The sequence below is a fragment of the Alligator mississippiensis genome, chromosome 11, assembly GCF_030867095.1.
Source record: "Alligator mississippiensis isolate rAllMis1 chromosome 11, rAllMis1, whole genome shotgun sequence".
NCBI classification, from domain to species: Eukaryota; Metazoa; Chordata; order Crocodylia; family Alligatoridae; genus Alligator; species Alligator mississippiensis.
In genome coordinates, this window is record NC_081834.1 from 14,633,026 (window position 1) to 14,697,571 (window position 64,546).

Below are 64,546 nucleotides of genomic sequence, written 5' to 3' on the forward strand. Positions count from 1 at the left end.
TAATGTAGCTATATGACTTACCTATAACTGATGGAGTACAAAATTCTGGGGGTATTTTTAGTGAAAACAGGGTATTGGTCCTTGGTTCAGGACCCAATTCCCCATTTATAACATTGTTTCTTATGAGAAAATTGGTTCCGAGTTACAACGTTTGGACTTCAGACGAGGTTTTTAGGAACCGATTGTGACAGAGAGAGAGAGATGAAAACACACCCACCCACCAGCAGATAACTGTGTGGGGAGAAGGGAGAAGGGGCACACGTGCACACACGAAGATGTGCACACACACATGCAGACACACCCGGCTCCCATTGTCCCCGGCCCGCGCGGCTCTCACCTACCCCCTCCCCTCCCCTCCCGACCAGCAGGGGGCGGGGCGCGTGTCCCCGGGGAGCGGAAGTCCGCTGGCGAAGGCGGGCTCTGTTGCCGGGCAACACTGCGCACTTCCGGGCGGGAGATTCGGAGCCGCGGCGGCTCTGAGTGGGGTGCCGGGCCGGGATGGAGCCGAGCAGCTCGGGGGCGGCGGGGCCGGGGCCGGGGCCGAGCCAGGCCCCTGCTCGCGGCTCGCAGCCGGTGGCGGAGCCGGAGGTGGAGCTGGACCCGGCGCTGACGGGGCAGGAGGCGGCCACGGTGCTGCGGAGCATCTTCCGAGGTGACTGTCGCCGGGACTCGGCCCTGGCTCCGCGCCGGCCCGGCTCCCCAGCCCTAACCAGACCTGTCGCTTTCTCCCCTCCCCCGTCCCTGTGCCGCCAGCCTCCCCGTGCTGCCAGCCCGGCGGCGTGCTGCGGCGGCTGCAGGCCTACAAGCGCTGCGTGCGGCTGGTGGAGTCGGGCGAGCTGCCCTCGGACCGCGCCGCCGAGACCGTCGGGCTGCTGATGCTGGAGGTAGGACCGGCGGCGGCGGCCTAGGTCCAGGGTCTCGCTGTCCGAGCTGATAAGGACGCTGTGCTGGACGCTAACGCGAGATACGAAGGGGGTGACTTTCCCGCTGACCGGTCGGAGCCGCCCGGCGCTGGGCTGCGCGGGCAGGACCTGCGGGCGGTGGTTGTCTGCGTCTCGGAGGGAGGCTTGCTGGTCCCTGACCCTCTTCCAGCCCTTCCTTGCGTCCTTTTTTTTATCAGGCTCATCACTTGCCGGGCTCTGCCTTGGCTGAACTGGCCACTCTGTTTGTTGAGCTGATCAAGGGAGGTAACCTGTCTAATGCGAAATCCTTGGAGTTGTTTTCCACACTTCTTACCAGGTTGGCTTCCTCGAAGGAAAGCTTGGCCTACGGGAAAGGTAACCTCTTTTGTTTCCCCTGCCCTGCTCCGTCCGTCCTTTCCTCCGAGCCCGTTCCTACCCATCTTGTGCTTTTCCAGGTGAACTGAGTGGGGAAGAGTTTAAGAAGCAGCTGATCAACACCCTCTGCTCCAGCAGGTCTGTCCATCTTTGCCAGCTCGTGCTCTTTTTTTTATTCATATGAGAATTATTTAGCTGCACACGCATTTGGGCTCTTGACAGCATGTCTATAATAGCCTATCTCCGTCGATCCCAAACGCTCAACTTCCCAGGGACGTGGAGTCTGATGCTCCCTGGGCTGCTGCACTGAGCGCCACTGGCAGTCAGATTGCATTATGTATCTGACACAGCAAAGGGCACTTCACGTGGTACTTTGGGTGCCTGCCATGGTTTGGAGGATCCCCTCCCTCTTGTTTGCACCATTTTTAAACCTCGTGCCTCTCTAATGCCTGGCAGGATTTCTGCATCTGCGAGGGCAGCTGAGCAGCGGGTTGGGGAAGGGGACAGAAACAGCAGTTCTTCTCAGGCTCTCTTGATATATTTTTGTTTGGCCAGATGGGATCATCAGTGTGTAATTCCTCTCACCAACATGTTCAGGTAAGATCCTGCTTCTCCCACTGCTTTCTTATTATCCATCTGTTTCTACCTTCTATTTCGCAAACAGCTTGGGCATTGTGCAGGTGGGGAGCCACCAGCTTTCCAGTTGCCCGGATGCTGAGCCGGAATGGAAATGGCTGCAGCCTGCCCAATGTGCTTCAGGAGCAGCTCTGGCAACACTGTTTCTCCCAGATCTTGCCTAGCTGGCAGTTTGCTACTGAAGAATAGAGACACTTGCCTTATTTTCCTTTGTTCACATCACAAGGGTAAATCTTGTGAAGCCAGGCTCTTTCTCCTTTGGTGTTGCAGACATTGTTACTGGTCTCAGGAAGAGAGAGGCCTGTGCTTAAAGGGAGGGCTAGATTCTGTAGTGCCCTGTGTGGGTGACTAGCAGTGACTGGCAAAACCCATCAGATTCCTCTCCCCACTTACCACCTTGACACCTTTGCTTGGTGTTGTAAATCCATCATTGAGCAGGGGATGTCATTGGTGTTAGAGATTTGTCACGTGTAGTCTGAATGTGCCCGGTTGTTCAGCCCTCATTCCTTGATTTCTGTCTATTTTAAGGTTTCTTGAAAGTAGGCACTATGCATTCATGTGAAAGCACATTATGTTGCAGGCTTTGTGACATCCTGCCATGTGCACTTTGTTTTGGAAGTTCAAGTGTGACCTTGAGTCCAAGATAGTTGTAGGGAGCTGAGGGATCTGTAGCAATAACTTTGCATAGGGTCTTAGGGTGGAGGGCTTCTATATGCCAATGTACATTGACACTCTGGGACCAGTGTAAGGGCTGAACCTCTACTGGGGGAAGCAGAGTTGGCACTGGAATAGAAGTGCCCGGGTTGCATTTTTGCTTCTTCAGAGATGTCCCACTAAGTGGAGAAGAGCTCCAGTTTGTGGTGGAAAAAGTCCTGAGGATGTTCTCCAAGGTTGACCTACAGGAAATTCCTCCCCTGGTTTACCAGCTGCTGCTTCTCTCTGCCAAGGTAAAACCGTGTGGGGAGCTGGTCTTACTTTCCAAGTTAAAACATTTGCTGGACCTCTAGCACATGCATGCTGTGTACATATGTGAGAGAGGGAATATAGGGAGTGAGCTGCAGGCTCGATCACACAATGGATCAGAGTTTTAGACTTAACTGGCCACCTTGGTCCAAGAGCCTGCTCTGGCCTTCGCGAATGGAAAGACAGCAAGGTGCGTGTTCATGGCTTTCCAGCCGCTGGCCAGCATGAAGGAGGGGTCTGTGTCTATTGCTTCCCAGGTGGAGGGAAGATAACTGTGATATGAAGCTTGCATATGCTGAATATATATATAGTACAGTCCCATAGATAATAGATATTCCTTTATTATTCATGGGCATGGATCGCCTCCCTCAGCTCCAGGCTTCATGGACTTGCCTTTTTCTAATATGATTTCTAATATCTGTTTCACATGGTACAACCCTGGGCTATGATCTGAATTAAACTTAAAGCTGGTCTCATTTCTGTGTCAGATACTAGCAATTCATTTGGTACGCTGTAGCCTATCCACTTGTATCCTTGCTACTGTTATTCCATGAATCAGCCATTAAACATGATCTGCGCAGAGATGAATTCCCTATGTGGTGTGGGAGTATGCTTTCATCCACTGGCCAAGCATAGACTCTTACTATTTGGTCAGGTTATTCAGTTCTTTTGAACGGACCTATCACTTCCAGGAACCACTAATGAAATATCTTTTTCTCTTTTAATGTTATCCAAAGATTATGCAAATGATACAATGATCACTTCATCCACCTCAGAAATGCAATGCACAGCAGTCTCCCACGTGGCGATTGAGGACTAGAAATTAAGAACACTCTACAACTAAATTACAGTGGGAATTCAGGGAAATGAATTACAATTCCTTGTGATTTTGAGGTTTTGGAGAAGTATTGATTATAGTTTAGGTTACTTTGTAATGTTCTGCCTTTCAGGGCAGTAAGAAGGCTGTTTTGGAAGGAATCATTACTTTTTTCAATCAGTTGGATAAGAAACAAAAAGAAGAGCAGCAGGTTCCTGAGTAAGTTTCTTTTTGTCGCTATCCTCCTTTACTGGGTAAGTATTTATAACCTCTCTCTCATCTAACACTCCTCCAGCTTGAGTTAGGCCAAGCCCTGAAAAATGTGTCCTCTTTCATGTTTGAGAAATAATTTATACATATTGATTTAATTACAATCCAGGTTTGTAACCTGGGTCTTCTGCTCTTTAGGTCCGAGGATCTTGAAGTAGCCACAGTGCCTCTAGACCAGCTCCGATATGTGGAAGGCACCGTCATTCTGCATATTGTCTCAGTTATCAGCCTAGATAAGGACCTAGGCAAAGAGCTAATTAAACACCTAAAGGTACAGCAAAAGCAGAACATATTGGTATAATGTAGTGGAGAAACCTTTAAACTGGTGGGTAGGGTTTACTTGTTATTCATTCCAGCACAGAGATAATGTTAATTCTACTATAGCCATCAAAAAACACACATAATTACCCAGTGTGTTGAGTATGGACATCTCTCTCATTCCAAGCTGAGCAGCAAAACCTCAATCTCATGTCTTTCTTGATATTGCAAGAGGTGCTGTGCATATTGTTTTTTTTCCCTAGGCTGAGCAGCAGAGAGATCCTGGCAAGGCTCTGTGCCCCTTCAGCGTGGCTCTTCTGCTCTCGGTGGCAGTAAAACACAAATCAGAAGAGCGGGTATGTGCTACTTGTGTATGACCTGGGGATTCTCTGTAAAGAGCTGCTTGTCGGTGTGCTGTGGGTGCTATGTAGATAGGGGCGAGGAACGGAATGGATTAGTTCATACATACACTCAAGGGTGACAGTCATAGAGAAGTAGGGCTGGAAGGGACTTTTAGATGTCATCTAGTTCATCCCCTGCCTGAGGCAGGATCATCCCTATCTAAACTATTCCATACAACCATAATCTAAATCAGAGGTGTGCAGTTTTTGGTCTGGAGTGCTATGTAAGGAGTTCTGATGAGGTGCTGCAGGCCTCGGGGTGTGGATGGCAGTTGATCTTATCTGGGCCTGTCTGTCCCACAGCCATTGTTGGGGGCACTGGATGAAGCAGGTGGGCAGGATCTCTAATTAGACTGGCTCGGGACCCCCTGTGGGCAGGATGTGCTTGGCTGGGCAGATGGGATGGGGCTGTGGGCAGGAAGGGATTGGCATTCAGGAGCAGGATGGGTGGACAGGGGCTGGACCAGAGCCACAATCTGTTCCCTGCACGTCCCTGGGACGGGTGCCAGTTCTGTGGGCAGGGGTGTATGAGCAGTGGATTACTGCTCTGTCCGGGACCCCATTCCTGAACTGTCAACCCCGCCATGATCCTGGCCCCCACTCGCCCATCCTGCTCCAGGACACCCCTCCCTGCCCACCTGCAGCCCCATCCCATCCACCCGGCTGAGTGACCCAGGACCCCCTGCAGACAGGGCGCGGTTTCCATGGAGACACCACCCACCAGTTGCATCTGGCAGTGGGTTGGGGTGATTGAGAAGAAAGGTTTGTTTTCCCTCTTTTATGGCAGCCCTTCAGGTAGTTGAAGACTGCTATCTCATTTCCCTTCTTAAACAACTTTTCCACAAGCTGAACATGCCTAGCTCCTTCAGCCTCTCGTCATGTGACTTGCTTTCCAAGCCCTTGATCATCTTTGTTGTCCACTTCTGGACCCTCTCTAACTTCTCCATGCTCTTTTTAAAATGTGGAGCTCAGAACTGTACGCAGTACTCCAGATGAGGCCTAACCAGTACTGAGTAGCAACTATTACCTCCCATGTCTTGCACCTGATGCTTTTATTGATGCATCCCAAAACCATATTGGCCTTTTATGTACATTGCAGATTAGTATTGAGTCTGTGGTCAGCCAAGACTCCCAAGTCCTTTTCCACAGTGTTGCCATCCGGTTAGGTGTCCCCCATTTTATATTTGTGTTTTTGATCATTCCTCCTTAGGTGTGGCATTTTGCATTTGTCTGCATTGAAACTTCATCTGGTTAACTAGTCCAGGTTTCCAGTCTTTCAGAATCTTTCTGAATTGTTCTTGCATCCTCCAGCATGTTCACAGTCCTTTCTAATTTTGTGTCTTCCACAAACTTGCTCAAGAAGCTTTCTATGCCAGCATCAAAATCATTAATAATCATGTGGAATAGCACTGGGCTAAAAAAAGACTCCTGTGGGATTCCACTTGAAATCTCCTGCCATTCTGACATGGACCTATGAATAATTACCCTTTGCTTGTGGCCATTTGAGCCAGTTATCTATCCACCTTGTAATAGTTTTATCCACCACACATTTCTCCAGTTTGTTTATGAGATGATTATGTGGGACCTTGTCAAAAGCAGTGCTGAAGTCTAAATACACTAGGGTTGGACAAAATATGGCCTGCCAATTGATTGCATCCAGCCTGTGGCTGTCCTTGGAGTGTGCCACATGGGTTTGAGCCCTGCCTGCTCCCGCCCAGGGCAGCCTGCACCATGATGCCACCCGCACCTGCCCTGCACCCATTGATGGCCCTAGCCAGCGTACACAGCTTTGCTGCTGCAGTAGTGACCTAGATTCATAGATGCTAGGGTCGGAAGGGACCTCAATAGATCATCGAGTCCGACCCCCTGCATAGGCAGGAAAGAGTGCTGGGTCTAGATGACCCCAGCTAGATGCCTATCTAACCTCCTCTTGAAAACCCCCAGGGTAGGGGAGAGCACCACCTCCCTTGGGAGCCCATTCCAGACCTTGGCCACTCTAACTGTGAAGAAGTTCTTCCTAATGTCTAGTCTAAATCTGCTCTCTGCTAGCTTGTGGCCATTATTTCTTGTAACCCCTGGGGGTGCCTTGGTGAATAAAACCTCACCAATTCCCTTCTGTGCCCCCGTGATGAACTTATAGGCAGTCACAAGGTCGCCTCTCAACCTTCTCTTGCGGAGGCTGAAAAGGTCCAGGTGCCCCAGTCTCTCCTCATAGGGCTTGGCCTGCAAGCCCTTAACCATATGAGTGGCCCTCCTCTGGACCCTCTCCAGGTTATCCACATCTCTCTTGAAAGTGTGGTGCCCAAAATTGAACGCAGTATTCCAACCAAAATTGAACTCAGTATTCCAATTCCCAGTATACCTGGGTACTGCTTGACTCCCTCTGTTTCTAGTGCCGCCGCCTCCTTTCTCTTCCTGCCCCTGCTGTGCCGTTCCAGGCAGCAGGTAGCGCAGGGAAGTGAAGGTGGCTGTGGGGACATGTGCCAGGCACCATGTGCCCTGCCAGACATAGGGGAAGCTGCAGCCACGTGGCTCCTGCCCCAGTGCATTAGGCTCCAGTTCTAGCTCCTGGTCACCTTCCACCCACAGCTAACCTGCTCGCAGGCTGCTTATCACACTGGCTGCAGCAGCAGTTCTGTGTGCACTGGACAGGGTCAGGGCAGTACTGTTGGCTGGTGTGGGTGGGAGCACAGTGTGGGCTACCCCAGGTGCGAGCAGGCGGGGCTTGGTCCCATGCAGACTTGCGGGGGCAACTGCACCGCAATTCACTGCCTGGGTAAGCTCTGTTGCACATGCCACCTGCACTCCCCTACCTTCCCCGCCACCCACTGCTGGCTCCCAGGATCTAGCATGTGGGCGACACCCCCTCCCCCAACACCCATGCATGCAATATACAAGTGTAAAACTTTATTTTGAGCTATTAGGCAATTGCCTTTATATACACTACTCAAAAAAAATCTGAATAAAAATAATGTATATTTTTTTTATATAATGTTTTAAATAAAATTAAAATATGTTATAGTTGATGTTTGATTTTTAGTATGTGATATGTTTTTATCTATAATTTGTTCAAATATGTATCTTCTAAAAGATCTGCGGCCCTTGACAGCTCGCCAAAACTCATTAAGTGGCCCACCAACCAAAATAATTGCCCGCCCCTGAGATGCACTATATCCACAGCATTGCCTTCATCTACCCAAGTAGTTACTTTGTCAAAGGAGGAGATGAAGTTTGCTTGGCACAATTTGTTTTTTCACAAATCCATGCCAGCTGCTTTTGATCAGCCTTTCCTTCAGATGCTTGTAAGTGGCTTTCCTTAGTTTATGCTCTAGTAACTTCCCAGGTAGTGAGGTGAGAGTAACCAGTCTGTAGTTCCCCAAGTCCTCCTTCTTGCCTTTTTTTAATAAGGGGCACTGTGTTGGCCTTTTTTCCAGTCCTCTGGTACTTGACCTGTCTCCCACGACTTCATGAAAATCATTGCTAAAAGCTCTGAGATCTCTTCTGCCAGTTCTTCCAGGACCCTGGGATGAAGCTCATCCGGCCCTACTGACATGATAATAATAAGAAACAAATATGGTTAGATGAATGGGCTAGTAGCAACTCCTTGAGGAGCTGCGCAGGACTCGAGAGAAGTTCACAGGTTCCTGTGAACTACACATTCTTATCGTAAAGGAAGAGGACTTTATCCTCGTTCTTGCGTACCTCAGCTACTGAGCATTGAAATGAGCCTCTGCAGAGTCCTCTCAGACCATAAAATAGTAATTGGGACATGACTATTGTGGGGGGAAATGGCTCTGATATGAAGGGGTGCGAGAGGATGAGGCTGATGGCAACTCCTTCACTTTGAATTAATTTTGGTTCTAAGGTGGCCATTATCTGTGTCCAAAATAGGGTAGGGATGGCAGCAAATATCTTTCTGGCTTCTCTTGCATCTTGGTTACCCCTGGGAGTAAAGTGGGGATTAACTATGCTGGGGGAAAACGTACACAGCTACTTTGATAGAGCTGTGTAAGCAGTTTCCTTTGCTCTAGACTGCTCTCAGTTTAACAAGAATCAAGTCCCCTCCTCCTGAGGCTACCTTCAGAAGGGATGTGGACAATCTCCTCACTCAGCACTTTCACGTTCTAGGTTTTTGACTTCCTGAAAGCATCGATCATGAAGAGCTGCAAGGACCAGCAGTTAATCCAGGGCTCAAAATTCCTGCAGGATTTGTTTCCTCAGCAGTATGATGTATCTGCCATAATTCTGGAAGTGGTAGAAAGTAGGTGAGTGGCTGAAACATTACACAGAGCTCAGAAACTCTGGGGGGAGAGAGACAGCTCTTGGCCCAGCTGGGAACATTGTAGGAGCCAGCCCACTGCTGCTAAGGTGAGTGTAGTGAAAACTGATGTTGATTTCCTTCCCCCCACCTTGCCTTCCCCCAAAAACCTTACTTTTCAGAAGGCCTTTTGGAAGAGCATTTTGGCACAGCTGCCTCCTAAATTTCAGCCTTTTATATTGCAGATTGCTGAAATTAGATATCTGACCACTTGCTTCCTTAATGGTAATGATGACTGGTTGTTTATAATAAGGCTTCCTATTGTAGCTTTGCATGATTTCTGGTCAGGGTGAGGGCTAGATCCTCACTTAGCCATACTCCTTTAAGCACACCATGCTTAGTTCTGTCATCTCCCATCTGTCAGCCAGTTGTCATTCTAGAATCTCATACAAAGGCAATAGGAAGCTGCTCAGGACCTGTGGCATTCCTTTCTCCTAATTGCTGGCTGGAGGGCACTATGGAGGGTGTCCCATCTGGAGACCTGAATGCATGTCTGTCACAAAGCTGCCACCCTTCATTGGATCCCCGAAGGACCATGGAACATTTTGTTAATCTGGATGTTGTAGTCTAAGTTTTTTCCTTTATTAAGTTACTCTTTCCCATTCTGCTTCTCATTTTTTGTTTGCAGTGCTTTTGGCTGGGACCTTGTTACTCAGGGGCTGATGGGTCTTGGTTTCAGTCTAATGGAATCCTATGAGCCAAAAAAGTTCTTAGGAGGAAAAATTGCTGAAGCAAGTTGTGGCCTTTCCAAAATGCCAGCCCAGCAGCAGGCCTGCCGGCTAGGAGCTAATATCCTCCTGGAAACCTTTAAGGTACAGTGAAGTTGGGATAACATCAGCTGTTCTGTCAGTAAAACTGTTTTCTCTCGCTCTCTTGTCAACTTTAATAAGGTTTTGCCTATTTCCAGCAGGATCCATCTCAAAGTGTTTTGCAGACCTTAAAAGATTTAATCTCATATCTCCCTTCTGAGGTTGGAGAATATTATTGTTAATATTATGTCTGTCTGAGATGTTACTTGTGTGTTCCTCATCATTGGCTCTGGAGGAACTGAAGGAGGAAGAGGGGAAAAAAACAGGGTTCTGTAGACAGTCAATGGCTGAGATAGGAGTAGACTATAGATCTCAGGTCTTTGCTTTGACTTCTGGGCTGTCATCCACCACCTGGTTTGTCCCAGCACATTAGTAGTAGGAAGTACCTATCTTAGGCCTACATTTATTCTAGCTGGTTCCAATTTCATCCTGGTTTTGTCTCTGTTGAGCTAGTGACCTGGCTAATGTTGCCTTTCAAACCTAGATCTAAAAGATCTTTCTTGGATAATGGCTGAACTCTGAATCTTAATTAAAATTAATTAAAATCTCAATTCTTACAGGTGTTTTCCTTTTCCCTTTCAGGTCCACGAATTGATCAGAAGTGAGATTCTGGAGCAAGTTCTGAACAGAGTTATCACAAATGCAGCTTCTCCGATCAGCCACTTCATAGGTAGCCAGAATAAGGGAAGGAAGCATCTGTTTTTTCAGTGTTACATTTAGATTTTTCATAGCGCAAGTTCCTGTTTAGGTGATTTGAGGTTAAGAATATCAGGTGCTGTGCTACCTTATTACCAGACCCTAGGTGATAAAACAAATGTCACTGGTCCATGCAGTTCAACACACGATTGACTGCAGAGGAAGGATGAACACTGTAGTGTGATAAGTCATTAGGGACTGTGGTTGTCCTTATAGAGTGCAGGTTGCATTTTAAGCCTGTATATCAAACACCTGTTGCCAAGTAATGGTAGTCTAGAAGGGACCATTCTTTTTCCGCTCTTTTCAGCGTAATTTTGGTGACCGTTCTTTTGGGCCACTGCCAGGGTGTCATCTTTTTTTCGAGAATGGTTGAGTGAAGGGGTGAAGCTAGTGAGGATTAGATTCTCCTGATCTTTGGAAAGATGCTTCAAAGTCCTGGGCCTGCCCTTAATAAGGATATGCTGCTGGCACTTCTGTTTATACTCAAGTGCCTGCTGATGGGGTGAGAACTAGCCTGTGTGTATGTAGAGACTTATATCCAGGTAGGAGATTGCAGATTGGCAATAAGTCCTATAGTTATAAGGGAGGCTACAAGAGTTCTTTTATCTGTTGACCTTAAAGAGTGAAACAGAAACCTTCTCTCCTCCCTGCTCTAGTTGGGACCATTCTTGGCAGTAGCCGCTCTGCTGACAGTCTTATTTTTCAGACTTGCTGTCCAACATCGTTGTGTCTGCTCCCCTTGTCCTTCAAAATTCATCCTCCAAAGTGACTGAGACCTTTGATAATTTGTCCTTTCTGCCTCTTGATGTGGTACAAGGGCTGCTTAAGGCTGTACAGGTAAAGCTATTCATTTTTCCAGGAATATCTGTTAAAGCTTCCTTTCAGTGATGGTTGTAGGCCCCAATTCTAAACAGGAGCCACTAATTCTCATTTACACATATATATGTTGAAGTGTCTCTTAGTCCACCACTGTGCTGGCAGGCTGTTCAGTGTAGCCTGGGGCCTTGCCTGAAGTGCTGATTTTATAGTGCCCTCCAGCAGAAATATATAGCAGTCAGGTATGTTAATAGAGCTGCCCCTGAGGGGACCTTTCATCTGCAAGACTGGAAGATGGAAGGTGCCTGATACCAGCAGAGTATGGAAACCTTAGTAGGCTGTGCTCAGTTAAACCACTGTAGCAGGCATATTCCTTTGCCTTCTCCCAAGTTCTACTTTAATATTTCTCTTCTCGGCTTGGCGTTGTTCTCTTGCAAAATAGCCATACGCTTAACCCATTCTACTTCACTTTGCAGACAACATATTTACCCCAACGCTTGTGTTCCATTCTCACCGACATGAGAAAATTGCTGTTGCCACTGAATCTTTTCTGGAGCATTTTAAAACGTATATGTCCTTTACTACTGAAGAAAACATTTAAGATGCAGGGCCAGCCAGGCATAGAGAAGACAGGAGCTCACACTCAAGGAGCTTGGTTTGCCGCATGACTATTCTCTCTCATAAATTGCTTCCTTTCCAGCCCCTGCTCAAAGTCAGCATGTCAGCAAGGGACTCCCTGATACTTGTTCTCCGAAAAGCCATCTTTTCCAGGTACTCTGCATTCGATGTTCTTAAAAATGGTTCCTTAAGCTCTTGGCAATGTCAGGAGTGGAAGCAGATTCTTTCTCTCTTTGGTACTGGCCCCAGTATTGTAGCATAAGTCACAATCCTACTCATTTGGTTGGGACCCCAAGCCCTGAACAAAAAAGCCTTGACCCTGCAGCTACGAATTCAAAATGACCAGAGAAGTGAGACAAGGAGACAAGCTGAAGAACTCCAGCTTCTGTCCTCACAGTTGCAGAGGTGAAATGAATGTACCCTGGTGCCACAGTAAGCTCAAGAAGATTGGCAAATCAGCTGCTCTTACATGGCTGGTCCTACAATGAGATTATAAGAAAAGCCCTATAGACATGTTGGGCACCTATACATGTGCTCCAAGCATTGGGGGAGGGGAGGGGGAAGGGTTTTAATTAAAGCGGCTCTGAGAGCTGCTGTAATTAAAATGCCCATAGCATCTCATATCAGTGTCCCATGCTTCAAAATGGCAGCAGGGGTGCTTTATTTAAAACTTGTTCAAGCTTATGGAGTTGCTCTGCAGCAACTGCTTGGTTATGGCTACAAATTTCCACATATTACTTGAGGTGAGTAGGGTGGGGTTCCCTCCAGCAACGTTCAGCAGAGCAGAAGTCTGGCTTTCTCTGGCATGTCTACATGACACAAGGCAGAGGTATGTGCAGCATCGCATTAGCTTACCATTTTCAGTTCAGGCACCAGTATGCATGGAATAGACGCAGTGTTTCGCAGGTTGGTAGTGATGTAGCTCTGCATTGTGCTATATAGACATGGCCTCTGGGATGTGCCTACCCCAGCTCATAACTCTTGATCAGGTGACAATGTGGAGAGTGCAGCCTTGCTTTGGAGTTGCATTAAAGAATACACCTGGGGTATTCTTAGGTTCTTATTGGAACTGAGCAGGTCTCTGACTTCAACTCCTCTCCTTTTCTGAACATGCAGGCAGTTGGATGCCCGTAAAGCTGCAGTTGCTGGCTTTTTGCTTCTACTGAAGAATTTTAAGATTCTAGGCAGTTTGACCTCGTCCCAGTGCAGCCAGGCCATTGGTGCCAGTCAAGTGAGTGCCGCCTCTCATCCAGATGCCTGTCACACTTCCATGTTCCTGTTCAGTGTCTCCTATAAATGGAGGCTGGTTTATAATTATTCTGTATGAAGTGTTTGGTCTGAAGGAAGTAACACCAGCAAGTGTCAGCAGCTGAAGGAAATCTTTGGGAACCAGTAAGAAAGGAAATACTGGACTATGTGTATACTCCCCTCAACTACTTATTTCACGTGCCATTTGGGGCCACCAGGGCCTATGCACCATTTCATTCAAGTGGAGCATTCCTGCAACCAATACCTCGTGCATTGCTGATTGTTACAGTGGTTCCCTCTGCTTGGGATGAGGCTGTGTACTAGATGCCTGGCCTGAGTTTTCTTGCCTGAGAGGTTGCAGTTGTATTCTTTTTAGTGCTCATATCTTGCATTAGGAAGATATGAAGCAATGTAACTTCTAGTGTTCTCTCTCTCTCTCTCTCTCTCTCAGGTCCAGGCAGATATTCATGCCTGCTATAATTCTGCCGCTAATGAGGCCTTTTGCCTTGAAATCCTGGGCAGCCTGAAACGATGCTTGAGTCAGCAAGCTGATGTCCGGCTCATGCTGTATGAGGTAAAGTGGGCTTTTTAATATTCTCTAGAATGAAGAGCTTGCTGCTGTGTAGCTGGTCTGATCCAGCCAGGTCAATAGTGACTGAATGTTATCAGTGATCACTGTCTGCAGCTTGTTGGGGGGCCATGGGAAGAGATACCTGGTTTGACTTGGGTCCTTTGTGGGATAGCTACCCACATTCTGGAGCTCTAATTTGCTTTAATCCTTTCATTTTTTGAAAATCTCTCTCTTGTGCTTGATGTGACCCTTGTTAGTAAGAATGTGCTGGAGCAAGCTTGGCTAGCTACTGGCCTGTACTCCACTTGTTGTGGAGGGCATATAGCCTATCTCTGTCTGAGAAGCATGGTACACTGATGGGGTGGCATGCTTGACTCCTGGTTGGGAGAGACTGAAATCTATGAGTTGGATTCTGGGCATTATGTCGCTGAAGCTAAAATGATCCAGTCTGGGTGTGGACAACACTCAGGAATTTTTTATGCTCTCTCCTTACCAAATGTTTTACTTGACACTAAGCACAATTTCAAGACACTGTGAGGAATTGGAAACCAATTAAGTGAAGTTCATTTTTTATTTTGTGCCTCACATCTGTTTATATATGTGGATTGTTTCCTTCTCTTTTTGATCTTTGCTGACTTGTCCCTTTCTTCCTTACCTTCAGGGTTTCTATGATGTCCTCCGAAGAAATTCACAGCTGGGGAACTCCATAATGGAAACACTGTTGTCTCAGGTAAATCTATTTGGGGAGCAACAGAAGGCTGGCAGAGGAGGACATTTGGGAGCTAAAAATGTTGATACCGCGTGTAGCAGAGGGGAGCCCAGCTTAATTTGCAAGTGAGATTTAAGTTCAATGTTAGAAAATCTAGAATTATAGTAGATCGCTGGAACAGATGATTTAGCGTTGTTCCGACCTTCCCATCATTGTGGCCTTTAAGAACAAGGTAGGCAGACATCTGTCAGGGATGGTCTAGGTGTCTTGATGCATCTCAGGGAAGAGGTATGAGCTCTTAAGACTCCTTCTAGTCCTACCTTTCCATGGTTTTTTGAAGCAGGCTTCCCAAGGAAGATGTCTTCTGTGCTTCTTGATTCTGTTCCTTAGCATTGTATAGTGGTTGCTCTGCAGTTCTTTCCCACAGATGTCTACTTACATAATTGTAACTGCTGTCCAGGTCCCTGTAGGATCCAGGAGGATTAACTCATTCCCTGACTATTGCTTATGGCACCATGTCACAACCACATCTTTCTAACTGATGAGACATCATTTATTCTCTTTAATCTTCTGAAGAGGTCACTGATGACAGTGTCCAGCATACCCAGCCCTGCCAGTCCAGAGGCAGAGAATGGACCTGAATTGAGCCTGTGTAGCTGTGAGGCAGTAGGGGGCAATCAGTGGCTGCCAGATGCTATAGACTTCGTTATGAAGCCCCACCCCTCTCCAGTGTCTCCCCTGTGTGGCATCTGTCCATCTCCATAGTGATGTTGGCGGTGCTCCAAGCTTACTTCTTTTCTGTTAAGCACCTGATTTTCAGCAAAGGTTTTCAGTTTTTTGGCTCAGTGTCACACTCCTAATGAACTACACACTACACTCAGCCCTTAACCAAGTGCCATAGTGTGTGCAACAGAAGTACTCCTGTCATGGCCCTGTCAGATTCTAACAAATCTGTGAATTCTGGTAGATATTTGTCATCTACAATCTCAGGCAGGACATGAGAAGAAGACCAAGTGCCCTCCCTCTTTTCTCACCCAAATCAGGGGGCTGTATGCCTCAGTATCACTGACCGTGCTTGCACTTCTTTAGAGGTGCAGAATTACTGGGGCAATTATTTACTTGCTGACCCTGAAGGTGGATGACATTGTAAATCTCTCTCTCTCGCTGGTTGCCACCTGTCAGCTTTCGAGGGGTAAAATGCTGGTGTTGCTGGATGTAGGAAACCAAAGGAATGGTGAGTGCCAGTTAGTCAAATTGCTTTGTTTTCTGGGTACTGAACTCCCATCCTGGTTTAGGTATATATGAGCTGCCAAGAATGGGACTCTCATATACACAAGTCATGCTAATGGCTCTGTTTCATGGTCCCTCTTACCATAGTCACAAAGTTCCTCCTAGTCTTTAAGGTGATGTGCCTGAATACCTGTGCTCCATTTTACAGATGAGGAACAAAGACACTAAGTGGCTGGTTTGCTTTTGTTCTTTGTCTCATCACAGATAAAGCGCTATTATGAGCCACAGCCAGACCTGCTGCCCCCACTCAAACTTGAGGGATGCATCGTGGCTCAAGAAGACCAAATCTTCCTGCAGGAACCACTGGTAAGTTATGGATTGGGATACTACTCTTTCAAGCTCATTTTCCTTCAGCTTTTTGATTTGCTCGTGTGACTCATGTAATCCCTGCTTTCTCATCAGTCCCATTCCTGGAAAGTAGGAGGCTGGGACTGGGAATTTAAAACCAGTTCTGCCATGATGTGGGGCAAGTGATTTCTCTTCTGCCTTGGTTTCCCCATTGATAAAATAGGGATAAAATGCAGGATCTTACAGCCCTTTATTCCTTAATATTTGTACAGTGATTTGGGGGAAGCTGAATGGAAGATGCTTCTACATACAGTATGGTTCTGCATCCCTACCAAGCATTTCCTTAGAGCTCAGCACCAGCTAGAAAGGAAGTGTATGGTGAGGAATGCATCCATTTCTTCCCTTCTGACTTCTTCAGCCTGCATCTTCCTCAGTCATTCCCTACTAGTTTGAGGGCAGGTTGGAGCCTGTGAATACTGACAGAATTTCAAAGGGGACAGATTCAGATCCAGCCTTTAACTCTAACTTTTTTGGAAGATGCTTACACTCAATGTTGAAGGAGTCTGACTAGGAAGTGCAGAAACCTTGCACCGGTGAGGCACCCCTTCTTAAGGCCTACCTGTGCTGCCTATTCCCATAGTAATTCAGGTAGGGGTTGAAAAGTGAGTTGTCACAGTGATGGGACCTACCTGAATAGCATGATACAGGATTATTAGCACTGCAGGTACAAGCTGAGGTTAGTTTGTGTTGGAGTTTTAAGAACATACTGCACTGTAAGCAGCTTGGACATGGGGTTATGGGAAGCCTGTACTGTGTGTGAGAGAGAGAGAGAAACTCAAATTCACTTAGGTCACAGACATCTGAAGAACAGTATCATGGCCTTGAAACATTAATGTCAGCCTGTTGCTGTGGGTCCTGTTGTTCTTGCACCCATTGCCTCTCCACAGCTAGAGCTATACTGTCTGAGCTCTTGTTAGCAGAATGAATTGCAGGAACCCTTATTACTGCCTCTCCCAGGCCCATCTGCTTAGCTGCATCCAGCACTGTCTAGCCTGGTGTAAGAACACCATGCACATGTGTCCAGGACCTGTGGAGGAAGATGAGGAGGAGGAAGAGGAGGACAGTGTAGGATTCCTGGAAAATCTTGAGGAGATTCTGGACTCTATCACACGGCGGATGATCAAGAGTGAACTGGAGGACTTTGAGCTGGTAATTCCTAGCAGGGATCTTCCCAGGAGGGCCAGGCATGGAAAGACTGAATTCCTGTGGGGTTTGGAAGAGTCTAACAATTTCTTCCCATGGTCTCCTAGGATAAATCAGCGGACTTTTCCCAGTCTTCTGGTGTTGGTGTGAAGAACAACATCTATGCAATACTGGTGATGGGAGTCTGTGAGGTCCTGATTGAGTACAACTTTAGCATAGGGAATTTTAGGTAAGGTGTCAAATCCTACCCTTTATAACACCACATGCCCCCTACTCTAGCACACAGAAATTCTTTAGCTCTTCAGAGCGGGTAGGGGATACAGACCGTTCACAGTCAGTGGCTCTGGTCTTTTTCTTGCAACACTGAAACACCAGGCAACATTCTCCTACCCTCTCTGTACATGAGTGCTCATTGACTTCTAACCTTAGGGAACATCTTGGTTTTGAGTGTTGTGATGATAAAATGAGGGAGGTGGCCAAACTAGCATGGTGTGATGAGGACCCAGGATGCTTGTGGGGAGGATAAGGAGACATCAGTTGTCATGGATAGACTGTGTAGAAAGCCTCTTTCCTGAATGAATGACTGAAACTTGATAAAAAGAGCCTTCCTACCCAGTTATCAGTTATTTATAACTCTCTATTGCAGCAAGAACAAGTTTGAAGAGGTTCTAGGTCTGTTTCAATGTTACAACAAGCTCTTTGAGATCCTGAAGGAAAAAGCTGGGAAGAATAAGTCTGCCTTGCTCAATAAAACCCCACGAAGCTTCCTGTCCATGAGCTTTGTATCCACTCTGCTCACAGCTTTGTTCAGGTGGGTGTGGCTGTAACTTGTCAACTCTTCCATGGGGTTCATATGCTGCCAGCTTTCTGTGCAGTCCACACTACACGCACCAGAGCTAGGCTGTCTTACTGCTATGTAAGGAGCATATTAAGGCAACACAAGCAGTTCAAAGAGACCAGCAGGGTGTTGGCCAGAGCTGTGTAAGCTGGTCATCTCCAGCCCTGTGACTGTCCTGTGTACCTGTCTGCTTTAACTCCCACAGCTCCACCAGAGCTTCTTACTCTTGACATGGAGTCTCTGCTTTTCCAGGCTCAGATCACACCTTACCCCTAGTAGTACCCTGGACCCTCAATCCAAACATGAGGCAGTCCTTGCTATTCTAGTTCTGGGCTTCTGCTGAACAGATCCAGCTCCTGGTACCCAACTACAAATTTTACTGTAGTTGAAAAAGCTGCCAGAATGTTAACCTTTGACTACTGACTCCGTGACCCAAATGAAGAACTGGCCTATCTTCTTCCTCCTTAAAGATTCTGCTCCTGTTTTGCAGTCAGGATAGAGACTTACTTTATTTAGTTAATGGAAGCTCTTTGTCTGAAGCAAAATGATATGGCAACCTGAAGCAAGACAGTTCTGTAGATACTCAGTTGGATCTTACCCAGGGTCCTGTTTATGACTTGACTCAAAGCCAAGCTCTGGTGTTCCAAGCATGTATCATTAAGGTGGATTCCTAACCCTATGCCTGGAGTTGTTGATTAAAGACACTGATGTGTCTTTTCAGGGACAGTGCCCAGAGCCATGAGGAGAGCCTGGCAGTGCTGCGCTCCAGCAGTGAGTTCACGCGTTATGCTGTGAGCGTTGCGCTGCAGAAGGTGCAACAGCTGGAGGAGACGGGGCAAACGGATGGACCCGATGGGCAGAACCCTGAGAAGATGTTCCAGAACCTCTGCAAGATCACTCAGTGAGTCCCTGTGCGCCCTCAAGACCATACTGCTGGCCTGCAAGTACTGGGACGTTAATAAATGCTCACGTTCAATTTTGAAAAAGAAATGGAATCTGTGGCTGTTTGAGACCAGCAATTAGTGCTGAATGGTAGTTGCCTTTCTAAGTTCCTGGGAAATCTGAGCTGCAGACAACTTAACTGCTCCATCTGAGCGAATGACAGGGCAGCTCGTGTAGATAGAGCTGTGAAAGAATCATTCATAACCCTAACTTTCAGCCTCCTTCTGGAATGTGGTCTGTCACTCAAGAATGGCTCTAGGCTAGATTTGCTTAGGCCATTGGGAGGCAATTTAGATAATTCCACTCTAGTTGCCCTTCTTTCAAGTCTTCTTAATAGTGCAAGTCTTTCACTTCTGGCAATATTTTAGAGATTAAAGCCATGGTCTTGAATCTGTCTCATTCCTTAGGTGCGCAGTGCTAGAGAACAGATGGCCATATAGTAACACTGTGATTAGTAGGTATCACTTTTATATTGTGTCACACAGGGAGAAGGAAGAATGAAATAATCAAGTTGGTCAAACAGAAAGAAAACAGTAGGTAGGCAGCCTGCACAAAATGAATTCTCTCTCTGCAGTGACTCTCCTTCCTCTGCCTTCACTTTTTGAGAGGCACAAAAAGATGTGAAAAGTCGATCCAGCTAGTTTAAGCCTGTGCTTGGCTCTTCCCGAGGCAAATGCAGTGCTGCCAACCATGCCAAGACAAGTGTTACTAATGCCCTGCCCCTTCTTACAGGGTCCTGTTGTGGCGATACACCTCCATCCCAACTGCAGTCGAAGAGTCTGGCAAGAAGAAGGGCAAGAGCATCTCACTGCTGTGCTTGGAGGGTTTGCTGAAGATATTTAATTCAGTGCAGCAGCTTTACAGACCCAAGATGCCCCAGTTCTTAAGGGCCTTGGGTAGGTGCTCTAGCTGTAATGAAATGGGGCGGCTGGGGTGGTTGGGTTCTCACTGATGGGCTGTGTATTCTCAGGAGAGGGATTTGTTCCGTGCCAATTCAGTATCAGCCCCAGGTCACTTGTCTTGGAGCTCCACTCAACATTGCTTGCCTGAGGCTACTCCCAGAGATGTGAAGGCTCTGTAGATGCAAGTAAATCCATTGGCAGAGCCTGGTTGGAAGGCTTGACACAGCTTGTCTCTGGGTACAACCTGCTTCCAGCCATTATTTCTGTTCTCTGCAGCTCCACAGCCCATTTTGCTTCCTGCCATATTTAGGAATAATTGTTGTTTTGGGAAGGGGGTTGTGTGTGTGGCTGCAGTGTGCCTCGGGTTTCTCCCTTGGCACTTGATTTGTTGCCACCTCTTGTTCTGTCTCTGCCAGATGTTACTAATGACGAGGGAGAAGAAGTGGAAATCAATGTCACAGAGAAAGCTGCCTTCCAGATCCGACAGTTTCAGGTAAGCAGCCAGAACATTGTGTGGCATGGTGGGTTTGGGTTGTCCCCAAACACCAGTTAACTCGTGGCAGCCTCTGGATGCTTTGCCTGAGCTGCCAGTTTGCTGCTGCTTGAACAAGATAATGTCCTGCCACTGGCTTGCTCAGTGATTCACTAGCCTTCCCGGAGAATTTCTTGCCCATTATGAAAGCTTCTGTGGGTTTATTGCAGAGCTCCACTGCACTGAGTGCATCTGTAGATTGCTGCATCCCTTCCCCAGTTGATCAGCGTGGTACATTAGAAAGCAGGGATAAGGGCCCAAGGCAATGTGCACGCTTCTGTGAGTGATTTGAGAGGACCTTGCCATAGTGCAGACTGGCTCTTGTTTAAGAGCTTGTAGTAGAAACCAGTGCTCGCAAGTGACATCTTTAGAGAGATCTTGCTAATAAATTCTGCTGCCTGAATGTTGGTGCCGCCAGTGCTTCTGCCTGCCCTGGTCCCTTGGCCTTTGCCTGACTGCATGCTCATGGTTTTTCTTCTTCCCTCCTCCTTGCATTAAGAGGTCTCTGGTGAACCAGCTCGGCAGTGCGGAAGATGACTTCAACAGCAAAGAAGCCCTGTCACTTGTGACTCTTCTCTCCACTTTGTCCAAGCTCTTGGAGCCCTCTTCTTCACAGGTACTCAGCAGAGGTGAAAGCAGATGTGGGGAGCATGTAGCTATGGCATTGGCATGGGGTGGGTGGGGTAAGGTTAGCGGCTCAGATGGACACCTGACTCCAAGATGGTTTGGAAATGCTCATCCCTTCTGTACTGGCAAACAGAGCAAGCACTGTCTGTGTAGCAGGTCTCCAGACTGTTATACTGAATGCCTTCAGGAAAGGCAGATTCAACCCTACCTAAAAGTGAGGGATCGTTAGCACTGGTTGTTGCCCTACGTAGCCCAGGCAGGTGTTGTACAAGCTCTCTTGGTACCTCAGCTAACTGCTTTGTATTACTTGTATTGTGATAGCACCTACTGCCCCATTGTGCCAGCACTGGACAAATACCTAACAGAGAATCCCTCCCCCCTACCCCATCCTCCTGCTGAGACCATCCTGACCTCCCTTTACAGCCCTGCCAGTGCATCAGTTGTGATTTGCAGCTCTGCCCTTTCTGCACCCTCCCTCACACCTCAAGTGTGAACTGCTGTATCCCTGCGAGCTGCCCTTCTGAGCAGTAACTGTTGGTTAAGTAAAGCAGTGCTTGTACTTCCATATGAGTACAGATCCAAGTCAAATTATGACCAGTCTGACCCCAACTCTCAAAGCGTGGGGAGGGAAGAGAAGGGGGAAGTGCTTGCCGTCTCTCATACACACTTGCAACATTAAAGGGCTTGAATAGGGGTGCCCAAAATTTTGCCTAGCCAATGGATACACTGAAAGTTTGTCAGGAACCAGTAGATCTCATTTACCTCAAATTAAATGGAGGAGATTATAAGGGGCCATGACTGAGAGGGAGTACAGACAATTATGTGTCATGAACTGTCTCGATCCCAGCATCTGCCAGTAAAACTCCACATGCAACACTTGAGTGTCTTCCTGTTAGGAGGTATCTGTGTCCTGGAGGGTTGGCTGCTGCTGTGCTGAGAGCATCGCACTTGGGCTGATGTTCAGTTTAGTTCTGCCATTTAATGCAGTGTGTTAATGCGTGTCAACTTTGGCTTCATGTGGAACCTTTTTCTCTTTGTGTAGTTCGTACAGTTTTTCTCCTGGACCGTCAAAATTTGCAAAGAAAGCAACCTGGGTGAGTAGGACTTGTGGGGTCACTGCAGAGTTTCCCTCCTCCGCATCCCTAGCTGCCCAGAACTGCATTGTACTTTGTAGAGGTGGTCATTCTCAGCCTCGCTGTCCCTGCTCATGGTCATTTAACTGCTTGGTGATGATGGCAAGCAGCCCCTCAAAGTGCACAGCACACCTCTCCTAGTCACAGTAAAATGGGCAGTGGTATCTCATTGCCCCTTTACATGCTGGACTGGGGGAGGGGAAGTGTGTCCTGTTTGGAATACTTCACACCTGGAACATCTTCATCTGACTTGCTGTAAGCTAAGGGGGATGGGTAGCAGAGAAGTTGGGTCATAGCTAAGGCTGTTTGTGGAATGCTGTCTGCAGATTTCTTGCTTTTCAAGCTCCTCCTTCATAGCCGCAGCATTTTGATAAGGTTTAATGCAGCCCAAGCTGCACCTCTTCTGGAAACATAGCACAGGGAAATGCACAGGATAGCTGGCATTCGTGACTAGTCAGTGACCACAGCTTCCTCCCTTCCCACACAGAGGATGCCCCTTGCTGTAAGGCCCTGCTGACCTTGCTCTTCAACCTTCACATTCTCTACAAGAGCCCTGTCAGCCTGCTGCGTGAGCTAGCCCAGGATATCCACTCTCGCCTTGGGGACATAGATCAGGTATAGCCCACAGGTGCAGTCCCCAGTGCCTTCTGGTGTTGCTGAGGTGTCATTGGAGCATGTCAGGAAAAAGCCCTCTTTGGTATTGATTGTTGAAGTCTCTCTCTTTCTCTGCAGGACATAGAAGTGGAGGATCGGTCCCATTTTGCCATTGTGAACTCCAAGACAGCAGCCCCTACTGCCTGCGTGAGTTGGAACTGAGTGTCAGAGTTTGGCACAAAGCTCTGAGTGAGTTGAGCTGTGCCAAGAAACCCACTTTGTCCCCTTCTTTCTTTCCATCTTAGCTGCTGGTCCTGGCTCAAGCAGAGAAGGTCCTTGAAGAGGTTGATTGGCTGATCAAGAAACTTAACCATTTGGGATCAGAGACTTCTGGTAACAAACTCGCCCTTTGTTTTGCTTTGATCCCTGAAAGAAAGAAGAGAGTGCAAGGAAACGCCTCACAGTTTTGAACCACCATCTCACTGCTATTCTTTGGTGGCAGTAAAGGTGCCTTGTGTGTGCTGGTCCCAGGACAGAACTGGAAGGGATAGCAATATGCTTTTTAAACAGTCCTTACGTTATTCAACCTGTTCTACCTGCCTGCATGCACACACACACGCACACCCACCTGGCTTTGCTTCTCTTGTGTCTCGTGAAGATGGGAGCATGTATCTCACTATCCTCAGTATTGTTAGGGACTGGGTGTCCGTGTCATGCCAGGCTGCATGCATGTTCAGGAGAGGGCTGACTGCTTGATGTGGGGGGGCAGGGTAGGATGGAGGGACTGAACATGTGCACTGTGGGATGGTGGAAGAGTTACTGTGCACTCGCTGCCTAGGCCAGATTGCACTTTAGTTCAGAGAAGGGCAGAGGTGGGGACTCTTAAGTCCATTTATAACAACCTTTGCACCCATTTGGTTTTCCTATTGTCTGTGGGAGTGCTGGTGTGTGCTTAGGTGCCAGTTTCTCTCTTTAGAAGACTCTTCTCAGGCATCAAACCAGATCCAGTCCCTGGAGAAGGCCATAATCCTGCAGCTGGGGACACTGCTGACTGCTTATCACGAGCTGGTACAGACAGCCCTCCCTGCAGGGAGCTGCGTGGACACTCTGCTGAGAAGCCTCAACAAGACCTACACTATCCTCACCTCCCTTGTCAAACACGTGAGTGCTCCTGCTCTGGGGGAGGGGGAAGCATGTAAATCACTTTCCTAGTCCCCCACAAGTTCACAAGGACTCCTGGCAGCTGACAGAGGCTTCTCTGGGATCTGGGGCTATCAGCATGATCCACTCACCACCTGAGAGTTCCCACCCTCCTCTGGTAGCTGGCCTGCCCAGGAGCTCTCAGGTCGCTAGGTGATGACAGTGGTGGAAGTGGCAGAGATGAAGGGGAGCCTCCTTCGTGCTGCCGTGTCCTGTTTTTGGCTAGGGAGCCCCTTCAGGCTGCTTTCACCTAAATTCCCCCTCCTAATGCTCAGTGGACTAAGCATTCCCCCTCCCAGTGCTCAAACTGCCCTCACCTGGAATGAGGGGGTGAGGAGGATGAAGGGGAGCGTCTGGGAGAGACTCACTCTTGTGACTTCTTTGCAGTATCTCCAAGTTTGCCGCAGTGCCCCAGGCACGATTCCAGGGAGGCTAGAGAAGCTGGTGAGTGTCAGCCTCTTGTGGTTGTTGGGGGAAGAGTGTACTCGCAGTGCATGCAGTAACCTCAACATCTCTTCTCCTGCCTAGGTGAAGCTCTCGGGTTCCCATTTGACTCCACAGTGTTACTCCTTCATTACCTACGTACAGGTAGGAGAGCTGTATATCAGGCTTAGGACGCACTGGTAGAGTTGTAGGGGTGGGAAGCTTACTTGGTGCTAATGGCCTGTTTTTGTAAGCTTCTGAAGCTGTCAGATTTAAAATGAAAGTGGCTTTCTGCAACTTTCTGGTTTTGGCAATCCCAGGATTCTTCTTCCTGAATCAAAGCCCATCTGTCACTTGGGGAGCTGACAGCCAGCTGGAGAGAGGGAAGACTCCTCTGCTCTCAGGTGACTACAATCTGTTCTTGCCAGCCCTGTGATGCTGGGTCTGCATTTCTCCCTTCAGAACATCCATAGTGAAAGCCTAAGTTTTGCAGAAGAGAAGAAGAAGAAGAAGAGAGAGGATGAAAGTGCTGTAGTTGCCACAGTCATGGTGAGGCTGCATTATGCTCTGTTAGGGTTGCCTTAGCTGTGGTAGGAACAGCAGCGTGGTCAGTTCTTGTGGTGGTCTCCCAAAACTTGTGATATTTGATGGCATCTTAAAGTCCAGCTCTCTTACGGGGGGGTAAATGCATCAGGACCTCGGCTTTCATTGAAGTAAAAGTAAAGTTTCCAGCCCTCCTCGCTGGAGAGAAGTGACCCTACTGCATCCTATAAACACAAGGACTGAAGTCAATAGCAACCAAATGTGGGTTCGCTCTTGGTACCAAACTGATCTTTGATCACTTGGAGATGCTGATACTGAACAGAAAACTGCTAGCTTGCTAGAACTGGCTCTAGGCTGCTGAAGGGTTTTTTAAATTTATTAGTAAGTTGAGAAGGGTAGGACACTTGATTCAACTAAAACCCACCATGTGGGAAAGTGGGAGGGAGCTGGAGTGTTAGCTGCTGGTGTAAAGCTGCTAAAGTCCTGGCCCCACAGGGCCCTTAGTGACTTGTGCTCTCAGCTGTCACCGCATCAGACCCTACCCCATAACATTAAGTGAGCAAATACTGCGATGGCTAAAAGCAGGCGGGACAGAGGACAGAAGCCTTCCTTGCTGAACCTGAATGTGCAGAAGCATTGCCAAGAAAGGAAGATTCTCCTAGAGTGGGATGCTGCCTCCTTGCTGGGGACCAGGGAGCAGGGGCACAGACAAAACAACCTAGGCAGGAATGCACCAAGATGCTTGGGAGTGTGGTTCTGACAGGAGGGTACTGTATGGGCTCCTGGCATGGCACAGCTGCCAGAGCTGCCTCTCCAGCAGGTCGTGGGCAGGCAGAGGCAGCTCACAAATGGCTTCTGGGCCAGAAAGCTTATAACCAGTGCTGTGCAGCAGGGCACTGGTGAAGCACTGCCCAGGGTCTGTGTGTGCCCTGGGCAGGGAAAACCAAGGTCTTTGGAATGTATTTGCTACAACTGCCAATTGCTTATACTTAAGTTTAAAATCTCTTCTGCCCTGGTCTTTGGAGCCCAGCTGGTAGTTTGAGGACTCTATGAACGTGTGCACTGGGGAATTGATGCCCTGGGTGTTTGATACTGTATGATGCTTACTGTGAGGCACTTCACCGCTCACTTCCAGGCCCTCCCATTTCTCCCTGCAGGCCAAGGTGCTTCGGGAAAGCAAGCCGATCCCAAACCTCATCTTTGCCATCGAGCAGTATGAGAAGTTTCTCATCCATCTCTCCAAAAAGGCAAAGGTAATCAATCAGCTCTGCTGTGATCAGAGGGCAGGGGGCAGCAGCATTAATGCTCAGTGAGTGCTGTTATCCCTCTACTTGCTACTGGATAGTGACTCTGATTTTAAAATGTTAAGTCAGCCATCCCTGGAGAGAATAAACCATGATGGGGACCTTCTCCCAAACTCCAGCCACAGGCAGAGAAGGGCAGACTCGCCTAAATCTTGGCCATCTTGCACTTTCTTATTGAGTGCATGCTGCAGCTGTCCCTGGTGACTTCAAGAGCAGCTCATCCAGGGTGCCACACAGCATTTGGCAATGCAAGGCTTTGGCTTGCTATCCCCAATACCACACCCTTGCTCTGTTGATGGCTTTGCCTACTGGAGAATGGGGCTGGGGATGCTGGATAGACTAATGAAGGAAATGGTGTGTGGCGGCATCATGCTGTACCTAGACTTTGCACCAGTCCCATACTTTGGTGGTGAGAGAGGTGAGCAAGGCCCTAGCCCCAATGCTACAGGAGGGTCAGGCATTTCAAAGTACAAAGGAATGGGTGTGGCTGCATCATTGACTTTGCAATGCCCCCTTCCCTATGGCTTCTAGGTGAACCTGATGCAGTACATGAAGCTGAGCACCTCCAGGGACTTTCGCATCAGCACATCCACGCTGGAAAGCACGCTGCAGGAGCACAACACAGAGGAGGCTGAGAATGAGCCGGACAACAACCAGGTCAGAGCTCTTGTGGGGAAGAGGCTGCCTGTGCCTGGAGCTCCTCTACTTTCCAGTGAGAACAGCGCTTAGCTTGGGGGCATGCTGCATCAGTGTAAAGTGCAGCTGCCCCAGCACTGTCTTCACTGCATTAGCCCCTAACTCAGGGTCATCTGGCTGTTTAGGCACTAAAATATCAGAAACAAGCAGGGGCCTAACCAGTGCTGTAGCCGATGCTGTTTCTGAGCCTTTATAATTCGTCTTGACTTGACACCGGAAATCTATTTGGGATGTTCTGCATAATGTAGTGAAAGCCCAGCTGTTAACACTGGACCCCTATCTCTAGGTTTGCAGTGCAGGAGAAAAACTCGCTTTCAAGGAAAGTGTGGGCGTCTGCCCCCTTAGCGCTGTTCATGTGTGTGGTGGGCTACAGGCTTGTCAGCATTCTGTTTCACTGGCTCTTCCCAGTTCACAAATGTACTGTTTAGCAGAGCTTTTCTGGCCCATGTAGATTAAGCCAGGTCAGGAGTAAGAGACATCTTTTACTACAGGGTTGTCAACTGGGCATATGTGTACCCCTGGAAGTATGTGCAAGCAGGCAGGGACAGCATTGCTGCCTCCCAGGAGCAGGGCAGTGGCACCCCTCTGCGGGGTAGGGAAGCAGGATCACTTCTTGGGAGATTTTATTACAACAGGGCTGTAGTACTCAAAGGAGATGAAACAAAGCCACCTAAACTCCAGCTACAAGGGCTAATTGCTGAATAGGGCAGCTCCTGAATGTATGGACAGGGCTCTCAGCAGCTAGGCCCTAGTCTTGGGACACTGGGTTTCCTGTTGGATGTGAGAATACTCCAGTTTAGGGTCCTGCAGCAGTTGTGGAAAAAGAAGAGCTCAACTTCATTGAACAGGCATGGTTTCCTCAAAAGTAATAAAACCATTCTTCACTTTTTTATTACTCTTCTTTTAGACTAGTACAGCTGAGCAGCCTAGTGAGAACGAGGAACCCCAAAAGAAGAGACGGCGAAAAAAATAGACCTCCTCGGACAAGGAACTCTCACTCAGCACAGCTGACACTAACTGGACTGTTGTAGGCACAGATTGTTCTGGCACTCAAAACTTATGCTCAGGACCCCTCTGGGTGGCTGCGTTGGCTCTCAGCTGCACAGGCAAAGTAAGGTGGATTTTAGAACAGTCTGCATGCGGTAGACTGGGCATCGCTCCAGAAGCTTGTCTCTGCCCTTAGCCTGTACTGCTATTGCAGGGTCCCCTCCCCAGCCTTGTTCCTTCACATCAGAGCAGAAAGGAAGTGTTACTGGGCCTGGGTCAGGGCCAGGAGACCTGCCCTGTGAAAACCACAAGCATCAGTACTCCCTGCAAATATGATAGCTGGCTGGAGCCTCCACTATCTGTCCCCAGTTTCATTTATTTTTCTCCAGTGAGCCTTTGGTTATTTCAATGAGCTGATATATATCCAGAGCTTCACCTGCAAGAGAGTTGAATATTGTTAATTCCTTCTAGCCTGGGCACTTTTCTGCTTTGGCTTTGTTTTGAAAAGAGCAGCCCCCCACCCTTTTCCCCTGATTTACAGCATTTAGTACAGAAGCCCTAAAATGGCCTCTGCTGCAGAATACAAGACCCCTGCCCTGGGGTAAAAGGACAGAACCCAGAAGCTGCTTGAGTGGGAAATTAACTTCCCCTCAGTGCTGGACTGGGAGGCTGAGCTGTGTGTAAAGCTGCTAGGATCACAAAGGGCGAGAGCAAGACAGTCGTTGGACTTCTCTAGCTTGGCCACTGCTGTCGTATTTCTGCTAACCTTGCTGAAATGCACTTGGTGACTTTACTCTCCTCTGTTCAGAGGGAGAATCCCCCTTCTTACCACTACAGCTGAAGTCTTTTCCTTAAGAATGCACTTTGCTTTTTCCCCAATAAAGGTTCATTAAAAGGAAGTTGTGTAGTGTGTTTCAGACAGCAGTTGAACCATTCAGGTTTCCCCCTGCCTGCTCCTTGTCCCAGAGCCATCTAAGCAACACTATTTGTCTTTTAGTGCTAGGAACGGTGTCATGTTTCAGGAACTAATTGTCAGTTACCTCTGACCTAGGGGCTGTTTAAACCCAAACACTCATTTGCACCAATTAGATGGTGTTTGGGACAAGTGCTGAGAGTATTTACTACTTCCCCAGATTGGTGGGTCTGAGTGTGGCAAGAGAAAGGCTTCAGCTTGGAGCCTTCGCAGTTTTCTAAACAACTGTGCTAAGCAAGAAGGATCAATGGGAGGAAGAGAGTGCAAGGAGGCCTAAAGAGCTCTTGGAGTGGCTGGGTGACATCACATGAGCTGAGGCTGCAGCCAGTGCCAGTGTCATACTTTGGGTTTATAAACAATGGCCACACGTAGCCTGGAAGGCATCTTTTTCCAAGAGGCCTCCAGAATGGTGCAACTTGAAGAGGCACCACAAAGAAAAGCACTTCCCTACAGCCTGGGGGCTAGCTGCTCAGGCCCAAGTGCTCTGTAATCAGCCACAGGTGCCTGCCTGCAGGCTACACAAGGTACCTACCTGGTGAGATGCCATATCTCTTCTCCATCCCACTTGGATTAGATGGGGTTTTGCAGTCCATCATCACTTCCTTCCTTAAGCACCGGTCAATGTCCACGGTGCTGAAGAAGGCCACGGACTGAGGTAGATCCTGCAAGCCTAGTTTGTAGGCAAACATGCACCTGAAAGAGCAAGAGCCCCTGCACTTAAATCCTTGCCCCTCAAGAAATATCCCCCTCCTTCATGCCAATGCTGGGAGCAAGGGCCAGCTCTGTGGTAAGAGAGTCTCAGGCTTGCAGGAAGGCTCAGCTTTGTGCTTTCCCACACAGCTCTTTGCTTTTACACCTGCTGGCCTTTCATTAACCCCAAATTCCAGGTTCTGCACAGATGAGATGACTTCTATCCTCAAGTATCCTAGTGGGTGGGACTCTCATTAAGGCAGGCTGATTGCCCTAGGAGCTCCTCCACAACATGCTGAGTACCAAGGTCTGTGTGCTAGGGGCTTTTTTGTGCAGACTGTCTTTTCAGGCACTGTAGGAACAGGCCTACAGAAAGTGGGAGCAGACAATGTGACCTGTGACTTGAGTAGGAGCCTTAAGGCTGGTATCTTTTCCTGCCTTCAGCTATTAAGTCCTGTTATAGACATGGATGCTGTAATCGGACCCAGCCCAGCCTGCACCACAAATAGCACCAGGGGCTCTGTCAGTTGGTACTAATTATTATTTTTCCCCATTTGTGCAACACTGCTGAGGTAAAGTGTCTGGCGTTACGTAGCACTAGGAGCTGAGTATTGCTGGAAGATGAGGGAGGGGTAACCAAAGGTACGCAGAGAAAAAAAACCCAAAAAAACAAATACCAGCCACTTGGTTCTAGCTAATCCTCCCACACATTGAAAGTGTCCTATTTTCCCAGCATGAAGCTTTATGCCAGCAACTGTAAAGCCACTGGTGTCAAGACACTAATACCCCACAGCAAGTGGCATGTGGGCAGACTATTTGCTGGTATCTCTGACTAGAAACAGGAGTGAGAAGATCTGCTTGGGAGTTTCCTGTTGAACAGTGCTATGGGCCACTGGTGAAGAGGCTTGTGGAAAGTTACTGCACAACCACATGGATGTGGCTCATTACAGCTCCTCAATGCAATCACCTAAGGGACAGTATCCAGGAATGTGGCAAAAGAGGGTCTTCGCACCCACACGTTTGCAGAGCTGGAACAGTAAAGCCTCCAGATTCTTGGTCAAATCCTACCCTAAACATGCTGCACCTAGGGAGGAAAAATGTCCAGCACACCTACAGCCTAGGGAATGACCTGCTGGGTGGCACGGAGGTGGAAAGGGATCTTGGAGTCCTAGTGGACTCCAAGTTGAACATGAGCCGGCAGTGTGACGAAGCCATCAGAAAAGCCAATGGCACTTTATCATGCATCAGCAGATGCATGACAAATACGTCCAGGGAGGTGATACTTCCCCTCTATAGGGCGTTGGTCAGACCGCAGTTGGAGTACTGCGTGCAATTCTGGGCGCCACACTTCAAGAAGGATGCGGATAACCTGGAGAGGGTACAGCGAAGGGCAACTCGTATGGTCAAGGGCCTGCAGACCAAGCCCTACGAGGAGAGACTAGAGAAACTGGACCTTTTCAGCCTCCGCAAGAGAAGGTTGAGAGGCGACCTTGTGGCTGCCTATAAGTTCATCACAGGGGCACAGAAGGGAATTGGTGAGGATTTATTCACCAAGGCGCCCCCAGGGGTTACAAGAAACAATGGCCACAAGCTAGCAGAGAGCAGATTTAGACTGGACCTTAGGAAGAACTTCTTCACAGTTCGAGTGGCCAAGGTCTGGAACGGGCTCCCAAGGGAGGTGGTGCTCTCCCCTACCCTGGGGGTCTTCAAGAGGAGGTTAGACGAGTATCTAGCTGGGGTCATTTAGACCCAGCACTCTTTCCTGCTTATGCAGGGGGTCGGACTTGATGATCTATTGAGGTCCCTTCCGACCCTAACATCTATGAATCTATGGTCATCCAAGATCTGTTGGAGCCTCTGGGGTTCCCATCATGAACCTACTACTGCTGAACTCCATTAGCAGAGAGGCTGGGGGCCGACTGCTTGAGATGACACACCCTCCTGCCTGAAAGATGATTCCTCACCCCATTCTCATCTCTAATTGGCTGTGTAAGCCCACAACAGTGCAGAAAACAGGACTGACTACTTCAAGTCTAGCCCCAGCACCAATGTACTGAGGACAAGACATAAGTGACAGATGGGCTCTGGGTCCCTGGACACATGCCCTGCCATTCCACCTGCGTGGGACAGCCAGGGCAGCAGATGTCAGGCGCCTTGAAGTCTTACCGTGTCAGAAGGTTGGTGATCTGCAGGGCCAGTGCAGCCCGGTAGCGATCTTCCCCCTGAACCAAGTAGCGTACCTCGTCGTGGATGCTGATGCAGAAGCGCCCATTGATGTTGAACTCCTCAAAGAGCCATTTCATGGAGACCAGCAGGAGGTGGAGGTAGTCCACAGCTGAGCTCTGTACCACCCAGTTCACTCTGCTGGTCATGAACTGGAGGGAACAAACAGACCAGATGGTATAGAGGCTCATGGGGTTCATCCTTACCACGGGTGCCTTCCTGGGACCTGCCCCTGCAGGGTCACCTCCACCATTACACAGGAACAGAAGCCAGGAAGGACTTCACTACTGGGGCAGCATTTGGGGGGCACACAACCCAGTTTAAAAATGACACTGACCCTCACACCAAAGCATGACCTCAGAGAGAAAGGGATTTGCTGTCCAATCCCAGACAGGACAGGCCCTGTCACTCACTCCTTAGGCACTGTTCTGTGGCCACTATAACACCAGTCCACCAACGCTGCAATTTCTTTCCTTCCTTCCTTCCCTCTCATGGGCCTTGCCCTGCTAGAGGCCTGCCCTGTAACAGGTGCACATTCCCAGAATGCTTTTCTAGGGACTGGCCCTTTCAACATAGCAGACACCTGAAGCTACAGCCCCAAAAAGGCTATTTTGCAGTTGTTGCTGCCTGTCTCCCTGCTGGTGATTTTTTTCTTATTCTTGGGAATCTGGGCCATTTACAGGCCTCTCCAGAGCCAGTGTGGCTCAGCAGGCTGCGCTCCCTGCTAACAGTCAGTAGTTAAGAGTTTAGCCGCTTCTGCATATGCTGCCCTGGTAAATGTACTCTTCTGGGGAGATTCAGCACCAGCTTCCCTGTGCCTATTCCAGGTAAAGGCTAAAAACGTGGAGCACTTGCAGGAAGCCCTGGGAAGCACCACTGTCCTGGCCCTCTTCCTGCTCAAGCAAGAGGTTGCACCTTTGCAAGCAGGGTAAGCCTACTGCAGACTCCAGGAGTTGCCAAGGCTCAAACATACCTACACCTGTGACTTCACTTAAGTCTCTGGTGCAGGCAGGGGCACAACTGGACCTGTGTCTACCTAGCTGCTGCAGAGCTGCCTGGAGTGAGAAGGAAATAAGACTGGATTTAGCCTCTATGAAATGAGGTTAGAGGAAGGATACAGCACTCAGCTCACTAATAACTTGGTTACGGAAGCCTCAACCAGTTGGACTGTAGACCAGTTACTGAGCATTGAGGGAAGACCCAAGACTTCAAATGGCTGAAGCTTTTCTTTACTCTAGCAGCATTTTTTAGCAAAACTCTAGGACATCCCTGCTTGGCATCCAGCAACAGGACCGGCAGAAGCATGCTCAGCACTCATTTGGCACAAGGAAGATTACTCCAAACCTTAGGTCAGGGGTGGCCAACCTGCAGCACGCGTAGGGTGCACAACAGAGGAGCAAGAGGGATGGGCAGCACAGCAGCAAACAGGGCAGGAAGCAAAGCAGTAAATCAGGCAGGGAGCAGAAAAAGCATCAGAGCCAGCAGGGGAAGTGGATTGGTGTGGCACTTGGGGAAGATGTGGGCCTAACTTAAGGCACACCTGACCAAAAACAAACAAACAAAAAAAAAAAAACCATGTCACCTCACTGCCCTAGGTGAATACAGAGCCAGGTGTCTGCAGGATGATGCTAACTGCTGCCAGCTGGTGATCAGCCAGACCTCTGGCCACAAGCACCTTGCAGAAGATGGAGCAGACTGCAGCCCTTTAGCTGCGCGGGTGGACTCCGATCCCAGCATGAGGGGGGAGCAGGGTCTGCTGGGAGCTGCAGCGCTGTTCTGGAGAACGCTGCAGGCTGGGCAGTGGGCAACTTACAGTTCAAAACGAGTAACACGAAAGGCAAGCTCTGCCAAGCCGAGTCAGACACATGTCCCGCTACTGCCTGCTCTCACCTCATCCTTGACAGCTGCTGGCTCCAGGGCTCTGCTGATGCGACACCCCAGAACAGGGGTCCGTGGCTCTGAGGACATGGCGATGCTTTCCAGCTTGTTGAACATTTCGGACTCGGTCCCTTTCGCCCATATACGCTGGCTCACCACATTCCACTTCCGCTTTTGCGACCTGGGGGGGAAGAGGAACAGGAGTCACCGTGCCCTCCCCCAGCCCCATGCAGCTGCTGGGGTCAGAGGGGGTGAGGTTCCTGGAAGTCTCTCCTCCCTGGTCAGAACATGGATGCAATTGGGGGTGGGAGGAAGTGGGAAAAGCTACACCAGTCTCCTCATTCTGCAGTCATCAGTGTGAGATGCAAGCAGGGTGACAAGACAGGAGCTCCCAGCTGAACTCCCAGGGGATACCACAGCCTGGGGTAGGACTGTCACCTGCACTCTGTGGAGGCCCAGCTCTGGACAAGTGACTGGGCTGCAGGTCAGGGCCAAGGTGTTTGCCAAGGCTGGTGGGACCATCTGAGCAAAGCCTGCTGGCTTCTGTCCTTTCCTTGCACAAAGGGACGAGGCCCCTCTGCCCCTCACTCCAGCTCATGCAGAGGTCCCCTGGACTTGCCTGCCTCTAGCAGTTGGCAATGAAGATGTTTTACTGCCTTTGCTGTCCTGCTGCCTCTTTCCCCCCACAACCCTGTACAGAGAGCAGCAACTCACCAGCTCTCAGGAGCATGGGGCTGGCACAGGAGCAGTGGGTGGCTCCCCACTCCCCTTTCCCTTCCCTGTGACCCAAGCTTTGCTCTCACCTCTTCATAGCTTCTCTCTGGATCCTCCCCACATCCTTTGCGGACACAGAACCATCCTCATCTCTCTCCACCTGCAGGCCCAGTGCCTTCACCAGCCACTCTCCTTCCTCAGACAAGTGAAACCTAGGACAGAGGAACCAGCAGATAAAGCCAGCATTGAATCCTGGGGTCTCCTGCACAAAATCCATTGTGGCAAAACCAAGCAAGCGTGGAGACTTTGAATAAATAACACTTGGCTGGCGGTAAACAAGCTCCAGCCCCCAGACACCAAGGCCAAGGCTACGTGAGAGACCCCATCAACCTGCAACATGCTGTGATCTCACCTGGTTACATGGGATCCATCTCCTAGAGACACCCACTACCCCCCAGTGCAGCTAGCCTGCTAGGGGACCATTCTTATCTGAACCCAGGAGGATCAACTTGGCTGAGACAAAAATCGAGCTAAGAGCATGGTAAGTTTCAGGCCAGCTACTCGTGTTCCCCGCTACTTGCTGCCACAATCCCCGAGGCAGAGCCCTCTGCCTCCCAAGCAGCACTTACCGTCGGACCCCCTTCGTGACCGCATACATGTGCTGCGCCTTCTCATTTGCCTGCTTCTGAGTCAGGCGGTGATTGAACTGCATCAGCAGGCGCTCAGCAAAAGGCTGGCCAGCCCCGTAGATGCGCCCATAGTTGAAGATCTTGGCATGCTCCCGGCTGATCCCCACTGTTGAGGCAGTCTTGCTGTGCAAGTCAGTGCCACTGCTCTTCTTCCCTTGCAGAGTCATCCAGCCAAAGGCAGTGCAGCCTGTGGTGCAGGAGGGGAAGGGTTAATACAAACCATAAACAGTCTGAAAGCCAGACCCCGCAGCATGACCGGATAGGACACTGCACTACTGCAAGGTCCCAGCCCAGCACCTTCCACGCAGCCCGTGCGCCATGACAAGCTACACCCTCACCATGCATGCCAGCGAAATGAGCCTCTCCAAGGATAGCAGCAATCCAGAGCTCCTGTGAGTCCACGTCTGCTCCAACCAAGTAGTAGCCCGGGGGGACCTGGACCATGGCTTTCAATTCACTGCCCACCCGGTCAGCCTATGGGATACAGATGGAAGATGCTGCAGCCCCTTACTTGGCTGTGCCCTGCCAAGCACAGCTACTCTCCAGCAGCTGGGTGGGCTCTACCTCCCATGTGCCATTGTGCTGTGAGGTGTCAGCACACACATGCTTTAAAGGGTGTTTAGGTACCCAAGTCCTGCCGCTTTCAGTCCAGCCTTTGGTGCTTTTCTAGTGCATAAATGGAAGTTTCTGTTTCTGTGGAGTCGAGCCACAGAAAGAAGCCCCAGGCAAGGGACCAGACACAGCCTTGCTCTTAGGTCCCTTTCTCTGAGGGGCCTGAAGAAGCCCTCATTAACTCTACTGCCCCTGTTCTTCTCCTCCCAGTGAGGTCTTAATCTTGTTCTTGAGCTCCTGGACCTTCTTCCTGCCAGCCCTTGGTCACCAGGCCCACTCGCATCAGACAGGGGAGCAAAGGCTTACAGGCCTGGCCCCTGTCTTATGCAGTGTTCAGACCAGACCCTTCTGCACCACCCTTCTCCACACCAAAACTGCCCACGCTCTGATACCCCATCCAGGCCACTTGCCACTAGCTGGGAATCCTCTGCCCACCCCACCTCCCCACAGGTGAGGGGAGTGCCTTACAAGCATGTGCTCTGTACAGACAGACCAAGGCATGAGGGCATGGTTCCCTACCCGGGCATTGCTGGCGGTCAGCCAGGTGGGCTCCACTGCTCGGCGGGTGATGGTCCCCGCTGTTATCACCTGCGGCACGATGGCCCCATAACTGCCCTCCTCATCGTAGTCTGGATGTCTGGAACAGAAGCCAAGGGTCAGCACCTGCACGCAGGCAAACACCTCTCTCCCAGTGCTGGGGAAAAGATGTTTCACAAACTGAGAGCCTGGTGACAGAACGAGGTGTTCGTGCAGTCATGGTTAAGGGAAAGCACCGAAGAGCTTTTTTTCTAAGTCTCTTTGCATCTCAGCTCAGACTCCAATTATGACACTATTTCCGCAGACAAAGCAGTTTGGGGTGGAGATCCAGGGCTGGAAGAGGAGGAACTCGGGGAAGTGTCTGCTTCCAGCACTGCCCTGAAGGATCCTAAAACTTGGCACAGGAAAGGCCTAGCAGTTCTCAGCCACAGAACTGTCCAGGTGCGGTTAACCTGCCTGATGTTTCCTGACGTACCTGGATACCGACCGAGGCAGCTCCCCCTTCTTCAGCCACACTACGATCTGGGAGCTGGTGAGACAGAAGCAGGTGATTAGGATCCCGACCTGATGGGCTGTGCAGAGCACACACATGGCCACAGCGGGCAGGGCAGGACACCCCTCAGAGGGTGCTGCGACTTGGATCGTCGCTGCAGGAGCTGGTCTCTCCCCCACCTCCTAAGTGCACCTCCCCTGAAGCTGCCCAGGGGCTGAGCATGTGCCCAGCTGGCACAAGCCTGGATCTTTATGGCCGGGGACATAAAATGATAAGCGAAGCAGGTTTCTGGCACTTCTGACTACCTGAAGACTGTCCTCTGGCTGCAAGGGGGAAAAGCAAAACTTCCTGAAGGGCTGATACCCTCTGGCACTGTCCCCTGCACACAGCCTGGCTACTCCCTCAGCCCATCCCCACCAGCTGCTGCTTCTCACTGTGAAGGAGGGAAGTGGTACCTAAGGATTCCTCCCCACCTAACTGCCAGCAGACAGGGGCGCTTCTTTGCAGTGTCCCAGCACAAGACCTGTATCGCCGGCAGCTCAGTGTTCTCCTTGGAGAAAGGGCCTGTGCCACTGAACTGGAGCTGAAGAGTGACTCTCTCACCTGATGCGCTTGTGGGCATTCCTCCAAAACGAGATCATTTTGTTAATTTCCAGGGCTCTCGTCCCATTGGTGCCACCAATGCCAGCCTGCAGGGTGCCATCTTCCATTTTGGGCAAGAAATCCCGCGCAAAGGGGCTTCCCACATTATTGATATTCCCATCCTTTAACAGCAAAGAAGAGAAACTGGGCTTATCTCGGGGCAGGGGATATTAAATATAAGGGAAATCCTGGGTATACCCATACCCCTCCCCACAGCTTGAAAGTCATGCTCGTGACAGCAGCTGTGACCCGAACAGCAAGACGGGCCCAAGCAGGCTACCTTAAAGAACCAAAGGCTGAAGGAGGAAAGCAAGTGCACTGGGCAGATGGGAAGCCGGGAGCCTGGGAGAGAAAGCCAGGAGACAGTCTAGTTGGACCAGGAGGCTGGCAAAGGGGTACAGAGGCAGCAGTACATAGACTGTCAGATGGTTAAGAACCTACAGCCCATGTGCTTTCCACAAGCAACCTGGCCAGTGGGCTCCACAGCATGGCTATGGCTAGACTGTGTTGGGAAGAACGGCCCCTTAGGAGCACCATTCTGATGCTCTGGCACCAGACTCAAGCCTTGGAAATTCCATGCCAAGGACAACTCCAGGGAGGACTCAGCATCGCACATGAAAGCCCTCCCCCGTGAGCTCCACACTCACCTTGTGAGGCAGCTTGAAGAACCAGCAGCCGGGGATGCTGACGTCATCGTAAGGGCCATTGCCATGGTGGTAGCAAACCTGGCTGGCTACAGGCTCCAGCTCTGCCTCCAAATCAGCAATGTCGTCACATGAGCCTCTGGCATGAGGCGCCTCCTGTAGTTGGAGGCAGAAGGTAGACAAGCTTCAGGGGTGGAGGAAGCACCAAGCGATGGAAGGGCCACCTTGCTGCACAAGTGCTGGGGACAGGGGCCTGAGCCTGTGTGCACTACAGGAGACACAGCCACAGGGCCCCACCCCCTGGAAAGCTGCACCCTGAGAAGGAAGGACCCACTTCCCCTCTTCCAGGCACGATTCTGGGCGCCAGCATCTCACTTGCTCAGTAGCACCATGGGCAGCTCAGGACTTGGCGCAATGAGGCCCAATTAGCTGACCTTTCCCACGGTGAAAATCTTGCGTACCTTTGTGGAGCTGTTGCCTGCCTCAGCTTCCACATCAGTACATGTCTCAGTCTCCAGTCGGCTCAGCTCCTCCACCTGGCAGTGAAGGTGGGAAAGAAATTGGAGCAGTTATACCATTTCAGCCCATTAGCTTCCCCACTCCATCCTCGCAAACATATGGATCATCAGCATGGGTGAGGGGCCCTTCTTCCCCCACCCCCACTGACGAGAAACCGGAGTGCTTTGGATTCTGTCAGATCAGGGGCTGCCAGGACAGCTTTTCCAGAAGCTTCCCATGTTGAGGCTGCTGTTTTCCTGCACATTTTAGAGCCCACAGCTCTCTAGCTTCCCTCATTTTACAGTGGACACCGTGCTGGCATCTGAGGGATATCTCAGGAGATCAGAGCCTTTCTTTATTCTTAGCACAGTGCAGAGCAGAAGGCAACCTTGCTGTTCAGCATCAACTCAGAGAGTTCTGTAAGACAACAGGCAAGTCAGGATCCATGACTACCACTCACTGGCCTCTGCTGAAATTGCCAACAAGGAGGCCAAGAAGACGCATCCTTTGGGAACTGGATTAAGCCTAATAAATCCTTGTTGCAGAGCCATTAGAGAACAGTAACTCGTTCCCCCCTGACTTGAGCTGGATTTGAACTGGCAAGGTAGACGTGAGAGCGTTTCTACTGTCCCCAAGACCTCTGGGCCAGCTGCTGCTTCTACTTCATTTTAGATGCTGTTGTACATGCATATAATTAACCAGGCAAGAGGACAGCTGTGCAGAACATGGGGGCTTAGGGACTACTTGTCAGAAGAGAGCCTGTGGATTCTAAAAGTGTCAATATTCTGAGCTACCAGGACTTGCTTTTCCCCAGAGTAAACTCTCCCCTTAATCAGGGCTGCCCTGCTATGATTTCTTGGTCCTTAACCCTTGATTACTGGATGCTCCAAAATGCCAAGTCAGAGGCTACCACGATTTGGCATTAACAGATTTCCAGGGAGGATAGTATCCTGGCTTGCTTTTTAGGCCAAAGAAAGGGCTAATCAAGGCAGCTAGACATAGGGAAAAATCAGGACAAAGGGTTGTACTGTCCAACAGTCAAAAAACAGCTGCCCAGGCCTTTCCCCAACCAGGTATAGGGTTTGCTTGTTTGAAGGTGTTTGCATTTGCAGAAAGGAGTCAAAGTTGGCCAGGTCCTTCCTCCTGATGAAGGGAGAAAAACTGCCTGCTCCCATCAGGGCCTCTGCACTCTTCCTTCCTCCTTTCTACCAAGCCCAACTTTACCTTCTGCCACATAGTGCTTTTGTCTGTTAACATGTACTCCTCTTCAAGGCAGGGAGCCAACAAGAGGGGTTGCTCCTTCCCCTTCTCCTTACAGTGCTCCTTGTACAGGTCCTCAATGACCCTAGACAGAGATGAAGGAAGGATAAGTGCCAACTGGGAGCCTGTGGTGACTGGATGGGAGGCAGATTTCGTATCAAGTATCTAATATCACCACCTCCATCAGAGGCAGTATCCTAGGGTAGAGAACTCCTAGACGCCTCAAGGCAGATGTCTGTCCAGGTAAGCATGTGAACACAAAAGCGATGCAATCACACAGCACCTTGCTGAATCTGGTCTTCAGCCACAAGTTGCTTCTCAGACAGAGGCAGGTGAAGAGCACAGCTTCTTTTCAAAGTAAAATAGATTTCATTTTTTTTTTTTTTAATTCCCTAATGTTACTCTCTTGTTTAAGTAACAAAGCAGCTCAAATATCTAGGGCTCTGGATTCAATTCATGACCTTTTCTTCCCCCCAGCCGCTGTGCCCCTGAAGTTTTAGAGGTTATTCACTAAAGCCAAAACACCACAGGAGTCTCTCCTAGCCTGCTGAGTGCAGCAACTTTCCACCATCTCCCCAAACAGCACAGCCCTTCTCGCTTACCTGTGGGGACATAGTGGCACTTCGGTCTCTGTGGTATCCCCTGGGAAATTGTCCTTTCTGCCTGGCACGAGGTAGCCCCAGCCATACTTCTCCGAGTAATGCAACGGGAAGCCATCCCAGGCTAGTCTCATGAGCTTAGGCGTCACTCTCATTTGAAGAGTGATGAGACTGGGACCGGGCACCCAGTGTGGACTCTCCAGCCGTGCGCACAGCTTACGGTACCATCTGGAGATCAAAGACCACAAAACTGGAGAGGGCAGCAAACTTCCAAGAGCAGTTTCCCACCTGACTTCCTCCCATTCAGTTAATGCTGTAGTAACACTGACTACCCTTCACTGCTAACACTTCTAAGTGCTCTAGCCCAAGCCCTCTCTTCTGACCCAGCATACTTCTACATGTTGCATAGCAGGAGAAGAACTTCTCCATCCCCTCTTTAGTTATCTGTGGAGAAGCAGAGGGACATAAGGCTGTAGTGAAGCCTGCAAAATGTGCGGAACAAAGGAATTGCTAATCCCCTTCTGACACTGAAGTGTTTCTGTGAAGGGAACCTCTCACAGCAGATGCCAGCATCACAAGGCAGGTTCCCTTTGAATGTGGAATGTGACGCATACTGAGCTCCCAGGAAACAGGTACAGAAGGACCACAGAAAGGAAGCATTTGTCTTCACTAGAAATAGGGGAACAATGTAATGTCCCTATAGGCTCACCTGAGCAAAGGGCTGGCAAATGCTTTCCTAGTTTTTAGTGGCAGAGAAAACGTGGCAGAGAAGTGAACTCCCATCTGCTAAGGGCTGAGCTGGGCCCAATCTTGCTGTCCACTTCAGTTTCTCTGCTAGGTTTCAACAGTTCTAATACCCAGGAATGAGGTGGAAAACAGTGGCCCCTGGAAGAGGCGCCCAAGTGGAATTTCCAGAGTTTAGCAATCACATTCACAAAGTGATACCTCAGCTACATGTTGAGCTATGCAACTCTCCTTTTGCATGACTCACCTGGGGTGGCCTGGCAGGTGCTGGGTTCTCTTGGGCAGCAATGTGATGGTCTCCTTCAGGCGCTCCAGGCACACCTGGCTCTCAGGGACTCCTAGCTCCTCCTCTTCACTAGGGGGACCAGGGTCTGTTGTTGCAGGAAAAGTAAATCTTAGCAAGAAATGCTCTCTGCATTCATGCAAGCCACCCCAGGGGCAACCGCACTTTTACGAGACAAGAACTGCTCCTACAGGCACTGCTCCTACACATGCTGCATGTCTTCATCTGCTACATGTCCTTACGGTAGTAAGTTACACGAATAAGCTTCTGGAGGACTGACCTTCTTCCCCTTGTTTCAGCATTACTTACCAATCAGTCTCTAGTTTGCATGCATCTCTTGGAACCTTGCTAGAGCATCATACTAGCTGGCATCAGATTGCCCCCGAGCCCACCCCTCCATCACACCAAGGATGCTACCTTCTTGCCATTCAAGCGCAGATGGGTTTGCCACCACTTCGGTTGCCTTGCTTTTTGCATCTTTATTTTTCTTTTTTAATGGCTTCTTCTCCTTAAATTTCTCGACATCCCACTCCAAGTCCCAGAGCCAAGGGTCATCCTTATACCTGTAGGACATACCACAATTATGCCTGCCTCTTTCTGACAACCATAAAACATTTTGCTCATCCCCACATGCTAGGGAAATCCTACCAGCCTAAAAAACTCTCAGCACTGCTTCCCATTTACTTTACCAGGGATTACACACGGACATGAATCTTGACCATCTTCCCTGTTCACTTGAGGGTTTGAAGAAGGCAGCTGAGAGCAGCAATGGCAGATTTTTCCTCTCGCTCCCACCCCTACTGCATGTGCCATCACCCCTCCACGCAGCCTTGCAAAGCACTTCCCATTGCCTGCTTAGCCTCTTGAGGCTAACAAAAGGCAATCGGTGCCAATTCCAGAGAAAGCATCCAAGATGTGGGTGCCTGCCTACTAGGAGTTGCACTGAGGCTATCAGAGTATTAGCACCAGTTCTAAGGATAATGTCCAAGATGTGGGCACTTGTCTGCTGGGACCTGGATTGAGGTCATCAGCATACCAGTCCTTACTAAAACAGGAGCACATCTACCCTGCATCCCACCCACAATCTAGACCCATTACTACCATTCTAGTGCTAGTTAAGCTCTTTAGCTAACCAGATGAGATCATTTTGCTTTCTTCTTCCATCACCAAGAGACAAAATCAAGGGCCCTTCTTTGCAAGGCCCTTCTTTGTCCCCACTAGTACCTCTCATCGTACAGCAGCTGACAGGCGTCATTGGCCAAATTCATCAGCGATTTCTTCATCTCCTTCTGCAGCTCTTCATAGGTGCACTGAGCCTCTTCCAGGTATCTCTCCCAGTTTTGATTGACAGGCAAGTAAGCAACACCCATTTCCAGCATCCCCGCAAATGTCACAGGATGTGGGCATCTAGAGCACAGAGGCATAGTGTTATACAGATAGCATTTGACCTGTAAGGACTGGGCTATGCCAAAGCAGAGGATAAAAATTTGTAGGGTTAACCCAGCATTTTATGTAGAAGCTCCCAGCCCAGCATTCCCTTTGGCCCTTGTCCCACTTAGCCTCAGTTACCAGGGGCCCAAATAAGAATCTGTATGTATGGCAGGCAGGAGGAGGTCCATTTTGCAAACAAAAGACCCTTCAATCCCAAGCATGGAAGCTTCACTGATGAATCCCTCTCATTAAGAGCTGCTCTCCTTACCAGAGCATGGAATAATGACTCCTATTTTCTCCTAGCCAGGGGAAAGGAATCAGAGTCCCCACAGAAACTGGAATCAGCGCTGCTCCATATACTTGACAGCAGTCTGCCACTGCAGCCTTCCTTAACACAAAGTTCTCAAACACTTTTGGCCAAACCAGAATGAGAGTTCCCTGCAGGAGATCAAGCCTGCCTGGACAAGACCACAAAAACTTGCCCAACTCTCCTGCATGCGTCCAGACTACAGTGGCTCTTACCAACAGATATATTTAAGTTTTGCTGAGGCTGAGACCAAACTCCTCACCTCTCCATGAAGAGGGGCAGCTGCTTCTGGAACACTTCATGAGTGGCTTGGACATCAAGGGCACAATATGTCATCAGCTCCTTCAGGGCACAAACCGGCAGCACTCAAGATTACACAGAAAGTAAACCACAGAGCAATGAAGTGACAGTGCCAAGAGGAAATCCTCACTGAGGCTGGAGTGCCATTGTTTGAGCTATGACTGTCAAAAGCCTACTGCTAAACATCTCAGCACCACAGTCTATGCCAGCCTTACAAGAACTTACTCTGGTGTCTAATCCCTAGGAAAGGAATTGGATATATCCTAATGTAGGACAACTAAATCTTACCCAACCAAAGGCCATTGTTGTAAACGTGTGTAGACCAAGGACTGCCCCCCCCTTTGCAATGATAAGGATCCAACTGCAGCTGTTCTGATCAGAAATACAGACATGGTGCCTAAAGAAACTAGACATTGGCCCCAGGTGCGCTCTCTCTCTCCCTGCCTGTGATTTGGAATGCTTTGTATAGATAGCTCCAACCATCCTTACAAGATATGGAAATCAGGCTTTTACAACTAGAAAATATCACACCAACTGAAACTTCTCTGTTAAGTTAAAGGAATCCCTTGGTCTAGCTCCTTTTTCCTAGAAGTTTCTGGCCCTTACCTGGAAGTTATTTCTGATGTCGCCCATAGTCCCTTTTACAAACAGCTCACGGGCCTCCTTCTCCAGTGGCTTACCCCCAACATACAGGTCATGCACATCTGCCAGGTTGTTAATGCTGCTGATGTCTATCCAGTCCCAGGAGATACCCTGGGAGAAAATACGCCAACAGGAAAAGAACAGGCATTGAATGATTCACAGATGCTGTCCATCTAACTGTTCTCACCTGTAGAAATTATGTCCCATTCTGATTAGAGAACGGGGAACAGAAGAGAGAGAACAAAAGGATTTGTTTGTCATTTTAACAATAATGACAGAGACCAGCATCACAAGCTGGTAAGAGTGGGGAGTTGGCATAATGAATGGAACAGGACAGGTAGGGCAGGACTAGATTATGCAGGGTCTTGTGGCAAGTAGCTTATGTCTGATGTGACAGAGAAAAGGGCAGCAACTGAAGGAAGGCAAAGGACCGGTGACCAGTAAAAGCATCATGTCAGGAAAACTCTCCTCTCATTAAGGCAAAATGGCCCTTTCTTTCCCCATAAACTTGCTCCCTCTGTGCACAGAAGTTGGAGCTGCTGCCCTTGTCAGTACATTGAATGAAGGCACAGGAGTGGAACAGGGCTGCCCTGAGCCTTATGTGCCATCAGCAAGTTTGCCAGAGGAACTGTGATTGCAGCCCCCTAAAGATGGACTAAACCAGAAAGAGCCTGGCTTGGGTTCAGGGTGTAGGGATGGCAGGTAAGGAAAAAAACCTCTTTTGATTAGTAAACTAGAGCCCATTTTATCTGGGAGTCGCTGGGAGTGGTTTAGTAGAGAAGTCACTTTGCTGTTCTCCTGGAACAGCACTACAGGGAACGTGAGACTCCTCTCCCTCCCCTCGCACAGAACAGCCGAACCGATTCCTTTCAGAGAGGCCAGATCAAGGCACCTAAGGGAGGAATGATGGTGGATGCTTCTAAACTCTAAATGGAGGCGGCAGACAGTCAGGGCCTATGGCATGAGGCAGTGGTGCGCATGCATTCTGAACCTCCTACTCACTGAAGACCCTTTGGCTTGCTTATAGGTTTTCTTCATGTGCTGCTTGACCTGCTGCAATCCTTTCCTCTTGCCATGTTTCGCAGCCATCCAGAGGCTGCGCTGGAATCCTGTCAGTCCAGAGATGGCCATGTGCATGCTCATGGTGTCCAGGAACCGCATTCGAGAGCCCTGAAACACAGCGGGTTACAGGCTAGGCATCTGGGGGCTGATGCTTTGGGATATGCATCACTGACTGACCTCTCAGGATCAGAGAGGAGCCAGCAGGGGGAATAGCCTGTCATTGGAGCAAGGAGTATTTGCACAAAAAAGGCAACAGACTGGGATTTGACTTTCAAGCTCTCCTTCTTGCTCCCCTGACTGCTGGGCTGACAGCATCTGACAGCACTGAAACAGATTCACGCATACAGCTACTCTTAAAAACCAGCTGGACAGACCCGAGACCTGTATAACTAACAGCAGTTGAGGTGCTTGCTCCTTTTGTCAGCTGCTAGAATTTGGTGTCAAAGGATCCAGGCTTGTATTTGCTGAAACAAGGTGCTAGCAAAAGCCCTGCTACCTTCACTCAAGTTATTTTTGCCCCATACCCTAAATTTTCCATTCTGTGCTACTTGTCCTCTCAGCCTTGTGTGGCTTGCTTAAAGCCAAACATAACTGTGCTTTCCTTTCCTGGGAGATAAAATGAACAGCAGCAAGGAACCAAGCACTGGCCTTTGGGAAACCCTGTACAAACAGAGTGCTTTCCAGCTGCAATCCCAAAGCAATTTGCAAAACTCAGAATAGCTCCCTTGGGGTAGGTGAAGAGAAGTGCTTTGACTCCCATTCTATGAGCAAACTGAGGCACCAAACTTCAAAATAAGGTGAATGCAATTGCGTATGCAAAGGCCTGTTTCATTTATATACAGTTTCCACTGCTGAGGTAGCTCAGGTAAGCACACATGCAAAGGGTTACTCAGCTGGGGAACAAGCTTTCACCTCCCGAGCAAGTTACCTTGGTAAAAAAGAAAATATATTTATGTTAAGTCATTGCACACAGTTAATCCAGGCACTCAAAGTGTGGCACACAGGCAAGGAGAGCAGGAGCAGAAGACAGATCAAAACTAAGAAAGGACTTACCTGGATCAAATACTGCTCTTTTATGTGCGCCCGATCAAAAGCAACGTTGTGACCCACCACCAGTCTCTCCAGCCAGTCCCGTTTGGCAGCACAGTTGGTGTCCGCGGCCGTCTCCAGTGGTATGAGGTCAGCCAGTGTCAGTTGGTTGGACCAGGTGTAACGTTCCTCCAGCAGCCGCCTACTGCACCAGGAGTACCTGGAATAGAAGCATATTCTCCCTTGAGCTATTCCAGCCGGAAAACTAGTGCCCTGGGAGCCCTGTACAGTGGGCCTCTGGATCTACTTTGTCTTTTGGGTCCCTTTGCATTTTAAAAGCTGGTACCTCTGCTTTCCCTCACCAAGAGGAAGGCAGGGTAGGTTTGCACATTATAGACTAATTAAATTAGAGATCTATATAGCACAAACTTTCCCTAGCTGGAGCTCACTTCATCAGAATGGTCATTCCCTCATCAATGCAGCACGCCCAGCTGGGAGAGGGATCCCCCTATTGTCCCTGGCAGAGGAACTAAGGAAAGACTGAACTAGGAAATCAAGTTGCTCTGTTTTCCTGGGAGAAATTTTACAATCTTTGCATTCTCCTTTGCCTGAAAAAGGGTGTCTGGGCCCAAAAACTTGCAGACAGACATTTTTTTTTTTGCTACTGCTTGGTTGGTCTAATAAAAGATATCACCTCTACTCCAAGAGTTGTCTGTCTATGCCTTTAGGCCAACATGGCTACAACTAATATCCGTGTTCCTTCAGAATACACCTCTCCTGAGCATGTTGTCAGGAAGCAGGTCAGGATGCCTACCGCGCTCCTAGCTTTGTCTGTCGTCTCCAAGGCTGTGAAACCACAACAGAGCTCCCTCCCTGAACTAACTTGGCCTGCGGCCTTTAGCAGTGGCCTTCCCCTAGGTACGGCAACACTGGGGAGCTGCTCACTCCCTACTGAGCCAGCGTGAAATATTTAGTGCAGAGGGACGAGGCAGTTGTGCCACCCTCCCAGCCACCTCCACTGCAGCCTGGCTCGTCCTGCCTCTGCTCATCGCTCCATCTCACCAGGCTGTAGGAGAAACAGCCACGGCCAGGGTGGGGCAGGACCCGTCGGCCATGCACACCTCCACGTCAAACACCAAGGCACACTCCCTGGGATAGTCCACAGTCTCCGTCTGCCCGTCGGGGCCGTACTGCGTCCAGCCGGCCTGCCAGGCCCAGGTGGCAGGCTGGGGGGGCAGCGTGCACTGCAGCAGCTCGTCGGCAGCCTCCAGGTAGGGCAGGCTCTGCTTCTGCGCCAGGTGGCGGAAGTGCTGGTCCAAGTTGTCGCCCTGCAGCGGGGGCAGGCGCAGCACCACGTCGGGCAGCGTGGACGTGGGCTGGCCCCACAGGCCGTGCTGCCGCAGGTGCTGCTCGCTGCGCTGCACGTCGCCATCCGCGTACTCCACCCGCGCGCCCGGGAACAGCTGCTCGTGCAGGGCCCGCGACAGCATCTGGATGTGCAGGGGGTTCATGCGCCGCTGCCCGTCCTCATGCTCGCTCGGTGGCGTTGACGACGACGTTGGCGTTGACGAGGGCATTGATGATGCTGTTGGCGATGACGATGGCATTGACTCCTCAACCTCCGGCAGCGGGCGGCTGGTGCTTGAGATCGAGGCCCACCTGGGCCAGGCTCGGCGGTGCCAGGGGGCGAACGGCACAGCCCGGGGCAGGAGCCTCATGGTGGCGCTGGCGGGCCCCAGGGGCAGCCCCTGCAGAGCTGGGTGGGGATCCCCGTGCAGGGCAGCCCCTGCAGAGCTGGGTGGGGAGCCCCGTGCGGGGCAGCCCCAAGCCCCGCCCCCGGGCCCAGCGGCACTTCAACGTCCCCTGTCCCGGCCTGTACCACCACCGCCCCCGCCGCACGAGCTGCCCTAGGGCGCCTCCTTCCGCCGCCGCTGCAGAGAGCCGAGCAGAATAGAAAGCACGCAGCAAGGCCGCCCCGCCGCCCTCTTCAGAGCTTCCGGCCTGTTGTCTCCGCCCACTCTCTGTCCCCCTTCCGGCGCGAATGGATTCATCCAGTGTGGGCGGTCCCACACGCCAGCTTTATAAGGTGGCCACGATAGGCTGGCGAGAGGGTGGCCGCGTGGCCTAATGGATAAGGCGTCTGACTTCGGATCAGAAGATTGCAGGTTCGAGTCCTGCCGCGGTCGTGAAGCTCAATTATTTTTTTTTTTTTTTTTTTTTTTGCCCCCATGCTGCTTTGGGCAGAGATGCGCGGGGCAGCCGCAGACAGGGCCCCGGGGTTACGCGCTTGGTTGGCAAAGGCACAGAAAAGTTTGTCGGTGGTGGACCTGGTGCCAGTCAGGGCAAGCTTGGCCCCTGGGACACATGTTGCATAAACCAGTTTGACCCAAATCAATTCAGTCTAATACTACATTCAACCAGGTTTGTCTTAAACCAGTTTGAAGCCATTTTGAAACTGGTTTCTGCGCACTGAACTTCTGTTGCAGGTTTAAACCAGTTTCTGATCACTTAAACGATTTGTGTGTAATGTCTGTCCCTTGCTGTAGAGACACCGTACGTGGTTCACGCTCCCCGAGGTCTCTGAGGCACAGGCCTGCCAGCCCCTGCATCTGCCCCCAACATCTGTCTTGCCCCTGCATCTGTCCTGCTTACCCCCTCACCTCTCTCTGCCCAGATGTTCACCTCCACTTGTTTCCTTGGTGCGGGTGACGTTCCCACCCTTGCTGTCTCTGTCTCTCTCAGCAGTTTTTACCTTTTACACTTGTCTGAGTTGTGTAGCTGCTGTTTTCATCCTCCCTTCAGTGCCTTTTTGCTCATTCGTGCATTTTTATTTTTCTGCGATCAGGAGGGCCCTTTCACCCGTCCTGCTTTTCGGCACCATAACGTCCTATCACTATGGGCTGGCACAGCCTGAACTACAAACAGTGCTACGAAGATGGGTGCGTGACGATGACAGGCTGCAGGAAGGCGCGGGGCAGGAGACCCTCCCTGCACATCATGGGGTGTCCCATGATGAACCCCACAAAGACACGGGGGCACGTGCCAAAGCAGATCCTGACTCAGCGCCTGCTGCAGCAAGGTCTCAGAACCAGCCTCCTGGGATTTGTAGCCCTGCTCCTTGTTGCATATGCTCAAGTTAACTCCCAGGAGCCTCATTAACCCAGTGGCATTATCCACCACAAAGAAGTTCAGCAAGGGTGTAAGTGTGAGGAGGGCTGGGAGCCAGAAGGCCATGCCCGCAAACATCCTCCTGCAGAGATCCCAGGCATGCACAGCTGCCAGGCACGACTGCCTATAGTCTCATGGAATAGCATAAAAGAGTGTGCATAAGCAGGAGGAACACCGCATTGCTCTGTGTCTGTCCTTATGCACTTTTCTGGCAATTCCTTGTTCCCATTTTTTGCCTGGGTACAACACTGTCCTTCACTCCCCTTCCAGCACACATCACATGCTAGCAGAGCCCAGGGAGAACCTCTAGGCCTGGCATCCTGGTGGCAACACAGCCATGGGGCGCCTGGGCCCATGCTGCCCTCAGCTTTCACTAGGACAAGCACAGCCACAGATATACACACTAGCATACAGCTCATTGCCATGAATGCCCATGCACCCACCCTCCCAGTACGGCAGACCATCCTGCCCTACACCCGGTTCTGGGGGAAGGTGTAGAGCCAAGGCCCCAGCTTGGAGACCAATTCAGTTCATTCCCTCGAGCATCTGCTTGGCCCTCAGCTCTGCTATGTAACTTGTTATGGACAGGGTGAAATCTGGGCTTGCATTGCCTGTTGCTCATTGCCCTCACGTGCACTGTGTTGTGTGGGTACAGGCCTCTTTACTACTTGTCAGATCTCATAACCTTGGGGCAACAGGCCAAAACTTGGACCTGAAGCCTTGGAGCCTGCAAACTGCTGTGTTCAGGAAGACCTGTCTGCTGGTCACGGCTCCCCTGCTGACAACAGGACACTGCTCAAATGCAGGTGCTCAGCCCTGCTTTCAGGACTGGGGCCTAATTCCTGAATCCAGCAGCACACGGTGCCAGCCTGTTCCCAGACTAAGAACCACTCCCTTGCCTACTACTAGCCTTGGTAAATCATCCACCTGTGGAACACATGAGCCATTGGGAACTTCATTTCTAGAAAAGGGAGGAATAGCAACTAATTGGCTAATGAAGCAAGGCTGTGCGTAGCCTCCTAACTGTTCCTTGCCCATTAAGCCAGCTTGGGCTGTTATAAAGGCTGTATTGGGTGTGAGTTTAGGAGTTGGAAGGAAAGAATGGTTATTTTTTTTTCCCCCTGGGAGTATTTAAGTGAAACTAGAGACATGCTTTAATAGTAGTTTTGTTTGCTTTCCCTTTCTGTGAAACAGAGGTGTATATATAGTGCTAGATACTACTGATGTAATTTGTATTGTTAGAAAGATGAGGGAGATTCATGCTGGGGAAGTGTGGCCTTGTTGGTTTTGCAAAGCAGTGTCCTACAATGTAGTAGGTCCATTGATAGCTGTTCAGCGTGCCCCCTTTCTTGGGAAAGATAAATCAAGAGCCCCCCCCCCCCCCGATTGTCAGTGGCACTAAGTTAAACCAGTGCATTGTCTATGTGGGCTGTTATTCCTCCAGCAAGCAATCTCTAAGCCTGATGGTAGAACAAGCCAGATTTATGTAGGCTGAAAGTCCGTTTGTCTGAAAAGGGAGGAGTCTTGCCTTCCCACACAGACAGAGACCATGGATCTGGCTGGGGGCTGCTAACTTAAAACTAAAACAAAACTCTCTTCCCTCTATTGCCTCTTCTTCCACACATGGAGAGCACACTCCAGTTGAACATAAGTGGAGCCTGCCAGGTTTGTCAGCCATGAAGCTTGTAAAAACATGACCCCCTTCTTCCTTCTCTGCTCCCATTGAGATGCTGGGTGCAGAAAGATGCCTCAGTAGCAGCATTTCCTGCTTGTGGCCAGGATTTCAGAAGAGGGCGAGTCCTAGCTGGGCTTTGGCTCCAAGTGTTACAGTGGGAGTTACTGGAGGCTGAGCCCTCTTAGACACTCCGTCCCTTAGAAAGATTTTGCACTACTGGCAGATGGGACTGAGTCTGGATGTCAGCATTAAGGACCCTGAAATTTGGCCTGGAGCATGCATGCACAGCTACACCCCAGGACTTTGCTTTGAAGGGGAAGCTGAAGGACATGGGCTGGCTTAGTAAATGGGAAATAAACTTCCTGCTGTGGCAGCCAGGGTCTGTGCTGACCCCAGGAACTGCTCTTGGGGAAGTTGTGGCATTCCCTCCTGCTGACCACACTCTGTGCAGTGACCAGGTGTGTTAAGAGGTGACACGCTTCACAGCCTCTCCAGGCTGATGGCACAGTCCCTGCTGGGCTCTTAGACTTCTCTCATTTTCACATCTCCTGCATACAACTGGCTGCAGGGTTCCAAGGCTATTGACCACCCTGTCAGTGCCTTTGACCCTAGCATCGCACCTGCTTGTTTTTCTGCTAGCTTCATACACTAAGGCCACTGTGTGAACAAGGACTCTGACTGACTGTCTAAACCCAGCTCATTTCTTTATGGTGAATGAAGTTTCTTTCTCAGTTAGACTGCAATAGAGCTCCATAGTGGAGCTTGAATCTGAAGAACCAGAGACCACTGGGGACTCTTATTTTCAGCATACTTTCCTCCTCTATCACCAGTCCACAAAGAGGTCCTGAGAATCGAGAACAATTTTGGACACGATCGACACCCCTGATTACAAATGTCCATAAATATAAGCATGTTGTAATCCTGCCTTCCCTGAGCTCCAACTGCCCTTAGAGCATAAGATAAAAAATCTTGAGATAAAAAATCAGATAATTTTAGTGGAGAATGCAGTGCTGGACATAGAACCCAAAGACCTCCCAGGGCTAAAATATATGGTATCTTCCTGTACATACCAGAATCATAGAATATCATAGAAACTTAGGGTTGGAAGAGACCTCAGGAGGTCATCTAGTCCAACCCCTGCTCGGAGCAGGACTGTCCCCAACTAGATCATCCCAGCCAGGGCTTTGTCAAGCTGGGCCTTAAAAACCTCCAAGGATGGAGAATCCACCCACCATCTCTAGGTAACTTGTTCCAGTGCTTTACCACCCTCCTAGTAAGAAAGTTTTTTTCATAATATCCAACCTAAACCTCCCTTGCTGCAACCTGTAACCATTGCTCCTTGTTCTGTCATCTGTCACCACTGAGAGCAGTCTAGCTGTAATAGACCCACATACCAAGTCCAAAATGGTTCATGTTGGGTTCGGCCTAGAACAAGCCAGGCGGTGTAGTCAGCTGGCCTCCAGAAGGTCAGCGAGGTGAACACCTTAGGTTTTCAAGTCCTAGAATGATGAAAATGAAGCCTCTTTGATCTTGATCTGTCCCATTACAACAAGCTTCATCTGATTTATCTCTACTACCACAACAGCATGCAGGGATCACTTAAATTTCCTCTCTCCTGAAATGTGAGAAGAGAAGAGACTTTCCCCTGCCTTTTAAAGTGATGGGAAGTCCAGCTATTGGTCTCCATATTCTGAGCTTGACTCTTGCCAGGTGCTTGATCTGTTGGAGCTAAAGCACCTCAAAGATAGTATCAGCATGACTGTAGAATGAGGAAAATATCTCTGTCTTCAAACTTCCCTTGATAATACATTTTTGCTGTAACTTCCATATGGATGGAGCAGGACAGCTGCCACCAATTCACATTCATCTCTCAGAGACTGATGCCAGGTTTCTCTGCCATGCAGCCTGTGGATGTGTGCTGGTCAAAGTTAAAGTAAACCCCAGGATATTATTTCCAGTGTCTCCCCACACTTCATGCTGCAAAAGAAAAATCTGGTGAAAGAATGACTTGGTCATTTCACCACGAGGTGGCAGTCTAATAATTTCTTCTTTAGACAAAATCCTGCCCATGCAGCTCTCAGCCAATCTAACCCCTGACATCTGAACATCTAGAGCTTTTAAAATCCATAATTAAGGAAAAACTGGACACAGAAAAGCCCAATAGAAAGCCAAGTTTGGACAAAATCCAAACCTCTCAATGTGGTGAGATGGCTTCCAGGGTTCTTCCAACTGTAGTAAAAATCAATGTCTATAAACTCTACTAACAAACAGTTTCTATCCAAATTGCTAGATGGAAAAAAGGTGTACTGCTTTCATCAAAAAACCTAATCCTTGCCTGGTCACAAGCCTAGAAACTGAGATTTGAATAACAAATGTTCCTGTCAGGTTTGGAATCAACCTGCTTACTTCTAAGAATCTGTTTCTGAACCCGTATAAAAAGTTCATCCTGGTTGTGGAGGCCAGTTCTATCCTGGGATGCATTTGTGCACTGCATTTCAGGGCATTCCTGAGGGCAGAAATTCATGCACAAGCTTTTGGCCTTGACTTTCTGATCCAGGCTGCACCTGTAGGGTTGTCAACATGTAAGGAAGGGAGATCTGGACTTGTGAACATGGAACTCCCTGGAACTTCACAGGACTGTTGTGTCTCAGACTGTATCCTTGGTCACGAGTGTGCATTGCTGGCTAACCATGTGAAAACTGAAATGGTCTACCATGAGCAGGTAGGGTCAATCGGGGTATTGAGTGGACTGTGGGGACCCTACTTGGAATGGACATGAGGTTGTCCAGGGATGTTAACTCTCTGGAGCTTAGCCCTGAAACTTTAATCTGATTTTCTTTCACCTGTTCAGGCTCAATACTGCATCAGTGTTCCTCCTTAAGCTTGTTTGATGGGGATGGGAATCCATGTAACCCCTGCATGAACAGGGTATGCTGGGATATACCCATCATGACTACCAAGTGGGTGGGGTGGCATGTCCTGAAATGATATCAGAAGGGGAAAGGCTCATCAAACTCTTCCATCGCAGCTACCACCACAGCCCTGGGAACAAGATGCTCCATTCCTGGTAACAGGACAGAGCCTCTGACCTCCACGCTCAAACCCTTCAACCTGGGCAAAGTTATGCTAAGGTTGTCCCACAGAAAGGGAGAGAAGGAGGTGGGGGGAAGATCTGTTGCTACAGAGAGACCAAAGTAAACTGGTCAGATATCAAGTAAGGGTGAATGGGGCTCTCACCACCCTATGCAAAGAAGAAAAGCCAAATCTCCTCCTCCTTTTATTAATGGAGGAACAGACACAAGCCAAGCCCAAGTGCTAATTGAGGACTAAACAATGAAGGGAAAGAGCAGCACAAGCATTTGTCTTGTTTAACTATGAGGGGGCTCTCCTGTACTTTCAGAAGTGAATTGGCTGAATGACCTTCCTCCAACCTTTCTGAACCATCCTTTTTTCTGGAGCTAAGGCCAGACATGAGGTGCTTCAGCCTAAAAACTTCTTGGCTGAATGAGATCAATGATTACAACTTCACTTTCATAAGTACGGGTAGTAAGTAGTAAGTACTACGAAAGCTATCATCCCGTGCTGATAAGGGTCATTCAGAGCCGCAATGATAAAAATGTTAACAGTTCTAACAATCCCTTATTCGTGTGGATGAGAGGGAGCTAGTCTCCCACCGGTATATTCTGACTCTCTGTTTAGCGTTGAAAACTGAAATTCAGTGGGCTGGAGGGTGTTCTGATGGTAAGTATACAGGTGCTATTTTAAAACAAATGTCAGAGCTAATCAGGGGAGGGGAGGGAGGGGAAGACCTCAAACTCCTGAGCCATTCACAAAAAAGTGTGATGCCTGCTGTTTTGTTTGAGTACTTGGAGCCCTGAATTCCCATGAACAGAACCATATACCTGTTTGCACTAGAGAGGTGTCTCTCAACCTTTTTGGACCAGGACCCATTTGTAAACATCAATGGCCAGTCCTGACCCAGTGCCCCTCACTCCTGACCCACTGCCCCAGCCACAGCCCCCCAGTGTGTGGAGCAGGGGGTGTGGGGCAGAGGGAGGGCATGGGGGGGGGGGGGGCTTCAAACAGCCCCTTGCAAGCTGGAACTCCTGCAAGGTAAAACCCATGGTTTCCCACATTTTTCTCCTTTAAAGAAGAATCCATTTTTAAATCCATTTATGATCCATTTTGTTTCTGACCTTTCATATATTCTTGTGGGTTGCAACCCACAGCATGAGAAATGCTGCACTAGAGGACCCCAGCACCACCTTGATACATGAATGATGCACTAATGATGTCCCAAACACTGTTGGTCCCTCTTGGTACCTCAGGCCCCTGAAGTAGCCTGGAGTACTAATTGCAAACTTTGTACCTTGGAGCAGAACAGGGGTCACAGAACCACAGACCCAGTCTCCATGAAACGTAACCTCTGACGTGGAATGTCAGATTTAACACAAACTGCTACCAGTTCTAACTGGTTTGGTGCCAGTAACCTTGGGGGGAAACATCACTTGGAGAATAGAAAAGGCTGGAGCCTTTGAAGAAGTGTTGAAGAAGTGTTGAAGAAGTGGCTAACACTGCTGCTGAACAAACACTGAAGGGGCCTTTGGTCAGTGTCTATAATACCTGTTCTAGCTGGCTGGGGAGACCAGTTGGGAGTACTGGCACAGGACTGGGCCTGTCTTGTCATGGAAGCATGCAGGGCTTTTGCAGAAAGCAGGCAGCCGTGGCCAGAATCTCCACAATCCAACACCCTCTGTGGGAGGAAATAACTGCTTCCTGCTTAGTATCCTCCAGTTCTGGCCTTAATGCCTGGCTTTACATGGACCAAGATCTGTGCTTGTCTCAGACTTGTGCTGTCCTGCCATGTGAGTTAAAGGTCATTGGCTTAATACATAAAAAACTGAATTTTAAAAATATCTCAGTCTTGGTTAGCAACAGAAGCTTCCACTATGGTCTTGGACTGTTCTGGGCTGGAAGCTGTGTATATGTGGGAAACAATCTCTATCTGTACATTTGCCCTCGTGTTCACATGTCCCCAACTCTCCCCAAGTAAGTTTGTCCTGGAATGCATCAGTTTTTGCTCCTGCCTCCTGCAACAGAAATGGAGGCTAGTTACTATGCTGGGATCTATACATAGGTTCAAACCCAATCTGTTCCCCCCTCCATACTCTAAATAATCCAGAGCCCAGCCATTTCTGGATCAGTGGAGGCATTTATGCATGAATGGAGTGAAGATGTCTGCAGCCAACCTGTGTGAGATCCTTTCCCCTACAAAAAGCAATTGCCAACCCATTGCGCACACAGGGGGGCTAGAAGCTCCTTTAAAAAACAACTGACAGCAGGGGGCTGTGGTGAGGGCAGGAGTCAGATCCTACCTAAACGGTTAGAGCAATTCTTTAATTCCAGGGAGCAGCTTCTTGCTAGGAGAGCAGAGGCTGCTGGTCACAAACAGGACTGCACAAGGAAGGAGGCTATAAGTTATTAGGAAAACAGGAGAAAAGATGGAAGAGTTTCCTGGACATGGGAGAAAGAAACAAAGAAGAGGGGAAAGCCTTGGCTGAGGGAAGGAGCCCCTTGGTCTGGTGGCCTCATCCCACTGCGGTGAGTAATGTGCAGGGTTAGAGCTGGCAGGTTGGTGGGTCTGCTTGGGGTTTGGGGATGTGACAAGTGAACTAGATGGCCAGCAAGCTGTCCTGTGTGAAGCCAGTGGTGTGGCAATATGGTTTGAGCAACGGAAGAGATATATTTCTTCTCCCTTTTTCCAGCATCTCCAGCCCATATACTCTTCACTTCTCTGACCAAGGGTCGCTCTGAGCTGTGAGGGAGGTGGAAGATGTGCTGTGAATATTCTGGGTAGGGAGGTGATGAGAGGAGAAACAGGGTTTCTGTGCCTCAGGGCACCCATGTACTAGGGGGTCTATGTTTTAACAATGGCCGGGCACTCAGAGGAGAGCTGCAACCCGCCTGCAACACAGGTCATCCTCCAGGTCACTGGTTCTCACCCTTTTAAGAGTCAGAGCCCCGGGGAAATGCCAGTGCTGAATTTTCACTCGGGTTTTGCTTACAGAAAAACAATACTGGGGCAGCTCCTCTGCTGCAAAGAGCCCGGAAAGCCCCAGCAGGGCAGAGAGCTCCTGTGGCCGTGGCTTTCTCTTGGCAATGGCTGGGACCGTCTTGGAAACGGGGTCTGCGCCCCTCGGGGCGCCCGACAGCTTTGCCCGGCTCCCGGTTGGGAATCCCGGCTGTGGGTTAGGAACCTCCCGGAGCCCCGTGCTCGGCGCTGCGCCGGGGCAGGGCACGGCCGAGGCGGGACTGGCGCTGGCTCTGGCTGAAGCCCAGAGCGATGGGGCTTGGCTCACCGCAAAGATCCCGGCCCGGCTGAGCTCTCGCCCCTTCCTTCCGCACGTCTGTGCCTCCCTCTGCTCCCGGCAAAGGCGCAGAAGCTGCGTCCGGCCCCGGAGCCCGGCTTTGCAGGAATCTCGGCCTCACGGCCAAGGTCTCTGCTGCCTCGGCCCGGGCGCCCGGCGGGGCACGCGGCTGGACCCGGCGCAGCCCGCCGGACTCCCGGGCCGCAGGACTCGGGCTGAAGCGGGTCAGTGCAGCTCGGGCCGTCTCCGCTGCGCGCTGCAGCGCCGGGATTTGCCGCCCGGGGCCGCTGCTGCCCGCTCCGGCCGCGCAGCGCAGCCCCGAGGTGTCCGCGGGCCCCGGCGCAGCTCGGCCGCTCCTGCCCTGGGCGCCTACGGTCGCGGTCGCTGTGTCCGCGGCGGCGACAACCTGCTCGGACCCCGGAGCAGCAGCCCCCGCAGCAGCTCGTGCCGTCCAGGGGAGCAAACAACCGGGCCGGGCGCTTGCGTCCCCGCAGCCTTAGCAGACGCTGCTCCCGGCTTCTCCCTGCCCCGACGCCGGCGGCTTCCCGTATCCCCGAGCCCGGTTCCCGCCGGCCCTGTTGTCCTGCCCGCCCGAGCTCCGGCCCCGCGGCTTCGGCCGAGCGCGTTCCCCGCGCGGAGCCGGGCCTGGCTCCTGGGCTCGCCGCGCACCCGGGCCGGCGGGTGGCGTCGGTGCGGAGCAGGGCCGCGGACGCCCGGCCAACGAGGGAGCAGCCCGGGGGCCCGGCAGGTCGGTGCCCGCGGCGGAGCCGGGCTGGCGGGGGGAGGCGGTCGGCGGGGGCTGCCGGCAGGACGATATGGCCCGGGGACGCGGTTCAACCCGCCGTGCCTGCCGCACTGAGCCCCCGGCCCGGCCCGCTGCGAGCTCCCGCCTGCCGGAGGAGGGACAAAAGGCGCGGGTCAGGGGTCAAGGGCTTCCTCTTGCCTCCCCAGTTGATCTCCCTGCCCTTGTCGCCCGCGGCTCGGGGAGAGGTCGTCCGCCGCCCCGTGCCTTCGCTGTCCCGCATCAGCCGCCGCGGCCACACGTCTGCCCCGGCCCGGCCCCGGAGCGCGCTGCCCGGGCGCGACTGGGGGGGACACACATCTGGCGCCGGGTGTAGCTCCGTGCTGGCATCGCGGGGCAGGAGCGGCCCGGAGTGAGCGGCCGTGGCGGGGGTCGGCGGTGGGGAGGCCGGCCTGCCCCGTCGGCTGCCAGCGCCCGCCGGCCCCGGCCCCGAGGGCTCACCCCCAGCTGCTCCGGGACTGCCCGGCGCGGGGCAGAAGCTACAGCCACCCCGGCTCGGGGGCGGGGTGGGGGATGGTACCGCCTGTCCGACCCACGCTTGCGCTCGGGGGCGCTGGGCCCGCGGGCCGCCCGGAGAGGAGACAGGTGCCGGTCCAAGCGAGGCTGGGCCCGGCTTGTCCCCCGTGGGCGTGGGGAAGAGTCCGCCGGCCGCGCCAAGCCGCCTCCCGCGACCCCCTCCGGCCCGCACCCGGGTCCCAGCGGCGGGGAAAAGTCCCCCTTTCCCCCAACCCGGGTGCGGTGAGCCCGGCTCGCCCTGCCCGCGCTCTCCCGCATCCTGCGAGCTCCCGCCGGGCGGGCCCGCAGCCCGCCGCCCGCCTCCGGCTCCCGGCGCAAAGGCCCGGGGTGGTGCTGGTGTTGAGGGGCCTGGGGCGGCGGCGGGAGCGGCCAGGGCGTGTGTCGGTCTGTGCAGGGCCCGGGGCCCGCTCTTACAGACCCCTGGGGCGGCAGCGACATCGCCCCGGCCCCTTCTGCTGGACCCGTCCCCCACAGATCCTGGGGACGGGTGCGGCCCGGGGCGGGCGAGGCTGGACCCTGGCTTCTGCCCGAGCTGCGCTCATCGGGGCTCCCCCCACGCAGGCAGGGGCATCTCCCCGGGGGCGAAGCGCCCGGAGGTCGCATGTTGGACGGCGGGGCCGGGCGGCCCGGGGGCTTGGGTGGGGTGCGGGGCGCGAAGCCCCCTCCCGGCCGCGGTGACGATGGGTCCGGCGTGACCTGAACAAAGGCGGGCGAGTCGTGGGCCTGCGGGACACGTCCGGCGGGGCTGCAGCTCGGACGGGGCGAGCGCCGGTGCCGGACTCCTCGTCGGGCTGCGGCGGGGGTGGGTCCCATGAGAAGCCGCCGGGTTGCGCCCAGATCCCAGCCCCGCATCCTTGCTCGCGGCACACGGGGCGGGGAGCAATGCCGGGGACTTCGGAGCCCGACAAAGCGCGGAAGCGGCAGCCCCGGACAGAAGCAGCTGACGGCCGCAGCTCCGTGCCCCGCCGCCCACGCGGCCGCGGGCACCCGGGCGCCGAGTCCTGGCTCTTTGCAACCCCACTGGGGGAGGTGGGGTCCCCCCCCCCTGGGGCGATGTCCCCCCCCCTCCCCCCAGCTTCCCGGGGAGCCCGCCCTGACCCCCGGGACCGGCAATGACACCGGCCGGACTGCAGGCGCGGGGCGCGTTGCCGGCCGGGGCAGGCGGCGTCGGGGGCAGCGGGGAAGGCCCCGGGGACGCGGAGCCGCCGTGCAGCGCCCGCCCACCCCGCGGGCGGCGTTCAGCACTGGACAGCGGTCGCGGGAAGGGGCAGAGGCGGGAGGCTGCGGCCGGGGCCGGGGCTGGACGGGGCGGGAGCAGCCCCCGCGGGCCGGGGCGGGGGTCCGGGGCGGGGGCCGCGCCGGCTGCGCCGCCTCCCGCTGCCCTCCGCGCCCCTCCCCCGCGCCGTGGTTGGAGTGCGGGGCCGCCGCGGGCTGACGTCACTGCGGGCCCAGCCCGCCCGCGGAGGAGGCGGCGGCACAGGAGCGGGAGCTCGCGCCGCCGCCAGACGCCCGCAGCCGCCCGGCTCCGCGCACCCCGGCCCGGCCCCGCCGCCGCCGCCGCCGCCGCCGCCGCCCGCCCGGGGACGGGCAGCGCCTTTCTGCCCCGGCATCGCCCGGCCCTGCTCGGCCGCGGAGTGTAAGTGCGCGCTGGCGGGCGGGCACACGGCCCGGGGCAGGGGCAGGGGGGACCCCGCGAAGCGGGACAAGGCCACGCTCCGTGCCAGCGCCTCCGCCTGCCTCCTTGCATGCCGCGGCCAAGTGCACGAGCCAGGGTGCGGAGGGGCCCGATCCCGGGCCGGGAGCATGGGTGGGCGCTGGAGACAAGGGGCTGGGCAGGAACCGAGTGCGGGTGGGAATTAGGTGCAGGTGAATATCTATCTGCCCTCTCCCGCGAAAAACCCGTCTCCATCTCCCTGTGTGTGTCTCCATCCATCCATCCACACACCAACCCACCCATCCATCCACCCCTCTCTCCACCGCCCTATCTATCTATCTATCTATCTATCTATCTATCTATCTATCTATCTATCTATCTATCTATCTATCTATCTATCTATCTATCTATCTATCTATCTATCTATCTATCTATCTATCTATCCATCCACCGGCACAATAAACATCTGGCGTGGCTGGCTCTGCGGGAGGGAGAAGGGCTCATGCCGCGGGGCAGACCCGTTCCCTCTGCCGGCCCCCCTGTCCCTGTCCCCGGCCCCGCGAACCGAGGCGGGCTCCTTCCCTCCGACCTCACGCACCAGAAGTTGGGGGTCGATCCCAGGGCTTTTGTCCGCGGCTTTGGGAAGATGCCTCCATTGCCATGGGGCCGACGGCCAGCGGGATGCCGCCGCTCCCCAAAGCCTGGGCAGGTGCATCGGGGAGCACGGACCTGCTCTGCAGGGCAGCCTGTGTTTATTAGCAATGCTCCTGCCACTGCAGCGGGGCTCGGGCTGAGGCTAACCCGCGTCTCCCGTGTGATACCGACGCACACGCTAAAAAAAAAAATTAAAAAAACCATATATATATAAAAAGGGGGGGGGGGGAGGGAAGAAAGGACGGGGGCGGCAAGTTGCTCCGAAATAGCGTCAGATCGCCGGGAGGATTTAGATGCCGCTGCTCACAGGAGGGGCATTAAAATCCTACTGCGCCCGATGAGCAGAATAGAGGGGATGGAGGAGCGTGGCAGCCCGAGAAGCGAGCGGTGCCATCTTCTAGGCCTAGCCGGGAATGCAATCCTGGAAGGAGAAGTTTCACCTCCTGCCAAGTGGCCTGGCGGGCTCGGGGTCAGCCGGGGAGAGCCGGGGCGGCTGGCGGCGCTGTGCGGGGAGCAGCGGGTCCGCTGGGCTGGAGGCCTTGGAGGGGCCGTGGCTCTGCGTTAGCGGGGAAATCGGTATATTGGTGAGGGGGGGCTGAAGCCTGCACGGATCCGCTGCCACCTCTGCTCTGCTCTCGTTTGTTCCGCTGAAGCTCGGATCCCGGGAGACTGGTCCATTTTAATTCGCTTTCAATTCCCCTTGGTTTCAGTTTGTCAGGCCGGCAAGTCATTCCCCCTTCGCCCTCCCCTGCTGGTTTTTGTTCTCCTCCGTTTTCCCCTCTCCCCTTCTGCCCCCTCCCTTTCTTCTCCTCTCCACCGCTGTCTCCTGGCCTTGAATATCATTTCATTACATATTTATTTTCTTTTCTCTTCTTTTTTTGGCCCCTATTTTTTCCTTTATTCCGCTTTAAATTCTGGAGTCCGGGTTTTAATTCAGTGGAATAAATGACAGCCCGTGAGGCCGCTGCCATAAGGGGGGGGGGGGGGGGGAGGGAATCCGTCTCGGTGTGTGCGGCCGTGTCTGTGTGTTTGTCCCTCTATTCATCCGTCTGTCTCCCCGCACACGCACACACGCAGCCGGGGCCGCCTATCGCGGGTGCAGTAGAGACAGGCTCGGGAGAGCCGGGAGGCGGCGGATCACCCGGGTGCGGAGTGCGGCTCAGTTTCAAAGCCCCGACGGGGCCAGGACGGAGCCGCCGCTCTGCCTCTCCAGGGGTCGGCTCGCCCCGGCCGGGCTCGTCGTTACCGAATCAAGCGACACGTCCCCGGCGCCCCCGGGAGCCGCATCCTCCCGCGCCGGCTCGGCCGAGCCCCGCTCCAGACAGGAGGGAAACAATTAAGACGAGACGCACTGGAGGCGGCGGGAAGCGGGGTTACTCGAGGTTGGCTAAAAATAACTTCTCCTAATTAAAGAAAAGTGACGTCAGACGTGCAGGACGTCGCGAGGCCAAGGCAGGGGGCTCTTTGCAGGGGGGAGCAAATTCAGTGCTTCGGCCGCCGCCGGGGGCGATGCCCTCGAGCCCCGGGCGCCCCGGCCGGCTCCAGCCCGCGGGCCGCCTCGCCCCGGCCCGGCCCGGCCCGCACAGCGCGGAGCCCCGGACGCACCGGGCCTGCGGGCGGCGGATTCGAGCCGCGGGGTAGCCCCGGCCTCCGTCCTGCCCTCGGGGCCCGGGCACAGGCCCGCGTCGGGGAGGGCCCGCTTGCAGCACCACGGCCAGAGCCCGGCCAGCGCCGGGAGCCGCGGGCTGGCGGTGGCTGCGGCCCGGCGCGGGCCTGGGGGCCGGGCAATCCGGGGGCTCCGCAGCCGGCCCCGCTCCCCCTGCGGGGCTGCATGGAGACGCGGGGCCCTGGCTGCGGCCGGGCGGGGAACTGGAGGGCTTCGCCTTTCCCCTGCCCCCGCGAATCCGCTTCCTGCCAGTGTCCCCCCGTTTCAGCCCGATCGGCGGCTGGGCCCGGCTGCTGAGGCTCCGAGACCCCCGCCCCCCCTGCTCCCCACGCCGGGGGCTGCTGAGAGGGAGAAACAAAGGCTCCGAAAGGTGCAGACGCGGCTGCATGGAGCCCCCACGCGGGGCCGGGGCCGGGGCAGGGCCCGGGTGCCGCAGCGCGCGCGAGGCAGGCGGGAGCCGGCACGGAGCAGCCCGGGCCCCGCACGCCCGCACTCGCCGTCCCGCCGGCGCCGGGGCCTGGGCCGGGGTCTCCCGTCCGCACGGAGCCGGGCACGATGAGCGTCACCCTGCCCCCGCTCCCGGCCGGGGCCTGGCGTGGATGTGTCCGTGTGTGCGTGTTTGTGCATGCGTGTGCATGTGCATGCGTGTGCGCCTATGTCTGCGTGTGTGTGCATGTTTGTGCACGTGTGTGCATGTACATGTCTGTGTGTGCATGTGTATGTATGTGCATGTGTGCGTATGTGTGTGCGTGTGCAGGGGCGGACGTGGCTCTTCCGAGCCCCCATCGCCCGATGCCGCTGCTCGACACCAAGGAGCCATTTTGTGCATCTTGCTTCCCTTGCACCCAGCGCCCCCCTCCCATCCCCCGCGGGCAGCCGCCCCCTCCCCCGGGCCGCCGCCGGCCCTGGCACCGGCTCGCCTGGCCCTGGCCCGCGGAGCCGGGCGCCTGGTGGCGGGGGGTGGCGGGAACGCGCCATCGCGGCCAGGCCGGGCAGCATCAGCGCGCTCGGCTGGGTCGTGCCCCAGCTCCCCCTGCCCTCTACCTACCCCAGCCCCGGGCTGGGCAGCGCAGGGCTGGCGAAGCTGGGGCCTGCCCCTGAGCCCAGCGCCGCGTGGCAGCCCCGGCCCGGCCGGCGGGGCAGGGAGCGGGCACACGACTTGCCCGCGGGGAGGCGGAGACCCGCTGCGACTCGTCCGGGCTCTGGACTCCCGGTCCGGGGCTGGACGAGCCGGGAGAGCCGCGCGGGACCGGGCGCGGGGCCGATTTCGTTTCATCCTCGGGCGGCAGCTTCCCCGTCGGGGCGGGAGGAGAAGCGACTGCAGCCACGTCGGGCGGCCCCGGCCCCGCTCGCTCCGCGCCCCTCGGAAAGCCGCGTGGGGGGGCGGGGGGCTGCCTCGTGTGGCGGGACATTGGCAGGCTGCAAGCCGCGGGCTCGGCCCCTGGGGCGGGGGGAGCCAGGCTGGCCGGAGGCTGGTGGGGCGCCTAGAAGAGGGTTCAGAAAAATAAGGCAGGAGACAAGCCCCGCCGGCTTCATCGCGGGCCCGACCCCACGTCCCCACCTGCGATCGCCCGGGACCAAGTCCCGCGGGCTCAGCCTAGGCGCTGCCCCTGTGTGTGTCCGCTGGACGGCGCGGACGCTGGGTGGGCGACTGGGGCGGACAACCCGAGATAACCCCCTGGCCTCGTGCCTCCAGCGGGGAGCCCGGCCCGGCCCGGCCCAGCGCGGGGGGAGCGGGCCCGCGTGGGGCTTGTGGGGCTTGGTCTCCGCCTCTGCCAAGGCCGTTCATTCCCCCGTGGGCCGCGGCAGGGCAGCGAGTCCTCCCCTGCCCCGGGAGGGCCTGAGACAGGGGGGCGCTGGCCTCCGCCCGCTGCCCCGAGCCCC

The 64,546-nt window shown here is 52.2% G+C and overlaps 2 protein-coding genes, 1 long non-coding RNA gene and 1 other non-coding gene across 6 annotated transcripts; 3 read left to right on the top strand and 1 right to left on the bottom strand.

The window, feature by feature from the left end:
* The first annotated feature begins 447 nt into the window (after window positions 1–447).
* On the top strand, window positions 448–28,808 carry FANCI (FA complementation group I). Of its 2 annotated transcripts, XM_014605930.3 has the most exons (36): window positions 451–652; window positions 754–884; window positions 1,121–1,277; window positions 1,358–1,415; window positions 1,833–1,874; window positions 2,737–2,860; window positions 3,827–3,912; window positions 4,102–4,234; window positions 4,485–4,577; window positions 8,751–8,887; window positions 9,569–9,752; window positions 10,332–10,419; window positions 11,152–11,282; window positions 11,962–12,032; window positions 12,996–13,110; window positions 13,579–13,701; window positions 14,360–14,428; window positions 15,902–16,003; window positions 17,003–17,194; window positions 17,296–17,417; window positions 17,835–17,999; window positions 18,748–18,927; window positions 19,701–19,864; window positions 20,287–20,363; window positions 20,902–21,018; window positions 22,072–22,123; window positions 22,650–22,777; window positions 22,895–22,963; window positions 23,062–23,149; window positions 23,733–23,917; window positions 24,344–24,400; window positions 24,485–24,544; window positions 24,842–24,928; window positions 26,080–26,175; window positions 26,758–26,883; window positions 27,830–28,808. In XM_014605930.3, exons 1-36 carry the CDS (start codon window positions 499–501, stop codon window positions 27,893–27,895), a joined length of 4,029 nt encoding a protein of 1,342 aa, XP_014461416.2. In that variant the 5' UTR covers window positions 451–498; the 3' UTR covers window positions 27,896–28,808. The 2 variants fall into 2 exon arrangements, 1 of the variants encoding a protein (XP_014461416.2); XR_009455555.1 differs by lacking the exons at window positions 24,842–24,928; window positions 26,758–26,883; window positions 27,830–28,808 and adding an exon at window positions 24,700–24,783 and having other exon boundaries at window positions 448–652; window positions 26,080–26,162.
* Window positions 27,789–48,012, bottom strand: POLG (DNA polymerase gamma, catalytic subunit). 2 transcript variants are annotated; one of them, XM_006263808.4, is made up of 22 exons: window positions 47,222–48,012; window positions 46,184–46,379; window positions 45,071–45,238; window positions 44,033–44,179; window positions 43,389–43,468; window positions 42,613–42,795; window positions 41,806–41,951; window positions 41,353–41,476; window positions 40,365–40,589; window positions 39,727–39,847; window positions 38,466–38,540; window positions 38,008–38,160; window positions 37,322–37,482; window positions 36,701–36,754; window positions 36,208–36,325; window positions 35,415–35,550; window positions 35,017–35,263; window positions 34,477–34,599; window positions 33,686–33,854; window positions 31,739–31,947; window positions 29,415–29,575; window positions 27,789–28,345 (listed from the first exon to the last, which is right to left on the bottom strand). In XM_006263808.4, exons 1-22 carry the CDS (start codon window positions 47,875–47,877, stop codon window positions 28,281–28,283), a joined length of 3,717 nt encoding a protein of 1,238 aa, XP_006263870.3. In that variant the 5' UTR covers window positions 47,878–48,012; the 3' UTR covers window positions 27,789–28,280. The 2 variants fall into 2 exon arrangements, with proteins under 2 accessions (XP_006263870.3, XP_059570575.1); XM_059714592.1 differs by having other exon boundaries at window positions 47,281–47,680.
* A 214-nt stretch (window positions 48,013–48,226) lies between these two features.
* LOC109280680 (uncharacterized) lies at window positions 48,227–49,495 on the top strand. The gene is made up of 2 exons (XR_002087084.2): window positions 48,227–48,324; window positions 49,005–49,495. It is a non-coding gene; the product is annotated as an uncharacterized LOC109280680 (long non-coding RNA).
* TRNAR-UCG (transfer RNA arginine (anticodon UCG)) lies at window positions 48,273–48,345 on the top strand. Its single transcript has one exon. It is a non-coding gene; the product is annotated as a tRNA-Arg (tRNA).
* Window positions 49,496–64,546: the final 15,051 nt, after the last annotated feature.

Excerpts from the sequence above, each read along its gene's own strand:
- FANCI (XM_014605930.3), top strand. The coding sequence starts at position 499 with ATGGAGCCGAGCAGCTCGGGGGCGGCGGGGCCGGGGCCGGGGCCGAGC. Across the intron at positions 4,235-4,484 it reads AGCTAATTAAACACCTAAAG|GCTGAGCAGCAGAGAGATCC; the intron begins GTACAGCAAAAG and ends TTTTTTCCCTAG. Across the intron at positions 13,111-13,578 it reads AGGCCATTGGTGCCAGTCAA|GTCCAGGCAGATATTCATGC; the intron begins GTGAGTGCCGCC and ends TCTCTCTCTCAG.
- POLG (XM_006263808.4), bottom strand. The coding sequence starts at position 47,877 with ATGAGGCTCCTGCCCCGGGCTGTGCCGTTCGCCCCCTGGCACCGCCGA. Across the intron at positions 44,180-45,070 it reads AGCAAGCCAAAGGGTCTTCA|GGTATCTCCTGGGACTGGAT; the intron begins GTGAGTAGGAGG and ends ATTTTCTCCCAG. Across the intron at positions 40,590-41,352 it reads CACCTGCCAGGCCACCCCAG|ATGGTACCGTAAGCTGTGCG; the intron begins GTGAGTCATGCA and ends TTTGATCTCCAG.